The 53,759-nt window shown below is 41.7% G+C and overlaps 1 protein-coding gene and 2 long non-coding RNA genes across 6 annotated transcripts; 2 read left to right on the top strand and 1 right to left on the bottom strand.

Moving 5' to 3' along the window:
* The first annotated feature begins 14,671 nt into the window (after positions 1-14,671).
* On the top strand, positions 14,672-21,080 carry LOC144587048 (uncharacterized). Its single transcript, XR_013542213.1, has 2 exons — positions 14,672-14,757; positions 20,951-21,080. It is a non-coding gene; the product is annotated as an uncharacterized LOC144587048 (long non-coding RNA).
* On the bottom strand, positions 19,772-26,027 carry LOC110073980 (uncharacterized). The gene is made up of 3 exons (XR_002299682.3): positions 25,840-26,027; positions 24,168-24,245; positions 19,772-20,730 (listed from the first exon to the last, which is right to left on the bottom strand). It is a non-coding gene; the product is annotated as an uncharacterized LOC110073980 (long non-coding RNA).
* Positions 26,028-34,553: 8,526 nt separating this feature from the next.
* On the top strand, positions 34,554-53,491 carry CCNH (cyclin H). 4 transcript variants are annotated; one of them, XR_013542212.1, is made up of 10 exons: positions 34,554-35,084; positions 36,916-37,038; positions 38,233-38,306; positions 38,517-38,727; positions 39,985-40,148; positions 41,456-41,526; positions 47,829-47,894; positions 49,609-49,720; positions 51,750-51,810; positions 53,343-53,491. XR_013542212.1 is itself a non-coding variant. In XM_078386382.1 (9 exons), exons 1-9 carry the CDS (start codon positions 34,878-34,880, stop codon positions 53,373-53,375), a joined length of 1,056 nt encoding a protein of 351 aa, XP_078242508.1. In that variant the 5' UTR covers positions 34,554-34,877; the 3' UTR covers positions 53,376-53,491. The 4 variants fall into 4 exon arrangements, 3 of the variants coding, with proteins under 3 accessions (XP_078242508.1, XP_020639440.2, XP_072848676.1); XM_078386382.1 differs by lacking the exon at positions 47,829-47,894; XM_020783781.3 differs by lacking the exons at positions 34,554-35,084; positions 47,829-47,894 and adding an exon at positions 35,515-35,733.
* The last annotated feature ends 268 nt before the right edge of the window (positions 53,492-53,759 follow it).

Genomic DNA, 53,759 nt, shown 5'->3' on the forward strand with positions numbered 1-53,759 from the left:
AAATCTATTTAATGCGTTCCAGTGGGGAAAAATCGTCATCTTGCGAAAATCGTCCATAGAAAACATCGTCTTGCGAAACGCCACAGCGATCGCGAAAACCAATCATGGATTAATTGTCCTGCGAGGCAATCGTCTTGCAAGGCACCACTGTATAAGCAGCACACTTTGCTTTTGCTTTGTTTTAAAAAAATTCAAGCCAACCTTCACATCTGAAGGGACGGAACTGCAATCCAAGCCATGCCTAGCTTCAGAAGATCAAACACAAAACAAAGCAAGTTAGTCCAAAAGAAACAGGAGATGAGGAAAGGTCTTATTGTGATAACCACACACCTTCTACAGTTAAGGAAATGCTCCTTCTAATGACAGCTCAGTTGTAACATACGTATCATTCAGCCCTTAATTCCACATTTGTGAAGGACCAGTTTCCTCCAGCGCCTCTGAGGGCAGCAAGGTGTTTCAGAAGGTACTGGATAGCTGTACCCAACTCTGTCACCCTACATCTTGATACTGTGACTCCTCATCCTTTCGTGGAAACTACTTCAGTGAGTGGCTGCATTATTCTTCCTAATATTTGGACAACCATAGGGAATCAATCAGTCTTGATTGAAGCAGAGGGATAATCTGTTGTCCTCCATTTTAAGAAAACAAATTATCTGAGCTACTTTTGATAGACTATGGGAAAAACAGTGGGATGCCTGCTACTCTTGGTGGTTGCAGTAAAGATCATCAATGCTTTGTCTCAGAGCTGGAGAAGATTCAGAAAAAGAGAACCAAAGCTTTTTATGTGGAGCAATGTTTTTTGTGGAGGCCTTACTTCACATGGCTTGACAAAAAGGAGTATTCTGGGGTGATTTCCTTTATTTGGAAATAACGATGAATGTTTGGCAAGAAGGGTGTTAGAATGGAAGAAGATACTCATTTCCCAACTGAAGCCCCCACAAATATGAGAAGTATTGTCCAGATCCTCTGAGGTGTGAAATGAGGCAGGATCTATATCTGCAGAATGCTCAGGAATGAGGTAGCAGAATCCTGGGATGGTAAAAATGAACAGAGACAACTCGGAGGCAGGTGAGATACATCATCTTGAATGGTCGTCAGTGTTTTCTTCTTTCAAAAATGTCAGGCATGGAAAGACAGATTTTCATCAATTAGCTCTTTCTAGTTTTACCAAAAAAAATGCAGATCTTACAGACTCATATTTTGTCATTTTGCAGACTAGTAGGACTCTAGCTGCCTAACAGTCCAGGAAGCATTCTCTGCTGATTATAGTTTGAGGCAGGCTCTTGGGTTAGACCGGCGGCCAGCCTAATCCAATGTGACAATTCTTGTATCTACATGCTGCCTGAAAACTCTGTGCAGAGCTCTACATAACCAGGACTGAATGCAGGATTACCGGATGGAAACCATAAATCAATGAGTCAGGTCAATGCTATTGTTATGGGAAACAAGGACCTCAAAGAGCAATCTTCTCCAGACCAGAATCAGAAAAGGAATATCTACCATCTTCATAACTTTTATGATAATTGCATATGTTTCAAATACTGAAAATCTACCTGGCAAACATGCCTGACATTTTTTTAAAGGTCACCAGAGTCATTAGAGTCATGAGCCTGAGTAAGTCTGATTAAAGTTAATAATGAATTTTGAAGCATAGATTTACACATCATAGTAATATTATTCCTCTGTTAACAGGCTGGCGGTGTTTTTCAGTAGGATCATTGGCTTTATTTCTAATTTTCTCAGTAAGGCTGAGTCAGGGGACACCTGCTAGATGGGTAGCAGGGTGGTGAGGGAGAAGTGAGTATGAAGATAATCCAGTACATGGTGCAGCTGGGCAGCCTGGATGGAGACCTGGACAGGTTGTGGCGTGGTAGGGCTTGAACCTTTCCGGCCATTATCTCTATTTACTGCAACTGGCTATAAGAAGGAATTCTGCAGGCATTTTTAAGCAGTGGAAAAATCATCATCATCTCTCTGAGTATGTAGTCCACATTCTGTTCCAACAGAACATATCCGATATAACTGTATAAGTACATGCCTAAAAATTGCAGCTACCACTATCACTCAAAACTGCAGCACCTAAAATGTATTGGATACAAAGAACAGTTTTATCTACAAAATATATAAGAAACCAGTCATAGAGAGCCAACAAGCTGATCATTTTTATCTAAGTTCTATCCTTCTTTTGGATCTTCCATATCAGCTTAGATTTTAAGAGTCTCAGGATACTTTTCTTTACTCTTGAAGTAAAGCAGTGGCCCAGTTCCTCTTAAGTGAGCTGCTTATATACCACCCTGTAGCACTTACAGCACTCCCTGGGCAGTTTACAAGTTAATTATGCAATCTACACATTGCCCCCCATAGAGCTGGGTACTCATTTTACTGACCTCAGAAAGATAGAAGGCTGAGTTAACCTTGAGCCGGCTACCTGGGATTGAACCCCAGATCATGAGCACATTTGTTTTCTTCTTGATCTTCAGGTTTTTGGTGGGAAATAGTGCAACAGTTATCATAGCAGCTGAATGTGGGGGGCTGTCCAATCAAAAATACCTCATAGTTATAATCCATAGATTTATCTGTATTTATCCTAATAACAGATTCATGCCAGACATAGCCGTCACTCTCAAAATGTGGCCCCAAATGATATCTGTAGTAGCAGTGTAAGAGCTGTGTCTTCCATGAGTCTTTCTGATTATATTGCATATAACAGTCTCTGTTCAATAAAAAAGAGCAACAAGCTGTCACATTTGTTATTGTTTCGCAGTTAACTTTGCATTCCTTCCAAGTGTCAGTAACAGACGTCTTTCTTATAGATTTTGATTGTTATTGGCAACACCTGAATAGCAGTGCTATAAAAACATCAACTTCCACTGTAGGTTGACCCTAAGTAGCTGAAAAGACATTTCTGTTTTCAGCCATTTTACAGGTGAGCCAACATACCCATTTCCTGTTTCCATTGCATGGCTTTGAACGTCCATCTCCCCATTTTTCATGTTATTGTTGGCTGGAATGAAGAAAGGCATTCAGGAGTTTGGGGATTAAAACCTATATGCTTTGCATGTGGAAGGTCCTGGCCTAGTATCTCTAGGCAGGGCTGGAAAAAAATCCTGACTGAACCTGTGGAGAGCTGCTGCTAGTCAGCGTACATTTGAAGACACCAGCCTCCTGAAGATCTTTATATATCTATCAAGGTAGCTATTTCCTTCAGTTTTTTATACATCATTTTTTTCCACCAAAGTAGTTAAATGATGCATTCTGGACTTTGTCACGAGTGAGGGTTTATCTATTAAGCCCATTCAAATCAGCATCAAACCACTTAATTATCCTCGTGGAATAAGTTAGAACTATGATTTTCCATGTGTTAATTGCATTTATCGTACTGTTTGCTTAAAGCTCAGTTTTTGATATTTTAAACCAACAGTTTAATTACAGATACCAGCAAAAGGATTTTAAATTTGAATGGGTTGTCATGTTATTCTGCGTGATCCTCCAGGTACTTGTAAGAGGTATTATTATCAAATGCAGGTAATATATTAGTATTCATCTAGTGTTTCTATTGTTAAGGTTCTCCATTATATATTTCATGGTGGAAAGAGTAGCACATTTTTCAAATTTCAAATTCAAACATGTCTCTTCATTGCTGTATTTATTTTTAAGCAGTTGTTATACACAGCAGAGGTGGCTTATGGACTGGGACAGAGGGATGTCCCTTGTGTCCCAGTCATGAGCCTATCCTACATTTCTTATGGTGACTTTTAAGGGTTACCACTCGCTTCCCCCAGCTACAGTGGGATAGTGTAGCCTGCTCAAGGCTACACTGGCTGACTCTACTCACAGGAAGCACAACGATGAATCAAATTCCCAACTTCTGTCTCTGTAGCCAGATACTAGAGATGGGGATGACTCGCCATTTTGGCGAGTCTTCCTGCTTTGTGATTCGTCAAAAGTTGATGAAGCACGGAGCTCCTCCCATAAACACATGAAGCACAAATTATTCATCGATTTGTGTGTGTATGGTGTTTTACAAAAAAACTGACCCCCCCGCCACCACCCCGCAACCCCTGCCAATGTCACCACCACCCACCCCCGCCGACATCCCCCCACTTTAATCACTGACACCATCTCCAGCTGGCCTCTGCAGCCGCTGCCTGTAGAAAGAGACGCTGTCTGCCCTTAGCAAAGATGGTGGCTACGGCTTCATTTAGGGTAGGGAAGCTGCAGCCTCCATCTTTGCAAAGAGCAGCCTGGACTCCCTTAAGGCGGTGGTGCTGGATGGTTGCAGTGGCTAAGATAGGGAGAGGAAGGGGGCAGGGGATAGGCTGTGGGGGGTGGGGGCTGCCTATCGGTCTGCCGATCAGCTGATTGGTGGGCCCATAGGCAGAATGGGAAAGCCAGAGGAAGAGAGGGAAGGCTAGCCTTTGTATGGGGGACAAAAATTGGGAAATATTCATCCCTTCGTATTTGTTGGCGTCTCTGGAACCCACAAATATGAAGGGACGAATATTTAACAAATCAGCGATTTCTGATGAATATTGCAGTCCGTTTTTAATTCTTCCCCATGTCTACCAGATGCCTATCTTACAGAGCTGTCACGAGTTACCCTAACCTAACATACTAACGGATTTATTATGACGTATCTTTTGTCTTGTCCATTTCATTGATGTACAAGAAATCATATGCTATAATTAATCTGTCTATAAATGTCTCTCTCTAGATTTTGTTGTCCAGAATACTACTGCGATCAATAGGTTTATTGTTAATTTTGTAGTTTTGAATCAAAGATAGTCAAATTTTTGCATGCACTCTGATATAGCAGGAACATTTTTTTTAGTATACCACAGCCAGAATCCTATTTTGAAGAGCAAGATGTCTAAACATAATCGTGAACTACTTTTTGCCCCTTTGGCGAATCCTCTTGTTCCATGACTGGTTCTACAGCCAATCCAGCAACAGCAACAAGACCATCCATTTGAAGAAAAGCTTCCCGGAGCTTCATTTGATTCATTGCAATTCCACATACCTGAGGTACATTAAGAAGCCTTACAGTGAACTCAGTGGGACCTACTTCTGGGCAGACATGTATACGGCTGTGTTGTTGGTGATCTAGTGTTGCAATCTTATATTTTTACTCTTTAAAAAATGAGCAAATTTCAAGCATCTGTACAGGATGAAACCTCTGAGTTTTTTTTACAGACCTTCTTTGGTTGGTTTCTCCTTGCAGATTGTACTGTGATTCATGGGTGGATTTTTTTTTCCCTAGCCAATATTTCAACTACAGTCTGCAAGCCACTTCTAAATCGGCCTTGGAGCAGGCTCATAAACCACTCCAATGCATTTTCTCTGAGATGGACTATGCTTGCTGTGAAAGGAAGCTTGCTATATATGAACTGTAGCCAACTTTAACTAAAGGTCTCAGAAATCCACACAAACCTAGATCTTTAACAACACACCAGCTACCTTCTACTGAACAGAATTTGGAAATGTCCCCTTTTTGGATGACAACTCCCCGCAACATTCAGCCAGCATGGCTGGTGTCTGAGCTAGGTGCTTATACTAGGTGGAGGACTGTGGGGGTGGTAGTCCAAAACACACACACACACACACACACACACACACACACACACACACACACACACACACACACACACACACACACACACACACACACACACACACACACACACACACACACACACACACACACACACACACACACAATACCTTAACTGGGTCTGGCCAAATTGCTTGAGTTTGGACCTCATATACATTTGGCCACATCAGGCCAATTCAGTTAGTAACTTGGGTTTTAAATTAATCCACTGCACCTCTCAAATTATGATTACATTGCATGTTTCATTCGTATTGTGTATGTGCATCACAACAAAATTCAAAAAATATTTTTACATTTCTATTGTCATTTGTATTTGTGTGAGGAAAGAACAACATTTAATTTCCAATCCATTATATCTCCTCATTATTTCAGTTTATTTGTATCATTTACACTTTTGGTATAACAGTTAGTCTTACATTACGATTACACCTGATGATTTGTTGAATTAATCATCTAAGTATCATGAGGTGTCCCCGTAGCAGAACTATGCACATAATGCCTAGGGCCAGAGGAAAGCCGACTGACCAATATTAGGAATAAGCCCACTTATAGTGTCAGGAGGGCTCTATATAAAACTGAACATCTGAACCATGGAAGAGGCACGCTGCCTGGCGCAGCCCCTGAGGCAGAAAGCAAGCAATCTGGGTCATCAGAGTTTTTTAAAAAGCATTTGTCTGGGATCAGTATGAGGTAGGAGAAGATCCCAGGATTTTTGTCTGCCTTCACTAAATTGCCGGGGCATTTTGGCACCAGCACCTTGCTCAGGCATCTTAGGAGGCAACCCTGCATGTTCTTGCTCAGAGTGAGGGCAAAAGAAGTCCTGGCAGACAGGCAGGAAGAGGAAGAAGGCAAAAACAAGGAGAGCTGAATCTGCCGGCAGCTGCTCTCAGTCCCTGCTGTGCTTAAGGATGTGTCTACACCACATTATACCTCACCCTTTGTGTCAGAGTTTGCACAATTACAATGGGTTCATTTTCTGGTGACTACATAACATACAGCTAATTGTGCAGAAGCCTGCACTTTTTTTCTGGGGCCATTTAATTCTTTTTGAGCAGCTGGTTGGGGATTGTTTATTTTGTACCAATTCAGCTCACTTCCTTTTTTTCCCCTTTTCTGTTTCTATGATCACCCATCTCAATCCACAAAAGGGGAGATTCAGGCATGTCCTAGGCTAATGTTGATGTTGTGGTCTTAATTGGGGTGCAGTATAAAGTGGGCAACATTAATAGGGTTGAAAACTTTCCCAGAATGGAAATGCACTGTGGATCTTTGCAAGAGTATAGTTTGTCATATCAGTGGGAGCCACTACAGTGATTTCAGCAATAGAAACCAGCAGGGACTAGCTTCTCAACAGTTGTTCAAAAACTTTAAAATCTGTTTTTCCTTCCCTGCATAGTCACATCCTTAGGCAGGTAATGACGGAGAACATGAGGTGGCGAAGGGGATAAACTTAGGGTATCTCTCATGGAGCCTCCAAAACTGGGGAGAGGGCCAGGCTAGCCAAGAAAAATGTTTTGTTTAGACTTATGTCATTGCCTGCCTGTCTTTACCAACCACCACTGCCCCTCCCTCCATCCTCACCAAGTTGCCTTTCAGCGAAATACTGTATCCTGATCATCACATGGGGCATTTTTTGGAGCAGCGTGTTAACTCTGAACTTTGAAGGTCCCGAATGATTAGACAAAATAATTGCATTCGGTGATGAAGATGAGGGCAATAATAATAATAAACTTTAAACCCTTCAGCACCCCCTAAAATGGGATGTTTTCTCCTACTAATAGTAGTAGGGTTGTTTATGTACGCTTGTAAGATCTGCAACAAAAATATAAAATGGAAAGAAAATATATTCCCCTTCCAATTCCTGTACAAAAGCAGGGGGAATAAGATATAAATATTGGAGAAAGACACAGCCCTGGCCAATCCAAAGACGTGATTTAACATGCAATCTTCAGGCTTTCTGCTTGGTGGATGCTCTTAAAACCTTCATAATCAAAGCCTTCCACTTCTGTTGAACATAAAAGAGCCTCAAAATATCAACAGTTTAAAAAAAGAAAAAAAGAAAGTAAAGATGACAAACAAAGGTTAACTATATGATACTGACATTTTCCAGTTTAAAAAATCCAGGGCAGAGAAGCAGCAGCAGTGCTATGGAGAACTTCATGTTTGTTTGATCTCTCTCTCTCTCTCTCTCTCTCTCTCTCTCTCAGTCCCTCTTTCCCCCACCTCAGGTCCAAGAGTGGTCTGTGTCCTTGTTGAAATCCTGGCATGAGATTGGCCCAAACCCGCAGCATCACAGCAGATGTCAAGCTTGTCCCCTCTTAATCCCACTCCACAGTCTTTGTTAATCTGTGTCTGGAGACTCCGTAATGTCAATGTCAGACTTATCTGCTGAGATGTTCAGGCCTGGAGAAACTGTAAGACTTCTTTAAAGAAAAACAAAAGGGAAGGAAAGAGGGAGGGAGGAAGAGAGTGAGAACGCACAGGACTCCCTTTCTGATTTGCCCCTTTTCATTGCAGATTGCTTGCTGGTTTTAATATATGTAAAATCTTCACTCATTTCTTTGTAATAAGCCTTCTTTCTTACAGCAGTGGATGCCAATATGGATGTTTCTAAAAATTAGCAGGCTCAGTAATGAGATGATGGTGATGTGGTGGTGGTGGTGGGGACTCTGTGAGTCCCTGGTTTTAAATCATATGATTAGACACAGTTTTGGCCACAGTAGGCGGGGCCTTCCCAGGAAGTCAGGAAGTCTATAAATGCGCAGATGAGCCTTGTGTTAGCATGCAAATACTGTACTGGCACTGGATGTGAATAAATTATCTCAAGCCTGGTTGAAACAAATGCAAGCAGAGGAATGTGACTGAAAGCAAGGGTTCCCAGACCACACTCCCAAAGCAAAGGCAGAATGCAGAGCACATAAAATGCTCACATTTGCATTGAAATCCTCTTTACAGGGCAAGTCTCCCAATGAGTTTTTAAACACAAAATTAACTGTTCGGTAAGTATGCACACCACTGCTCTAAACATCACTATTTCCCTGTGCACGGAATTACTCCCACTCCCACCTGAATGATGCCTTGCTTTTATGAAGTGCTTTCAACTCCCCTGTATAGGAGAAACGTTATTTACTAAACATGAGATTACAGCCAGCCTCTTTAGTTCTCACAGAAAGGAAGAATGAGAGAGACAGCATGGAGAAAAATGCCTTCGTGGGACCAACCCCACATAATACAGAAGGAAAAGGGAGCTGCAGAGATTTACATCTCCCCTGCTCTCCTAATGCCATGTGGGAAGTACATTTTGCCAGTGGTAATGGGGCATTTTCAAATCGTATAGACACTCAATGCCAATTTTAAACGTTAAGAAAAACTGGTTTGAACGTGTGGGATTTGGAATAAAATCTGCTTGCCTTATTTTGACTCTGCTTCCCTCTCTCCCCCTTGCTTTTAAAGGGGAGTGTTTTGTGGCTACAAATTCTTCTTTTTCTAAAGTTGATTCTTCTTCTGCTGCTGCTGCTACTGCCACTGGGATGTGTTTGGTTTTAGCCCTCAAGCAGGGGGAATATAAGAATGATGACCTAAAATGTCATGTACAACAAAGTTCTACTTTAGTTGCATATAAAGATACCTGACTTTATTATACTGATTAATTTAAATGACTCCTGCAGCCAAGAAACGAGAAGAAAACTCAGAAGTATAGCTGTAAAAGAAGTAGATTAGATTCCCAGGCGGCCAAGATCACCCATTTTATTGTATCCTCAGTTGTTGAGTACAGATATGAAAGCTTGGCATTGAAGAAAGCTAGCAAGGCAAAATATAGATTCATTCTCTGAAATCCTCTGTGAGCAGCTATGCTGCCTATGGCTGGTGATGTCATCAACTGCAGTGATTTTCCAGAAATAAAACATTTCCAAGTCCTCACCCACACCCCAAGGTCTTGAGGCCCCTGTAAGGAAGCTGTTCGGAGGTGTGGGTTGAAGGGGAAAATTTTTCAGTCCCCCTGATGATCATGGCTCTTCCTCCCCAAAGGTCCTGCAGTCCCCAAACAATTTCCATGGTTAAAAGGGTCCCATGGGAGCCTTACAAACTTTGTGTGTGGGGGGGGAGGTCATGAACATTTTATCTCTGAAATATCACTGCTGCTGCTGATGTCATCATCCTTAGGCAGCATATCTGTGCAAAGAGGATTTCAGGCATAGAAATGTGGTGTTGGAGAAGAGTTTTACAGATCTACATGTCAAGGTTCACTAGGCAGAAAGGCCGACACTAACCACTCAGCCACACTGCCCTGTCTGTCTTGACATGGGTGAAACCAGGACAGATAAATGTGTTGACAGCTTGGAGAATCTTCCTGCCCAGCACACTCCCAACTCCTTAGTCTGACCTGACTAAGCATTGCTTTCAGTGAATTCCCCAAACCCACAATATTAAGTGCTTACATCAACCCTGCAAGGTAGAAATATCAATATACTCATAAAACATACAGGTTCTCAGTAGATGGTTAAGGTAAGGCTTGGTTTTAGGTACCACAAACCTTCTTAGCTGAAAAATTCAGATAACTTTATAAAGAGATTTTGTAATTTATATAATATGGTGAAAAATCAAAAAGAACAAAAAAAAACCCTTATTCAACAGTTTCAAAAACAGTCAAAATGATTGTTAAGAAAACAATTAAAAGCTTAAGGCAGTAGCAATGCAGAGCATACATACAAGAAAACAAAAAGCTAGCTAATATCTAATGTTTACACAATAGCATATCTTCAGCATAGTTTCAGAGCATACACAAAGTGCAGTTCAGGCAATAGGGAAGCAAATAAGCATAACACCTCCGTAGAGATAACTAAGCCAAAGTAACTTTTGGCCACATTTTTATGCCTAAAGCTTCTGCTTCTGGATTCTTCCAATCAGGTGTTGAGTCCTCCCAAAAACTCATGAAGGCAAGAGCAGTTTCTGCCCCTTCCCTTCACTCAGCTGAAACCCACATTTTCAGTTAGCTTAGTACCAAAGAACGAACCAGCCTGGCCTTGAAGACTAAGCTGCAGGTGTTACTCACTTCCAGTTACTGGTAGGCATTATCCCACTTCTCTCAGCCAGCTCTTTCCAGGCAGGATACAAAGTGTAAATTTTTCAAAAGACCACCAGAGTCCATGATCTCCCAATTTCTTGACACTGTGGACTGCCAAAAAGACAAAGAAATGAGTTCTGGATCAAATAAAGCCTTACTAGATGCTAAAATAACTAAACTACTGCTATCACACTGTGGACATATCATAAAGAACTGACTGACTGGAAAAGACAACAATGCTATATAAAACATTGAAAGCAGTAGAGAATAAGGAAGATTTGATTTGAAATGAATTGAGCCAAGAAAGAAAGCCACAGCCTTGAGTTTGCAAAACCTGAACAGGGCTATTAATGGCAGGACCTCTTGGAGATCAACACATAAGGCTGCTATAAGCTGGAAAGAACTTGTTGTCACGTAACATAACATGATCAACAGAGTGGGAGGAAAATTAAATTCGAAAAAAGGATGAACACTGATGGTTAACCAAACTGTGATGATTAAAAATGCCACCTGTGTGGAGTGCATAATTAGTATTTAAATCTGTTACAACAAAACCAGTAGAATTCATGGTACCTCAAATACTAAAATTTTGTTCTGACAATGGTAGCATCAACCTGATTTACAGGGCTTTGCTGATGTTTTGCTGTTGATGTTTTTTGTTTTTGCATTCCCTCCCCCACCTTAATTTCTATCACTCCATTGCTCCTTCCTTCCTTCCTTCATGCATCACTCGCAAGTTACTGTGTGAAATAGGCCTCTCCTGACTGCAACCAGACTATGAGTCCCCAAACTGCAACAGTGACCTAGGAACTGGGACAAGGTGGGTCATTTACAGTTTAAGGGTAGGATCCTAGTCCTTTGTAAAGTTCTACAAGTGAAGCATTTTGCCTGAGTATTGCCTGTTACAGAACCTAGAAATCGCCCCATTGCTTTCAGTGGGGCTTACCACTGATGCACAAAGTTGCTGGATTCCCTTTTGTGTGGTTATAGTAGCTAGGGAGGAACCACCCATGGAACCAATAGTTCTGGAGCATGTGCAATGGCAGCATGTTGTCCATGGGACTCTTCATGATCCCATGGACCACAGCACGCCAGGCCCTCCTGTCTTCCACTGACTCCCAGAGTTGGGTCAAATTCATGTTGGTCGCTTCAATGACACTGTCCAACCATCTCGTCCTCTGCCGTCCCCTTCTCCTCTTGCCTTCACTCTTTCCCAACAACAGGGTCATTGCCGCATGCTATACGGCAAATAAAAACATCAGTCACATCCTCAACTAAACACACACAAAAGTCATAGCAAGTTACTATCTCACAAAATAGTTGGGCACAATAGTGACGGCACTTTTGCCTTATATCTCAGCTTCTACAAGGGCTAGAGATCTGTTTTTTGCTTTTTCAAAAAGTGAAAACTGGATGTCTGGACCACCTGGTTGTGCAAATGGGCATGAAAGCAAACAATACGGTTCGTTTGTTGGCGCTCTGGATGCAACTGAGGTGTAACCCAAAAAAAGGACATGGCACTTTATTCCTTAGCAGTGAAAGCACATTCAGGTCTGGATGAAAGTTAGACATGACACTGATAAATTATCAAAGCTATCTACAAAGCTATCCCCCTTTACAGATTGCTGCCTTGTCGTGGCAAAGGGGCTTGAGTAATTCAGAGAAGCTATGGGCTATGCCGTGCAGGGACACCCAAGAAGGACAGGTCATAGTGGAGAGTTCTGACTAAACGCAATCCACCTGGAGCAGGAACTGGCAAGCCGCTCCAGTATCTTTGCCAAGAATACCCCATGAACAGAAGCAAAAGGCTAAAAGATATGATGCTGGAAGATGAGCCCCTCAGGTCAGAAGGCGTCCAACATGCTACTGAGGAAGAACGGAGGACAAGTGCAAGTAGCTCCAGAGCTAACAAAGTGGTTGGACCAAAGCCGAAAGGACGCTCAGCTGCGGATGCACCTGGAAGTGAAAGGAAAGTCCAATGCTGCAAAGAAAAATATTACATAGGAATCTGGAATGTAAGATCTATGAACCTTGGTAAGCTGGATGTGGTCACATGGTTCCTCGAATATAATAAACCAAGGTGGGGGAAAGGTTTCTTCCTCGCCAAGTAGAATGGCTATGAGCCACATTAGAGATGGACAAAATATGTCCTCCAAACATTGCTGGACTACAATTCCCATTGATCCTCACCATTGGTTATATCGGCTAAGACTGAATTGAGTTGAGTCCAACATACTTTGCCCATCCCTGACGAAATCCAATAGTTAGTCCCAACTGGCATAAATTCATTATCTTAATATGAGTTAAGTCAATACTTACACATTGATTCAGCAGATCTAGTCAGGAGGAACAAAGAGACCTGTCCCCTGTTTTGCATTGCACAACATTTCTGCCTGCAGGGTCTGCTTGTGATCCAGACATAAAATGCATCTGGTTACCATTTTCCTCACTGTATTGAGTGGTACTGGATTTCTGTTTATCACAATTATTTCTATAGGTAAGGTAAAGGTAAAGATTCCCCTTGACAATTTGTCTAGTCATGTCCAACTCTAGGGGGCGGTGCTAATCTCCATTCCCAACCCATAGAGCTAGCGTTTGTCCGAAGACAATCTTTCGTGGTCATGTGGCCAGCGCGACTAGACACGGAACACTGTGGTGGTACCTATTTATCTACTTGCATTTTGCATTTCGCATGCTTTCGAACTGCTAGGTTGGCGAGAACTGGGACAAGCGACGTGGGCTCACGTGGATTCGATCTTACGACTGCAGGTCTTCTGACCTTGCAGCACAGAGGCTTCTGCGGTTTCACCCGCAGCGGCACCATGTCCCTATAATTATTTCTATACTGTCACATATATCTAGAAAGTGATACTAATCTTTGCTTTCCTCCCCCTCCCATTCCACCCCCCAATGCATTTCTTCTTTTTTGGTGATATGTTACAGCATCAGGATAATGGAAACAGACCTTAATGCATGCAACACCTGGTTGTCATAACAATTTTAAACACAGAGTTTGGCAACGTTGCTTTCTAAGACAGCAGCTTGTAGCTTCAAGAACTGCTGGACAGCACAGTACGTTAAGTCTCTACCTGTAGAGCCAGAGGTTGGGAGTTCAATTCCCCACAGTGCCTCCTTGGCAGGGGCTGGACTCAATGGTCCATCGGGTCTCCTCCAGCTCTGCACTTTTAAGATTATGATAATAACAACAATGATCCGGTGGTTGTGGTTGCTGGCCAAAACAGTAGCACAAAATAAAAAGAACTTGTCCAAGTTCTGATTATACCTTAGAAAAATGGTATCCAGTTGGAACTCTCCTGTTTCTGCATTTCCATACAGACAATAGAAATTGGAGGTTGATTGAACAGATGGTGGATTCCTGTTCAAGTTTGTCAGACCACAAATTAACCCAGCCTCATCTAAGGTGCACTATTGTTTTTAATCAAGCCTGGAAAGATGCAGGCACCACTTAGACATGGCAACTTAGTTCCATAATGATTACTGATATGCTAAAACAATAATAGCTTTGTCAAAATGCATTGTGGGGAAGGGAAGGAAGCAAGGAAGAATTATTTTAAACTTGTTCCTCAAACTTTCTGTATTCTGCAAGCTGAGAAATCTCATCATTTCTACCACTTTTTTTGGGGGGGGTAGGGTTGCCTTGCTGCTTTTCAGTTTAATTGAGAGGCCTAAAGAAATCTGATGGTTCTTTATTTATTTATAGCTTGTGCTCACGTTTATGCAAATAGGGAACAAATCCAGTAGCAAGCCTTTTAAAAAAAATGCCACACACCAGAGATCTGACTGACTGAATGTACAAAAGAGCAATCGCAGACTTTAATGCATTCTTTCAAGGGTGGAAAAAAAAGGAGGAACAACAATCACAAGGCAAAAACTTTGCAACACAATTGCCTTGAAAAGGCAACAATTTTTTTTCTCACAAAATAAATACTGTCCATTCTTGTCTGCCTTTTCCCCACCTCCTTTGTGTTCCAAGAAATTGCCAGTAATGAAAACAGAGCAGAGCCAATCAAATTGTTGTGTATACTCCTGCACTGTGGAAGCTGGAAACCCTGCATTTCAAGTAAGTCTTATGCATTATTCATAGCCTATGCATGTTTATGCAAATTAACAAAGGCGGAAGTGTATGGTAAAGCAGTATTAGTAGGTGAAATAATGATGGGGGGAAAATACTCTGCTTAAACCATATGTTAACAGAGATGCCATTCTTAACTTATTTCTTTTTTTTTTTTTGTTAATAAAAACATTATGTGAGAGGTGATGTCCCATGAAGAAATTAAATATATGCTCCTATATTTTAGCAAGAGGCATTCCTCATCTTTTTCTCCCGGAGGTATAGAATTATAAAATAAGCCTGTCTAAACTGGAAAGGAAGAAAGGAAGGAAGATGTGCAGGTAACAATGGTGTTATCTCTAAACACATGCCAATCTAAGACTGTCTCAAACAAGAACCTAAAATAAAATAAAATAAAAATTGCAAAAATAAACAAAGGGCATGGAGCTTTCAGGGGGGCGGTTAAAGAAGAGGTCTATTTCTGTCTTGGCAGGAAACACTAGACAAGGTGTCATTCAATCCACACACAAGCCCTCTTTCAACTGGAAGGGATTGGGCTCAGGAAAGCCTTACTGCACAGACACAAAGAAGGGTGATTTTCCTTCTCCCTTTCTCTCATTCTTTCTCGCTCCTTCTTTTCAGAGAGTGATAGGAGGAGGAGAAAGGGGAGGAGAAGGTAGGCTTGAGTGCCACCTTCATTTGCATGGAAACCTACACCTCCTAGCCAACCGGTGTGGCCTGTTGCAGCTTAGTGACACGCACAGCATTATTATTTTGCAAACGTTTTTCATGTATGGTGCATTGTGATTAGACAAAGGGAAACAAGGGTCCTTTCACCATATCTTCCCGCCAACTTTTAATTTATTACAAGCCTATCAATCGAATTCTTGCACCTCTGGACTGTTAATTAATTAATTGTCTTCAAAAATGCCATTATTGATACATACTTACTTCCATTTTATCATTCTTAGTGAGAGAATTAGTATTTTAGGTGTATTGTACTTCACATTATATTTCAGATACTACAATTCTATCAATATTGATAGAAGTATATATGAATATACAGAACTGGTATGTTGACACCAGGAAAAGCTTATAGAAAACAGTGAAAGCTAGCACTAGTTCAAAAAAAATCTCAGACTGAAACTTTGCTAAACTGGGCAGTAAATTGCTTGGATTTTTATGTGTCTATGACACAAAAATCAGTATGGAATCAGGGTACTGGTATATATTGATGGGATAGTGGCTGACAGAGAAGGTATGCATTACAATTCAATATTCCTAAACCTAATACAGATTTTGTATTATTTTTACCTATTAAAATCATGCTAATGCAAGTGGTACCCGTAACAAAAAGAATAAAACAAATGGCCTCGTTAGTCAACTTTCTACCCTTTCTGCAATAGTCAGTCAGCCTCCCAAAACCACTGAACAGGCTCAGTCCTCCCTAAGCTGGGTCTGTCCTTCCCAGTTTTTTTCCCCTGATGATTTTGTGTATTTTCAAGATTCTCCCCACTCTGGTGATAACTCCCATTTGGATGTGGTCTTCTAGCTTAAATCTTGTCTGTGCACTATTATACGTCCTTTGGAAGTTTTTCAAAACTTCTGGAATGGATTCTGTGGGCATGGAGAGGCATTAAAAGAGTAGGGGAAATCCATTCCACTGAAAGTTTTCATTCTACAGACATAGTTACATTTCCTATATAGTATAACATCAACATTTCCAAAACTAATGTCTTCCACATTGCAAAACGAATGTCAAAGCCATCCCTTTTTTGCACTATATTCATTATATAAACTCATAGTTAATGAAAGCTATTATCCAACTCAGCAGACATTCCCCATTTACTGCTCCAAAAAGTGATAAATAACTCGTCTTTTTCTTGGAAATAATTTGCTTTCCATTTTCCTTCATTTATTCAAACATTGTTTCATCATTGTTGCTGCATTTCACATAAAAATACTAGAAAGTGAAGTGGGGGAGGGGGTTTGAGAAAGGAACTCATCTGAATTCTGCCATTTTGGTTGGTGCAAGCAAGAGATACCTGGGAGGCTTTTATATTTATTTCATCCATTGGACAGGTCTTTAAGATTACACACATACAGTGTGTTGGAGAGAGAGGCTGTAAGACTACAGATGAACGAGACACCAATAGTTTTAGACGAGGCAGCAGTGGTAAAGCCTGGTTACACTGATGATATACCTCAGATATGTCACGGTGTTAACAAAAGTGATTTATAGTCATGTGGTAGTCACACGGTCTTAGAATGGTTGCATGTGTCTCCTGTGGCAACTGCTCATCCAGCATTTTTTTTAGGAGCCATCAAAGTAGACTGGATTCTTTCATTTCACATTAGATTGGATCCTTACTTCTATTTCCCCTCAGTTTTTTAATGCAGATTATTCTGCTCCTCACCCAGCCCATTCATTCAAGCCATTGATGTTCCCAGTTTCTTAAAGGAGGTGGCTTATCCCCTCCTTGCCTGCTGGGTGATTTTCACCTTGCAAATGGCCAATGAGTTGAACCACTTACTTTTTGTGTGCAGTCAACACTACCTCATCCCCCGCCTACCCTTCTTGAATTCTCTGGAAGCCACACACAAGCCAGGAACAGAGGGGAGAGGAGGCATTGGTTCAACTCTTGATTGACATTTATGGGTTGCTGTCAGTCTCTGGTTTCGCAAGTAGCCCCAGTGGTTTGCCATGAAAGTCTGCCTGGGGAGAAAAAAGTGGAGAGGAATGAAGCAAGGAAAGGAAGAAAGGAGAGGCAGAGGAAGACAAAAATGAGGAACAAAGAAATAAAATTCCTCATCTTGGCTCTTGGGTTGTTTGTGGCTTTCAGAGAAATTCAGGGTGGGCAGGCAGGGGAAAGAGGCAGCAGGGAACTATGGCTGCTGCTGCCGCCACTGCCGCCTCATCCCTTCCTTCCAGGAGACAATGGTGAAGCCTCACTTGTAGCAGCTGGCAGGCAAAAAGCCTTCCTCTTCCTCACTTCTCATTCTCTGCTCCTTCCCTTCATGACAGAAAGAAAAAAGAAAAAAAGAACAACAGGCTAGGGAAAGCACCCCCTTCTTCCCAAGCCTAGCATTTGCTGGCTCTGAAAAACTCGTGGCCACTCCAAAAAACACAATCTGCCATCAAATTAATCCAGTCTTACACATGCATCATGTAGTTACCCATTTTTACAGCAAATCAAAACAAGCTAAACCAAATTTAAATAGTTTAAAAAAAAATTAACTGCCTTCCAAGTCTGTGCTTAGCATATCAGGCCACTGCCAGGTGCGAAATGCCACACTATCCACAACTTGCGCCCAGGAAACAAACAGTCTCTTTGTTTTAGGACCATGTATAAATATTTGCTGTGGGATGTGGTGGCGCTGTGGGTTAAACCGCAGAAGCCTCTTTGCTGCACGGTCAGAAGACCAGCAGTTGTAAGATCGAATCCACATGACGGAGTGAGCTCCCATTGCTTGTCCCAGATCCTGCCAACCTAGCAGTTTGAAAGCATGTAAATGCAAGTAGATAAATGGGTACCACCTCGGTGGGAAGGTAACAGCGTTCTGTGTCTAGTCGCGCTGGCCACGTGACCATGGAAACTATCTTCGGAGAAATGCTGGCATTATGACTTGGAGACAGGGATGAGCACCGCGCCCTAGAGTCAGACATGACTGGACTAAATGTCAAGGGGAACCTTTACCTTGTAAATATTTGCCATATGTAGTCTCACTCTTAAGTCTGAGGAAGTGGATTTGGTCCACAGAAGCTCATATTTATAGCAGTTAGTGTTCAAGGTGCCACTATATTTTTGTCCTTTATTTTTTCTTTATCTTTCATTTTTGGCCTGCTATGCTAGATACTTCTATGTGGTGACTCCCTGGCTGTAAGAGTAGAGCTGAAAAAAATACTACAGACAGCTTACTCTAAAAAGTCATCTGATCACAATCCCATAAGCTTTTCTAAATTCCCGTAGCTTGCAAATTAGTTTACTGTATTGTGTTTTGTGACAGGTCTTTGGAGGTTACGCACCATCTTAGTTTGTATTATGATTGTTTAAAGGCAACTCTGGAAACAGTTGCAGTGGCTGAAATAGTAATGTGCTTTCTTGTGTTAATGAAGTACTAATTCTATCATCTGATTTGACCCTACATTTGGGAAGGTCAGATGCCTTCCAGGTATTTTCAGCTACAACTGTTCTAATCTCTGACCACTGAGCTTCCTGTCTAGTCTCTGAGAACTGTAGTTAAAATCATCTGGAGGATACCAGATTGTCTACAATTAATAATAATTTAATGCCACTAATTTAGATTTACGGTGACTCTTCTCAGGGTTTTCTAGATAGAGACTAGTCAGAAGTTTATAGTTCCCTTCTTCTGCCCTGGGACTGTGTGCTTGCCCAAGGCTACACAGGCTGGCTTTTTCTCCAGGAGCCATAGTGGAGAAATGAACTCTTGAACCCTGACTCTGCAGCCAGGTGTCCAACTCACTAAGCTATTTAGCCAGTTTTGCCTCTAGTTAGAGCAAACTATACACACAGAGACAGGTCAGCTGTTTGATTCTCTGTAGATGAGCTTCAAATGTTTACCACCATTGCTGCTTGATATAAGAAGGTAGTTTGCAAATTTGCATCCAGCCATCTTACATGCCTTTGGAGCATATTGTGTACCCCACCCAGCAACATTTTTTTCTGTTTTAATTTGTTTCTAACATATTTCCACCTAAGTGGAAGAGGGGGCAGCGCAGTTGTCGACTGTCTTTCTAGCAACTGCAAGGATTTATTTATAGATGCAATTTCTCAAAAAACTGTTCCTAGTGTAAGAAAGGAATTGCTGGAAAATGTTGGCAATTATTTTGCAAGCTGTGGTTTCTTCCTGGTACGGTACTACAGCTTATTTGCATACAGTATGATTGAAAATGAAACTCTGACATGTAGGATTTCACAAATATCACAGGAGGGGGCTGGAACACCCACACCGACAGATACAACAAATAAACACTGCCACTTATAGATGAAAGACAGTGTTGCAGCTGCTGAATATTTATTGTAATGGCTTAAAGCTGTATTTTAATTTGTTTAAATACACATGTTATACATAGTTTATTAAAAGATACATTTATCGATTCTTAGGGTATAAATATCAGAGAAAGGATAATCTTGGTGAACCGTACAAAGGGTTGACTCCAAATTCATCTCCCCACATTGCCATGCTGTGTACTGTTCACAGTGTAGAGTACTGTGCAAGAAGAGAGATATTAAACCAAATAACATTTTGTCCTTCTGTAACCTTTTGCGCAATCAGAGATATTAAAGTAGCCATGGAGCCTACTAGTTATATCTCTAGACAAGTTCCTGTGCAAGCCTGGGGTATCCATGTGTGGGATCTCACTAGCGACTGCTTCCATTCTGCTCAAACTCTTACTCTGAAACATTTCCCACCCACCACATTCCCTTGCCTTTATCCCTCTAATGCAGTGGTTCTTAACCTTTGTTATTCAGGTGTTTTTGAACTGCAGCTCCCAGAAACCCCAGCCAGCAGAGCTGATGGTGAAGGCTTCTGGGAGTTGCAGTCCAAAAACATCTGAGTAACAAAGGTTAAGAACCAGTGCTCTAATGCACAAAATAATTCCCACATTTTCCATCATTGTCAGTTACAAAATACCCCACCATGAAAACATTCCATAATACCATCAAATATTAATTCACAGAAATGAGTAACCTATTCCAGTGGTCATCCTGGCTTGGTATTCTGGAAAGCGTAGTCCAGAGTAGAAATATTTCCAGTCTCTGGTGGCCAGTTACTTTCAGGGTTGGCAGTGTAATCAGGTATCTGGGCATGGAGCCAGAGGCTGTAAATTCAGATCGTCCTTGTGTCTCTGAGAAGAAGAGCCAGCATGTACAACCTGGGGCGAGCTGTAGCATCCCACAAGTGCTTCCAGAAGAAGGGACTGCAAAATCACTTCTGAATACATGTACATGGGAGACTCTGGAAGAAGCATTACCATTAGTCAGAGCTGACTTGAAAGCACATGTTATTAAGCAGGGCATAATGACATTAAATTTCAAAAGTATTGTAATATGTAGGAATTACTTTCTTTGTGAACCAGGGAACACTTTCTACTTGCATTCAAAAGTTACTTATAAAAGGGTATTTGGAGAGGCATTTTGACAGGAATTCATCTGTTTTTCTTCCATTCTCTCCTCAGTTCTAAAGATTCTCCCCCGAACACACCAAATAATTGAAAAATAAGGGGCTCCATAAGAAACAATGCAATGAGTTTCTCCTCTAATGCTGTAATGAATGACTATGGATTATTTTTAATGTATCATAGCAAATAGAAGGAAGGGATAGCTCTTTCTCTCCAAATAAAATAAAATAAAATAAAATAAAATGCTCTTCTCTGAAGCTGTTATTTGCATTTTAAAGGAAGTTTGCACTGCTGCCCGAAAGGTTTCCCTTAAATTCTTGGAGAGTCAGTTTTGGTCATAGGGACTGCATTAGGGAGTAAAACAGTTACGTTTTCTTCCCTGTATGACCCCTAAGTGTGCCAGTATTTTTTTCATACCTTCCTCCATAAATGCTATTCATATTAATAACATCATGCACATTCAGTTGTTTCATTTTGGACTTCCTCATTATAGGGCTTTTGAAATATAAATATTCTGAAGTGATTTACCATTGCGTTCTTATACACAGTACTAGTAAGAGTTAGCCTGAATGTCACTGGTGTTGTCTGTGAAAGTTCCTTCACCAGTGTCACCTTCCACTACCACTCCTGCCCAATAGCTGTCCTTCAGGAGATTCACAAATCCACTATTGGATTTATCCATTCTTTTCTGTTCATGTGGCCTTTAATTCATGAAGACGATGGATGCCCTTTAGTGTAATGTGTCATCTTTGATAATTCCACCTTAGTTGACCCTGCTACGAATTTTGACCTGTAACAGAGTCTAGCCCAGTGGTGGCGAACCTTTTTGGGCTCATGTGCAAATTGGGAACAGCAGCAGCAGAACCAGAAGTGGCGGCGGAAGGGGGAATCCCAGCACGGAGGTGCCTTGAGACCCCACTCTGGATCTGCTGCCAGCACCAGCTGCTCCGGATCCACCTGCTGAAGTGCCAACACCGTGGCTGCAGCCGCCTTCTCAGGTTTGGCTGCTTGGGGGGAGGGGGGGGGAGTAGCGATCTGGCGACTTATGCAGAAAGGGCTCCGCTTGGCAGCTGTGGCATGCATGCCATAGGTTTGCCATCACTGGTCTAGCCTGATGGCATTTTTTTCAGGTTGTCAATATGTAAAGTTTTGTGTTTATAGAGTGTTAAGATCATTAAAGGGGGTGTAGAATAACCTTGAAAATGGAAGTGCCTTTAGAATTGATTCTTGAACAATAGTTTACTACTGGCTTTGCAAAATAATGAATCCGCTCTCCAGCTGAGCAAGTTCACTGTACCATAACAATCCAGACAGTTGAACATGTTTATATTGCAATGTGTAAATATGCAACATGGTGTATCTAGGTCTTATAGCTTGCACTCTTTGTAGTTCCAATACCCTGGTGTTAAAACACTCTCTTTTTCTAGTATTTGGGCATTCCAGGTCCCTGATGCAACAGGCCTTTATTCCTCTAGTCTTTGACAAAAATTCGTCAAAACAATGATGTTAGCATCATAGTGCCAGCTTTCCAGATACTGAGTTACAAGACTCTGGAATTATGAAGACTATTTCAGGAACAATGGAATTTCTTATTGAAAAATATGGTGTTCCAGGCTCCTGGATCTCAAGACCCCTGGAGAAAGGATTGTTGGCAGATTGATGGAAGGTGTAAACATCTGAAAGAATTATAACTATAGGGGGATAAGGAACACACAAATTCAACAATAATGTAGCAGTGCAGAAACAGGCTTTATTTCCAAAAGCTAGCAACACTATCAACAGGAATTTCCCTCTATAGATTCCAGCTGGTTTGGCCGGGTGAGCATTTAGAATGATTTTGTGTGTGTTCTTAATATGCTTAGAGGCTGAGGAAGCCATGTTCATTTATGTATTTTTATTCTTCAGAACATTCGTATTCAAGTTTTATTCTCTGCCTTTTGACTTTTGATTGTGCCTTTTTAGGCTATAAGTGCCTGCAATTTTAAAATGTAACCAAAACATTATTGTTGGTATTCTTATGGTACTTTTTTATGGTCCTGTATTTTGGACTGAATTCTGACAAGTATTTGCTTGCAAGCTAAGTTTAGTTTTCATACATTTATTTTATACGAATTTTGAATGTGCTTATGTTTTTTTCTCAAAACTGTAAGACCATTTTCACTACATTTTGACTTGTTACTTTTTGAGATATTTTGTGCTTATGGAATATAAAGCAATGTAGATAAAGCTTGCAGAACTAGACAAGCTGATGTTTCCTGGCATCATTGCAACAATGAAAAGACTTACACCGTGATAGATGAATTTTGATATGGCTGGAAATGATTGTTTGGCCTCATTCTGAAATTAACACCTTTTTGGGATAAATGTCAGCTGTAATGAACACAGACTTTCTTTTCAAAAGGTCTATAAAATTCTGTAGGGCTCTTGGGGAGATGTTCAGGCATCAGAACCTGACCTAACAGACTTCCTTGGCACATTCAAATACTCTTACCACATTAAGGGGTGCATACAAGAAGAGGTGCAGAATAGTGCCAGAAGAAGTAAAGGGCAGTAGAGAAATAGGAATACTAAACATGAGATGGATTGACTCATAAATTTTAGCATTGAAGATCTGAGCAGGGCTTTTAATGATAGAACCGTTTGGAAGTAATCAATCCATTGAGTCCTCCTAAGTCAAAATGACTTGATAGCACATAAGAACTGCTCAGTTGGTAGGTTCAGACGTGGAGGAATTTTCTGATGTCCATTTTCTACCATTATGCTGACATTTTTGTTTAGGGTTTCATAGTACCCAGACCTAATGAATGTTCTATTTTGCCACAACATTTCTGTGTTAGCCAGAGTAATCTCTTATTGAAGTTAGTGCCAGCAACTTATCACCAAATTGGTGCTGGTTGTAATCAAAAGCAGCTGAAAGGTCCACAAAAGCTGTGAAAAGTGTCTCTGAGGGGTTTGTGGTAGATTTCATAATAGGATGGTGCAAAATCAACCTTGCTCACTGGAAGGACAGATCCTGGAGCTGAGGCTCCAATACTTTGGCCATCTCATGAGAAGAGAAGACTCCCTGGAAAAGACCCTGATGTTGGGAAAGAGTGAAGGCAAGAGGAGAAGGGGACAACAGAGGATGAGATGATTGGACAGTGTCACCGAAGCTACCAACATGAATTTGACCCAACTCCGGGAGAGGGCTTGGCGTGCTCTGGTCCATGGGGTCACGAAGAGCTGGACACAACGACTAAAGAACGAAATGGTGCAAAATAATAATTTTAAAAACCTGGTGTATTGTGGATGTCCCCAAGGAAACCCGCTTGTTCTTCATTTATAATTTTGTAGTTTATTTCAGTCTTCCAGTCTGTGGAGAAAGTAGGTAAACAGCTTTCATGCAACTTACATGCAAGAGGCATATTGATCTATAGCAGGGATGGGCAAAGTGCAGTTCATTGACCACAAATGGTTCCTCAGTGGTCTGGTGCAGCCAACCAAGGCTCCCCAGAACTCCCGATCTCTGAGGTAGAGGAGTGTCAGAAGTGTAAGCTCTGGGAACAGCAGGTTGTCTACCCCAGTTTCTAGTTACATGGGCCATTGTAGGAAGAAGGCAGGATATGCCACTCCTGTGGTGGTTCCCCTTTAGTAAGCTTTGTTACCACTCACTCAGCAACTTCATTATCAATTGGCAGAAATTAAAGAACAATTTAAGAACACTGGTTGTTGTGGGTTTTTCGGGCTCTTTGGCCGTGTTCTGAAGGTTGTTCTTCCTAACGTTTCGCCAGTCTTTGTGGCCGGCATCTTCAGAGGACAGCACTCTGTCCTCTGGGGTGCTGTCCTCTGAAGATGCTGGCCACAGAGACTGGTGAAATGTTAAGAAGAACAACCTTCAGAACACAGCCAAAGAGCCCGAAAAACCCACAACAACCATTAGATCCCGGCCATGAAAGCCTTCACAAATAAATTTAAGAACATTTTGTGCATGCTAAAGTACAATTTGATTACAAGCCCCTATTTCTCAGTCTTTTTGAGTGGTTCCACTGTCCTAAAGAAGAAGACACTCCGAATGTAGTGAGCAACTGGATAAAGTGTGCACAAAGTAACAGATTGTGATAGATTTAAAACTCCTAGCTGATGCCGGGTAATTGTAATATGGGAATGGCTTTTGTTCAGTTATTTTGATAGCCTTCCATAGTATCTACAGGGGCTAAGGAAAGAAACAGTTCCAATTTTTTAAATATAGAGTAACTGAATGTACAATGGACATTTGTTGTACAGTTCCACACATGTTTATTCAGAAGACAGAATAACTGTATTCTGTGGAACGTACTCTCCTCAAAGTGTGCACAAGATTGCAGGCTTAATGGCGTAACATCTGGTATCCATTACACACACCTCTAATTCTGTCATTTTGCATTTCCAGGCAGATGGACAAACATTACCATTATATGTGGCATTGTTAGGATGGAAAATGCAAGATACACTGCTAGATTAAACAAGTGCTAAGAGATTTAACTGTAGTTGTATGATCTTCTGTTGCAAAAATACAATACATAAAAAGAAGCATATATTTACCAACATTACTTACTAGGTTTTGCTAGTGCTGGTTTTAGATAGCCAGGGAAATTATTCCAGATTCCTAATAATCTGGGATGCTACTTCAGAAAGGGACTGAAAAGAGATTCCCTGCATATGCTGATTTCCTTCCCAAGTCTTTTGTGCCCTCTAGGTGTGTTAGCATACAAGTACCCTCATTCTCAACCAGTCTGGCCATTGGGTATGCTTGGGTTATAGGCCATGACATTTAGAGGTCACGAGGTCGGGGAATGTTGGCACAAAGCATTAAGACACTGAAGGATTTTTCTGTTCAGATTGCAAAAGTAGTAATGATAAACTACAACTAAACTATGGGCTTGTTTACATAAGACTGGGCTGGAGCAGGCTAAGGGGGGGTTTCTTACGTTTGGGTGGAGGTTGAACATGCCAGTTGGTGCAATCCTGGTATCCACATGGCATGCACACCTCAAGCAACCCTCTTCGGCCTGCCTCCCTTAAGAAAACAACATATGTTCATATGGTGCTCCTAAAGAAATGGGAGGGATTAAGGCAGATCGTAGAATCTGTAGAATGACCACCTTTCCTTAGTGATCTGTAACAAAACAGAAATAAAAATAAAGCAAAAAGCCTTATGGCACCTTTAAGACTATCAGATTTATTTCAGTGAGAGCTTTTTATAGAGTAAAATGGAATACTGTACAGTATTTAGACCACAGGTTTATATATTCAGTGTACCTGATTACGGCAGTAGGGACCAACTAAGGTCAGATACAGAAGATCACAACAGTATTATCTGCAATTGCGTCTGCATATACCGGTAAATGTATCTTGGAAACACACACGATAGACCAGTGACATAAGAAATAGGGCATAGCTAACTGGCACCATAAAGATGTGCTCTTTTTGCCCTTTCCTTTTTCCATATAGTTTTTCCCTCTCCCTTTTTAGTCATTACTAGGAAACCAACCTCTGTTCTGCATATTTATTATAATGTGAGAATTTGATATTGTGGTCCTGCAACCTATATTAAATTAATTCAGACCATTATGATGACAATAGGAAGAACTAGGTAAGCAACAAAATGTAGAAATTATAAACTTAGTGGCAGTGTATATGCTTTTCAAATTTATTGGTATTAATTGTCATATATTGTTTAAGCTGTCTACAATGAAATGCAAAGCCTCATTTAGCTCTTGCCCAGAAAGAAAATACTATTGAAAATAATTCATGCAAAAACTGAAGACAAACATATTAGTCAGCAGAATATTCAGAAGCTCATCAGAACCAGTTACAGAAATTGTAATGCTTTCTGTCTTGCTAACTAAACAAACTGCACAGGTCAGTGGTTTTTAGATGGTGTACAGCTTTCCCCTCCGAGACACTGATAATTGGTGATACACTTGGCCACAGATACCACCGCCACTGGAAAAATAACATCAGTACATGTAACTCCAGAACTATAAATCTTTTGGCAATGCCCAAAATGAACAGATTAGGCTTTTATGGACACCATCTATCTTCCTTCTTTCTGTATTTACACAGAGTGTATTCTTGCAGATTTCAGATTCAAATTAAGGGTGTAATCATACAGCTGGAAAGGATCACACTAGAAAGGGTTGCTTCAATAGCAGTGATTTTCCTCAAAGCAGCCCTTCTGTCTGCTGGTGAAGCGCTCCAGCCCAGCCTCCCAAAGTAGTAGTCTTATAGTAGGACTGAAAAGGTCCAACTTGGACGGAGATCAGGGTCAGGATGGAGCACAATTCTCTGAACATTGTATGATTGCTAGGAAATGGATCATACCAGGTCACTCCACAAGCTGTCCAAAATGCAATTTATTTCCCACACCCACGAGAAGAGCCTCGTGGCACGGTGGTTAAACTGCTGTACTGCAGCTAAAACTGTGCTCACGACCTGGGGTTCCATCCCAGGTAGCCGGCTCAAGGTTAACTCAGCCTTCTATCCTTCCGAGGTCGGTAAAATGATTACCCAGCTTGCTGGGGGTGGGGGTGTAGCCTGCATAATTAACTTGGAAACCACCCGGAGAGTGTTTGAAGCACTATGGGGCGGTATATAAGCAGCACACTTTGCTTTGCTTTAATTTAGAAGACAACACACTGAACATTTAGAACGTACAACTTTGTGCAAATAATTCCCAGGGAAACAAGCAGAGTGCCATTTGGTCTTCTATGCTTTTTGACTTCCCCAAGGCCATTCTGGACTAATGAATGGTCCAATTTATTATGAACTACATCATTAATGTAACTGTGGACAGTCCTGTAGCAAAGCTAGCCATGGTTCTTCTACTTCTGAAGACAGTGCTTACCAACAAAACTATTCTGCTGGTTATTGCTAGACAGCAAATGCTCCAGGCAATATACTGAGGTGATGATGGTTGTTGAGGTCTCAGCCAAAAGGATGGGATTCCGAGCAGGGATAAAGCAAAAAGCTGCAGTGAAAAAAGGCAGCTACCTGTAAAATGACAAAGATACAGAAAGAGGAGAGGGAAGAAGTTGGTGGGGCTGGACTGTCCCTCCTTTGAGAGGATGAGAGACCCTCAACCATTTTTGAGCCAGAGCTAACATATGCATTGTTTGAAGCGTGTCATGGGCCCTCAAAAATTGCTGCCACACTGAGCAGAACAAATAATAAATCACTAACTTCACACACATACACACACACACACACACACACACACACACACACACAAACCAAAAACACAGCAAACAGCAAACAGAAACAGAGCCTTAGTACAAGGCTGGAGGTGGTGGTCCGAGCTGCAAAATACAAGACCATCTTCTTGAACCCAGTTTTCTGTTCCCACATGCATTTCAGTGAAGATGGAGAGACTGGACTAAGAGACAAATAATATGGCAAAAGAACTTCAACATTGAGAAGTGTGATTTAAGTGCCCAATGTCATACATCCCATCCAAAATATGCACAACACATACCCAATTCCTAGGGGACAAAGCTGGTGATACTTGGAGATGTACAGAGAGAATGTACGAGATGGAAAACACCAGCCCACATTTTGCACATTGCAAAACACATCCCTTTTGCTTTCTGCCAGCGTTTGGCAGTGGCTGTCTATCATTTTTATTTTCTAATAATAAAATGCCAGAGGCATTTTGGAAAGGAAGATGGTACTGTTGGACAACATGTCACTTCGGGACTGCTGTCTCCTAATTCTTTTTAATATAGCATCTTAATCAAAATTGAACATACTGTATATAAAAAGAATAGGTACCCTGGTGAGTACCAATGAAAGTAAGCATCCTAGGGCTTTCCGAGTTCTCTTGGGCAGGAGCTGGGAACACATTACCCTGGTGATTCCACTCTTCCTTGCCAGATTGGTTATAGCAGGTGCTAGTGGTGGGTCTTCTGCTGAGCTTGGCAGCATTTAAGATTTAGGGTACTACTAGGCTTAGTCAAATGATGTTACTATGGCTTATTCTAAACTGTGGTGGGAACTTTCCTCTTTCTGCAATACAGTAGAGTACTTTTAAAGTACTTATAGTATGAAAAAATGTTTCCAGGCTCTGGATTGCATCCATTGCAGTGGGCATTGTTGATACAGGGACTTAAATAGGTTGGGCAATTTCCTATATCTACATTAGTCCAATCTCTTGTGTCCCTTCTGCCTTCTGGCTTTGTGCATAAGACAAGCAGTATTATTCTTTTTCAAATTAAAATGCTCCTCCTAATATTCTCCCACTAGCTTGGAAGTATTCCCTAAGTACATATTAGACATGAGCAAACTGCCTATTTTTCAGATTCAAAATAAAACACTTTAGCAAGAACTAGGCTGCCTGTGCTATCAATAAACATTTCACTACTCCTTCATCTGAAGAACCAGGCTTGCCTGAAAACAGCGCTCTTCCTTCCATCCAACCACCCCCGCCCCATTTCTTTGCAATGATATTCGCATGTAGGCCTGGTGCCCTCACTATTGCTGTTGTTGTTGCCATGGTTATGCCCTCGACTTGTTTTCTCAACAGGAATCTCCCTCTGCCTTGCTTGCCTGTGTAACATATTGTGTATGAATAAGATGGTTTTTGTTCAAGAGATTGTACAGCAAGAAGAGGAAGGGCATGAAGCAGGTATTATTAAGTGCTCAGCACTTCCTTGGATTGTGAGACGTCCATGTGAAATGCGGTGTGCTTATTTTCCTTGGGATGAAACAATAGAAATGTACAGAGGTTATGTAGTATTTAATTATTGGAATCAATTAGACTCTGGAAAAGAGCTACCAAAACTGACACAAAATTAGAATCCCAGATAACAATAGTGTTGACTGAGAAAAAGGGCCATATGGCAATCCAGATTTGGGTGGACGGCAATTCTGATCATTCTTGACCATTGGCTGTGATGTGAGGCTGACTCCAAATGCAATCCAATCATATCTTGAGGGCCAGGGCTTCCCAACCTTTTTTTTTTTGAAAAAAAAATAGATACCATCCAATTAGTGAGTTCACACTACTTCGCGCGATGTACAATCAATCAAAACCTATGCTACAGTCCCTTCTGAGGCTGCTTCTATTTCACATAATTTTAGCTAAAAGCTCTTGGTTGTGCATCCTCTGTCTGCCCTTTGTCTCAGGCAAAACCACAAGACTGGCCCATTCATGCAAATCAAAACAGCCAAATTGATCACAATATTATTTTAATTTAATCCTGTATTCATAGAATACACGGAATGAAAGACTATAATGCAGTTTGCAATTGCTCCATTTATTTCCACAGCTCTGATTGCCCCAAACTTGAAACAAGACAGGAAATGACAATGTTTTTTTATTTTAGTTCAAGTGATTTACTATTATTACTTTGGGCTAATTGTTCTACAGATGATTCAACAATCACAGAGTTTCAACCTCTTCTGTTGTCAAAATTCAGCTCAAACGTGAACTATTTGTCTTGTGGACGAGGATAACCTTTGGATTTTTATATATAATTTGTTGTTTATTTAACTGTGTTCTCATTCACACCAAATTCCAAATAAAAATTTGTCCCATAGAAGGAAGAAGACACTTCCTCTTCAGAAAATAGCCTTGTGGCTGGGTGAGGAAGAGAATTATGACTATAGCAGGGAGGAAGCCTGTTAACAATTTCTTCTTGTTATTGCTCAGATGTAAATCTGCATTTGTTGTCATTTGTCCCATTAGAAGAAGCAGAACTGTACATTTTTCCGTCTCTAAAGGAACAAAATCAACTGCGGGTAGTAACGGTATGTTCTTGAAATGGTGCAGAAAGGTTTAATTCCTCAGCTATTCCCAATATTTAATCATTGTAGCGTAGTTTTCACTTCTCCTTGGTGACTTTTAGGGAACTTGGTTGACACAAGAGAACTGATTATTTCTCTCCTACTTATTCCAAAAACTAAGAAAAAAATGGAATCGATTGTAATGCATTTTCCCTTTGCCATGGCAGCTTAAGCTGATCAAAAGTAGGTTTGGTTTTTTAAAAGATATTTATAGCTCGTTGAACTGAACGAGGAAGCAACCATATCAGTTAGGATTTTCTAAATCTAAACCCAACACCATTAGCCATCCATTTTATTAGGTCGTCAATTAATGAAAATCATTGCTTTGCTCCAGAAACGACTATGTGTAATCAACAACAGGGATACGAAGCAGCTCCCCAAGCCTGCCCATGACTGAATAAGAGGAAACAGATACATGCCCACCCTGTAGTCTGCATGACATTAATTTTGGGGATGTGGTAGACAGAAAGATTTTACTTTTTTCCAGAGGCACCATCCTAGCAGTTGCACAAAGGCCAACACACAGTGGGATGTGCCTCATCCCAATGATGAAAAGGGGAGAGATGGTGTGGGGAGAAGTAATAGATCCTAACGAGCAAGTCAATTAAAGCCCATGTAACAGGAAGTGAGGCATACATCCACAGCCCCACCCCGCAATCCTAGGAGAAAACTTAGTAAACTAGCTAGGCTGCAAAATGCAAAGGATGAAAATGGAAATTTTATAATGCAAGTCCTAGCTAGCAGCAATGACACCCTTTTCATTTGCCCTAGATTTATGGGAAATGTGTGGCACAATGGCTGCAAAGGGAGATACAGCCCACACTGACCTGTCTGAGCCGTCCCTAGTATATCAATAGTTTGTTTGTTCAGGGGGGATGTTAAACTTATGGAGGGAGGGGTGGGGAGTCATCTGAGAGTTATCTTCTCCTTTGGTGCTGCCAGTTTAGTCTTTTCAACTTCTGTTTGGTTAATTCCAATTGCAGGGCATATTTTAGCTAAAACAATAATCCACAAATGCTAGATGGAGCACCACCAACTCATGGGATGTTGTTCCATCTGTGGATGGCGAGCGGCTCTGTGCTCCTTCCTGCACGCATCCAAGAACTGCAGAAATGTCCCTGATTTAGTCTGGTTTTACACATTTACCCAAAGACACCACTCTTTTGCACAGCTAGGGCTATGCATCAGGATACTGGCTATTGAATTTATTGCATTTATATCTAACTCTTCCTTCCAGGAGTCATAATTATATGCATTCATTTTTAACTTTCACAACCGGTCAATGAGGCTGGTAAAGAGACTGGATCAATGTTACCTGTACATCATTGGTGGGGCCATCATAGCAGAGTGGGAATATGAGTCTGGCTTTCTGTAGTCCTTATTCCTCACACCATGACAGGGCTACTGTTGTTTTCTATGTTGGGGCCTGTTTTTCAAACTTGTTGCTTTGAAACAGGGGATTGCAGAAGTCATGAAATACATGGAGCTTGACATTATTTGATTTGTAGCAGAAGTCTTGACTTCTTGCATTGGTTCTTGACTTCTTGCATTCTACAAAGTATATGGAGAATCAATGTTTTGTGGATTCTGCATTGTCTTGCATCAGCCACATTGCCTCAACTCTGCAAAATGTGCAGGACTGCATGGGAACACATCTGTATAAGCGCTATTACTATAAATAAGGAATAGTTGTTTGTTGTAGCCCCATAGTGCTAGAGCTCTCTCTGGATGATTTACTACATACTTATCCAAACAACAACTTTGCCCTTTGCCCCAGAGAGGTGGGTATTCATTTTACCAACCTTGCAAGGATAGAAGGCTGAGCCAATGAGTCTGCTTCCTGAATCCCTCAGGAGTGAAAGGTTGAGAGCAGAGGCTTGACTGCAGTACTGCAGTTTAACTACTGTGCCACAGAGCAATTTGCTCATTTATTATTGTATCCAGCTATGGCTGAGCCTGTTCTGAAGGAAGATGAGAACAAAATTAGAAGCCTGTACCCAACCTGGAGAACCTGCTGTTGCATTGCTTTCAATCCCACTGTACTATTTTCTTTGCAAAGCAACTGTATATATGTGTGAGAAATAAAGTGTGTGCATCTATTTCCATACCTTTGCTTTGGTATCAAATCCTGGGGAGTACAGAAGGTTTTTTTTGTGTGTGGTTTTTAGGAAATAGCTTTGCAAAACTCTCATTCTCTGTCAGATACTGAAATAACTCAGGTAAATTACACACTTTTTAAAGGCATAAGTAATTGGATAATTTTCATTATCTTCCAAATTTGCTTTGCTGTTCTCCTGTTCTCATAATTCTGGCCAAATATCCTAGCACTTGCAATGCTTAATGACAAAATAAAACATCTGCATAGACTAAGAACTTTTACACATGATTGGCCAGAGCAATTGATTAATAACGTTTACAGCTAGTTATGAAAATGAGATTACAATACTTGTAAAATTAACACTGCATTTCTAATTCTCCTGCCTGTGGACAATTTGCACAACAAGCAATTCAGCCATTCATAATTAACTAGCACATTTCAGTTTCCAGTTTAATTTTCAGTGGTGCATCTTTCTTATTCATCCATTAAAGCTGCACCATTAAAAGAAGTATTGAAGTTTTATTTATTTGTATTATGTTTCTTTTAACCCCTTTCCCTTTTTTATATTCAGGCAAATTTTATACAATAAATTTTGCTAGGGCTGATTTTAAAATGAAGAGTCACTGCTGCTATTCATAACACCTTGAAGCATTTCCCACTTTGATGCCCTCCAGAACATAAGGTGGCTGGGGATAGTGGGAGTTGTAGTCTGATCTAGATACTCCCAGGTTGCAGAATGTTTTATGAGGGAGTACTGTGTTATGAATGGGTAACTTGTCATTGATATATCAGAGAAATGAATGAGCTTGCATGATACATTACTGATGTGATCCATCCTGCCCATGTCTACACAGAAACAACTCCCTTTGAATTCAGTGGGGTTTACTTCCAGCATATTATAGCCTTTGTTGACTTCCTTGCTTCCTCCCTGATGCCATCTCTACAGATCACTCTTTGTATGATTTCTACAGGGTGTGTGTGCGCGGCAGTTTTAGCAAATTTGCAAAGAGTTGTGTGGCATTTTTAAAGCGAACAGATCAATTATAGGAAGAGCTCTATTATCCAATGCTGGAGTTACCTCAAACATCTGGAGCTTGTCAAGTTTTGGTGTTGACAAGCTGCCCCTCATCCTTTTATAAATGTGTACCGATACAGCATGGTGTTTCTTTTTAAAAAACTGTACTAATGCAAGATGCCAGGGCAGGTTCTGAAAGGGCACAATCCACAGCCCTGGCTTATCTAGGAATCACCAAGCGGCCATCTTTTCTGTGTCACTCCGGATTCAGTTCAGCAGCAATGGAAGGAGGCAAGACTGACGTTGCAGTTCTTCCCAGAAACACACGTCCCAAGCGGAGGGAGAGATCGGGCAGATTTGGAGACGAGAGACCAGCCTTCCAAGCATCCTAGTGGAAGCGACTTAAGCACCCCGCTCCCTGTCAGAAGAGACAGCCGGGCGACTCCACACGGCGAGAAACCTCCTCCTGGCTCCAGAACGCTGGACTACAACCCCCAGGATTCCTCCCCGCTGGCTCGGCCGCCGAAGGCTGATGGGAGCTGCAGTCCCGCCACATCTGGCCCGGGCCCGGGCGCCTTCCCTCATCCGCCCTTCCCAGCGGAGAGGGGAACAGCTGGCCGCCCCGTCCAGGGGACGGACGTTCGGGCGGGGAGAGCGGCTCCCTAAACGGGGCGTCCAGCTGCCCCCTCTTTCCACCTCCCCCACCGACGGTTTTAACCAACAGCGGCTTTCGAATTCGGTTTTTTTTTTTTTTTTTGCATCTTCTGGGCGTCGGTGCAAACCCGCTCACATCCGCGCTGGTCTCAACGACCCGCCGACACGTGTTCTGTGCCGCCCGCTCGGGTAGCGACGTCTAGCGACCCTAAGAGACAGCGAGATCGTTGAGTGGTCGTACCGGTGCCACCCCCGCGTTCCCCTGGATGAGGGGGGGATTTGAACCCAGGGTTCTGGAGTCCCCGTCCGCCTCTCTACCCACTACCCCGCAGTGGGTACCCTCGCCCCCAGAGCCCTTCCGCCCCCAAATACGAAGCAGCATTTTCCAGGACCCGTATTATTAGTGGCGCCCACCGATGGAGAGAGCACCGCGCAGGGAACGGCAATGCGCAGAGGAGGGCTGGCAGGGACTACTAGCCCATCTTCCCCATCGCCCCTGTGCCCCCTCCCCTGGCTGTGGCGGCTGTCAACGGAAACCCGAATCGAGAGGCGCGTGGAAGCGTCGATGCCTCTATGATCTTTACGGCTCTGCCCGAAGTTCTCTGGTGGATCTGGTCCTAGAGGTAAGGATAGCGGTGGTCAGCGGTGCCAAAACTACACTGCCGGTTGCCAATCAACTCAACCTAGCTCTGCCCGGAATCCGTCAGAGAAACTAAAACTGGGTGACGTAGTTCTTAAACAGTTGCAATCTTACACACTTTTACCTTCGATTAAGTCCCCACTGAACCCATCTGGGCTTAGTTCTGAGTGCACATGCATAGGATAGTTAGGGGGCGGACCGCCAATTCGCGTACCGATGCTTCGGAAATGTAGTAGAACACCCAGTTGTTTGTATCTCTTTGGGACAAGAGCCGTTTTATTTCTGAGAGCAAATCCAATCTGTAGTGCATGCCGGGAAAAAGCTCTTCGTTCGCGCAAGGCCCGCTGGGTTTAGGAGGAAAGTTCCCCGCCCTGAGAGGGGGTGGGCTCCGGAGGAGGCGGGGCCGTCTGTGACGTCATGGGACGTCCGGCTGCTTCCGGGCTCGATGGCTGCCGGCCGTGGCTGCCAAGCGGGCCGAGTCGCGTGTCCTCCCGCGGCGCCGACGGGTCGTAGGAATGTATCACAGCAGCACGCAGAAGCGGCACTGGACTTTCCGCAGCGAAGAGGACTTGGCCCGGCGCCGAGCTGATGCCAACCGCAAGTTCCGTTGCAAAGCGGTGGCCTATGGGAAGGTAAAGGGGAGGTTAGGCTGGGCTGGCCGCGGGGCAGGTCGCCCCCTCCGCGGGAGCGGCTTCTCCCACCCCGGGCGGCGTTTCGTTTCACGTCCGGCGCGGGTCCCTCTCCTCCCCCTGGCCCCTTGTCATCAGAGAGGGTGTTGCTGGAGGCAGGGGGCGGTCGGTCGGTCGGTCGGGGAGAGGCTGCTGGACATCTTGTGGTGGAAGGCGGCGGCGGGGGGGCGGCGGCATGGCCTCCCGGGAAGGCATGCGAGGAAGGCCGGTGTGTCGGGCCAGAGCAAGACGCGAGGGACCGGAGACACAACGGGCGGCCTCCTTGGTCTCTCCCCACGGGGCGATAAACACCCACCCACGCACCCCCCCGTCCCTTAAAATGGCATGGTTGAACTGAAGAAACGGCCTTCTTTAGATAGGCGGCGGGGGGGGGCGAGTGTGGAGTGATCTGCTGTCAAGTTGCCTCTCGTCTTCCAGCAAAGGGGGCTTGCTACTTAATATGCTGCCCCATGGTGCTTAAAAAGCACTCTCGGGTGGGTCGACTTGCAATTTAATTGTGCAGGCTAACCATTATAGCAACCCCATGAATGAGTGATTTTTCAATATTTGCAGTTTGATTATGTGATTTGCAATTTAATTTCTGCAGGCTCCTTGTTATAGCAACTCTATGAATGAGTGATTTTCAGAATTTTCTGCCCTCAGCTGGCCCACGCGGCTGTTAGAAACTTCTGGCTTCCTTTAGGGAGTCAGTCCATCTTGTATTTGGCCTTCCTCTTTTCCTGCTGCCTTCCTCCTTTCCCAGCATTATTGTCTTTTCCAGAGAATCCTGCCTTCTTATGATGCGCCCACATTGGGACAGCCTTAGTGTCATCATTATTTTTACTCAGAACATACTCTTCCATTTAGATTTCCCTCATTCCAAATATATTTCTCCTATACTAGACTCTGATTGGGGAACTTGGGATTCTGTTTTTATAATAATAATAATAATAATAATAATAATAATAATAATAATAATAATAATAATAATAATAATAATAATAATAAAAAGGTAGATACCCAAAGGTTGAAATTTGCCCACCTGCTTTATGGAATTGCGCTATTGAATTACATTATTTATCAACTGTAAGCTGTATCAGTGGTGGTTCTCATTTAAAGTTAAGATACCTATCGTTCTTTTGCAAGGTTCAACAGACGGACTCATTTCTTCTTGAGCCGCATGAGGAGTTGGCAATATGTAAATATTATGAAAAAAGGTTATTGGACTTCTGCTCAGTATTCAAGCCTGCAATGCCCAGATCTGTGGTGGTAAGTTTTTTTAATAGTGTAGTTTTTTGCATTGGCATGGGCAGACATCTGTGGAAACTGGAGGGTTGAAGAAAAGAGAAGGGGGATTGTAGCAGAAATTCCAGCCACAGCAGCAGCTTGTTCAGATATTTGGTTTTGTAGCAGTGTAGTGAAAGAGACTGCTAATATTGTTTCTACATCAGAAGCCTAGGAAGAGAACACTGGAGATGACAGAAGTGGGTCAAAAAAGTTAACTGTTTTGTAATACTGTACAATTGGTCACTGTTAGAGAAGGTTATAGGCCTATTCAGATGCTTGTACACTCATAGGTAGGTATACATAGATTGTGGGGAATTGGGCATGCACGTAAATGTGGTCTCCAGACATTCTCCAGACATCTCCGGGCTTAAAAGGAAGCTACCGCAAAATGCCAGATGCAGGGGAGGTATCAGGAGACAGGCATCTAGTAGTCTCATGTGTTAGCAGGGGCATCTGGTGGGGCCACTGTGAGATACAGAAAGCTGGACTGGATGGGCCCTTGGCCTGATCCAGCAGGGCTCTTCTTATGTTTCCAGAAGTGCCATAGATCTTTGCATGTTGAGCCTAAAGGTCCATAGAGGGCCTTGTATCTGGCTGGACATAATTAAAGAGCTCCCATGAACAGGAAACCTGATAAGGCAGCATTCCCAATCACTAGAGCTGTGTGACCAGGTGCAGCTGAACATACTAACAAAACTCTCTACAGGGCCTTGTGCTCACTGGGCAAAGATCTAGGATACTGCTGCGTACATGTGGATGCTTTAGGGCAGGGCTTCTGATTACACCCACATCTCCACCACCCAAATAGCCTTACATGGAGGCAGGCTGCTCGCTCTGGAGAAACACAAGTGGGAAAACTTGAGCGTAGCTGAGATCAGAGGAACATATGTGGGCTTTTCTGCCTCATACACTTCTGTTATTGTCTCAGGAGTACCCTGCTTTTCAGTCAGAAAAAGAGGCAGGGGAACTGATGCAAATGTATTCCTTCAAATATCTCAAAAATGCCCCCTCTGTCTCTTTTGAATCCATATTTTCTTCTAAGTAAACATGCCAGTGATTGCTTTGCACATTACTGTTTCATTTATCTGTCTGATCTACCATGTATTTATTAACTCCTTATGTACAAGGACAGTGCCTGTGTTATCATGTGTATAAACTTCAGCTTCTTTTTTTTAGGGATCAGCCTATATGTACTTCAAACGTTTTTACCTGAATAACTCAGTGATGGAGTACCATCCTCGCATAATTATGTGAGTTACCTAAAACCCTTCATGTTTTACTTTGAATAAGTGCTCCTAATTTCAAAGTTATGAATGACATTAAAGATTTTAGCTTTTATATTAGGGAAAAGTTTTCTCTATGTTTGTTTAGAATTTAGGTTGGAATGTTGTAAATGATTTGTGTCTTAAGTGTATATAATTATCTTCATTAGACCCAAATCTCTTGTGTTTGTTTTTAAGGTTAACATGTGCATTCTTGGCATGTAAAGTAGACGAATTTAATGTGTCTAGTGCACAGTTTGTCGGTAACCTTCGTGAAAGTCCAATAGGACAGGAAAAGGCTCTGGAACAGATTTTGGAATATGAATTGCTACTTATTCAGCAACTGAACTTTCATCTTATAGTGCACAACCCTTACAGGCCTTTTGAAGGCTTCTTGATTGATTTGAAGGTAACAGATCTTTGTTGCTTAAGAAAAGTTCCTTAAATTTTAAGAATCATTTTGAAGTATTTAACTATGAACGATACAAAGTGTATTGGCTGCATAATATCAAGAGATAAAATGCTTCTGAATGCCAGTTTCTGGATAATATGTGTGACAGGAATTGTGTCACTCATGGCTTGCTTGTGGATTTTCCATTTGGCTTCTGGCTAGGTCAGTCCAGTCTATCACATTCATAAAGTTATGTTCTTAAGTTAAATAAATAAACTATTACTGTACATCTGGACAGCGGAGCTGCTACATTCAGTAAGAGCAGAAGTATTTTGTAATAAAGTAGTCATGCTGTGATACTTAAAGAGGCTAATAGTATTCCTTTGTCATTTAAGTGAGCCTGCTTTGCATCTGAGATTTGCCTGACTATGTACATATTTCAAAATCTGCATTTCTTATTTGTCTTCAGCATGCTGGAATAAATTATTAATTGAGTGGTGATCAGGGAATTAGTGTGTTAAATTCCCACAGCAAAATTTTGGCTTTACTTCCTTCTTGAGAACTATAGGGTGCAGTTGGTTTGTGCTTTCGGATGGTGGTTCCCAGAATTCCCCAGGTAGCATATGTCTTTTCAACAACTTCCTTACTAATGCAGATCAAGAATAGTGAAGTAAGGGTTATGGATATCATGGGAGAAGAATAAAAATGCATCTTTTTTGCAAATCCATGCCCTTTTCAAGCTGACTATGATGTACTAGGCTGGCCAAAATACTGTTTCAGGTTCCACATTTTAAAATTTGTGCTATACTGAACTTCTAAACAAGTGAGGTGTTTTCTTCTTAAGAATGGAGTGGCAGCATACAGATGTTACAGACTTCAGTTCCCAGAATCTTTGACAATCTGACACACTGGGTAGGGCTTTTAGGAGTTGAAATCCAAAGCATCTAGAGGGCCAGAGGTTGAGGCTGGCAGGCGTAGAAGACTGTTGCTTCTCTAGCATTCTTGAGTTCAGTAGAAGTTAGCAATTGCATTATACTGGTTCATTAAAACCATAATGCTGTGACTTCTAGATGATTTTCATGTGGGTCAGAAGGGCCAGGATAGTCACATGCCTCCATTTCATATTTTTGCTTTAAACAATCTGGCCCATCAGAATTTTGGTTTACTCTTTGAAAACAAAACTATTAATTAAGACCTGTCTTAAATATGCAAATAATGGAAGTATTAATCTGTATATGATGCTGATGCATTAATACTTGGGTGCTTGTTTTCTAGACTCGTTATCCATTGCTTGAGAATCCTGAGACATTGAGAAAGACAGCCGATGACTTTCTTAATCGGGTTGCCTTGACAGACGCTTGCCTCCTGTATACACCATCTCAAATAGCTCTCACTGCTATCCTCTCCAGTGCATCTAGGGCAGGAATTAATATGGAAAGGTAGATAATCTTCTGAATATAGAAAACATAGAGTGAAATAACATCTTTTCTTGGTGCCATCTGTAGAAGACTTTTATACAGCCACGGAAGGGTATATTTGTGGTGCTAAAATTTTGCTAGAACATGGTGTAATAGTTGCTGAGTCGTTGCTGTTCTTTAGGCTTAGTCTAGGCAAATCCCTATATGGGTGGCCAACCGAAGTAGCCGCTTACTGTGGAGGATAATGCTGTCAAGATTTACTAGACATGTTGGTGATACAACATCTCTAGTTTCAGAGACTGTATGCAGCTGACTGCCAGACAGGGGAGAGGATGACAGGGAAGATGCACTTGTACTCATGGTCTGCTCCTTGGCTTCCTAAGGATACTTTGGCTGGTCACTAAGGGAATAAAATACTGGTTTTGACGAGATCTCTGGTCTGAATCCGTCCTATAATTCATGCATGTGCAACCATAGCCCTATTTGGGTTTTTTATAACAGGGTTAATCCTAACCCATGGGCAAAGGGAGCAGCCTAGTTTTGCCCCTCCATCCTACTTTGTGTGTGTGGAGCCGAATCTAAATAGGAAAGTGGCATCACTCTGTGTGGCCAGGAGCTCTGATTCTTCAAGGATTTGGATTACATGGACAACCCCCAGGGGTAGAGACTGCTATTCAAATTCAACTCTTTCCATGCAGGAACTAGGATGGAGGGAGCAGGCTGGGTTGCTGTGTTTGTTCATAGGTTATGATCAGTTTTTTTACTGGTTGCTTAAATAAGGTTTGTGTGAGGCAGTGTGTGTGGAAGAAGGTAGGTGCAGTCTAGTATTTGAAGATCTAAGTATTTCCTCATGAAATTTACTCATTTCTTGTCCCTTGATCCTGTTATGTCTCAAACATTGCTTGTAAAGTGATTACTTTTGCAGCCTTTAAAAATTTTATCATACACTGAAACTATAAGTCAATGTTTCTAGACTGCCACTACATTTCAGATTACCATTGTTTGCTTTTGGGGAAATTATCTGTGATTCCTTATGTGATGCAGGTTTTTAGAAATGAAAGACGTTTTAGAGCATTCTAATCACCTTTGCTTTCACTGCAACATGTTTACACTGATTGTTGTTGGGCGTTGTTCCTTTTTTATAGTGTGCTATGCAAATAAGATATTGTTGAAAAAAAATCCTTTCCATCATCTAACATTAAGTATTAGGTAGAAGAATTACATTTTACAGGGAGTATGTTAATTTAAATGTTCTTCATAGCTAGTTTTGACTTCTTTTTGCATCTAAACACTAGCACTGGGATCTAATTTTCACAATCTTTTGACAGTTACTTGTCAGAAAGCCTAATGCTGAAAGAGAACAAAGCTTCCCTCACTCAGTTGCTGGATGGGATGAAATGTAAGTAAGGATGAACAGATTTTAAAGTGTTCTACATACTACTAGAGGGAAAGAAGCTTTGCAAAAGACTTGGTAGCCATTTGAAAGGTGGTAGAGTTTTTCTTTTCGATGCTTATAAGCAGTCACCAGCATTTCTACAGTTGGCTTCTATTTCAGTAGCTTTTTAAAAATCGAAAATGTCTCTTTCTAGTGATTCCAGGCAATCTAAAATTATACTGCAAATATGGTAAAATATAATGATACAAGTAACAGTTTTATTGGAACCAACTGGATTTGACTGTGGTACATGTAGAACGGGGTGGACAACTTGCAGGGATCATTTTTGTGGTACATGTACCACAGGGGTTGTTTTTGCTGTTCTCTGGGCTGTGCAGGAGCATATATCCTCTCAAAAACAGCCACTTCTCAAATAGCAGGGGTGTGTTTAGAGGGAAAACATACAGATTGTGCCCTCCCCACCTCATGCAAATCGTTTTACTCTCAGTTTGCTGTCTTTCAAGACTTTTTCAAGACTGTTTTAAATCTTAACAGGCCTTCTTTTCTAGAAACAGGCATTCGCCACTCCTTTTTTTAAAAGAACCTCTAAGTTCTAAAACAACCCTTGTGTTCCCCAAAGTTGAGGTTTATGAGGCAAATCCCCAGATGCCTCCTTTTCAGTGTTAAATGTGTGGCGGAAGCAGAGAAACTGCATCTCTGATGCGCAGCCAACAAATCCTGTTGTGCTTCTTTATCTTGGCTGTCTTAGCGGTTCCATTGCGTGCCACATAAGAGAGAGGGATTGGAAGAATACTTCTGCTCCAATCCAGTTCTTCCCACATACTGTACAGAATTAATAGCTGGCAGGAAATGCCATAGATCTGTATTCACATCTGTCTTTGCCCCAGCGGTTTAACTCTGAGATTGGTTTGGCTTGATAGAACAGTAACCTAATTGCCTTGATATGTGCCAGTTTTAACCCCCCCCTCGCCACAGGTGCAAACATTGTCAGCAGAGGGTGCGAGGCAAGACCATTTGTGGCATCTTCCACCTCTACACGATCTGAAAGACACCTAAAGAGGTCACATTCAGTTTTGATAGAACTAACAGCAGGTTGCTCTAGCCTTCTTCCAGCTGTTCTTTTATTTCTTTATTACACTTCATGTTGAAAGCTATTCACCCATAATCAAGAGCTTTAAAGTTGTGCAGTCTAGTGCATAATAGGATGTTCATCTCAGGCACAACTTGAAGTAAGGCATGAGCCCTTGACAGCTTGAGCCCTGGCTTTCTTCCTGTATGAGCCTGCCTGGGGTCTTTGGAATTTCAGGAAGGCTTTGGTTCAATAAGCTTTGGAGGCACATCAGGTGGGGACACAAGACAGTGCTGCACTAGTTCTGGAGCTCCTCACTGAGGCAGGCCATGCTGCTCCCCATGCCATCCCCTGCTGTGCTTTTGCCAGCAGGCAAAGGATTTTTTTTCTTTAAGCAGACATTTGGTCTCTGAGGAAGAAGCTTCTTTTTTGTATCTGTTTTACATTAAAAACCACTGTATTTTAATGTCATTTTTATAGGTTCTACAACAGTTTCCATTCCCTTTGCCCCATAGTCAAATCTAGCTCTAACATTCTCTTTAGCACCACTGAGGACTATTAAAGGCAGTCTCATACTTAGCAGTGTTTTTTGGTTGAGTATGGTATCAATAAGTTGAAGCAACCCAGCTTCCTCTTCCTTCCTCTCTTCTTGGGCATAAATCTAAAAATAAAACAGCCAATCCTACCTCTTGTACTAGCAGTGGGCTTGAACAGTTCTTGACAGAGAGGTAGACAGAGGAAATCTGTCAAGGTTATTACAGCCTCACAATTTAGGGAAATGGTTAAGACAGTGATGGCTAACCTTTTTGAGCCCGAGTGCCCAAACGGCGACACAAAACCAAATTATTTCTTTCACAGTGCCAATACTACAATTCAATCTGAATACTGATGTTTTAGTTTAGAAAAAACAAGTCATAATCTGAATTAATCATCACCTTGTCTTCAAAACATAACAGAACTTTCAATGATACAAACACTTTTTATTGAAAAATAACCATTAACTCTAGTAAATGGAAACAAACATTGAAGTAATACAAGCCAGGTAATTTATACAAGCTTTTAAAATAATTATATGCATGGATTTTTGATAAGGGATACTCAACTTGGCATGCTTTTGCACAACGTGATTTTTTGATGTTGTATGCATACTGATAATTTGTCAAACCTTGGCCCATATGCTGTTAGTTTGAGAGCAACACATGCAGCACCCAGACAACCCAGATAAGGTGGCTGCTAACCTTGAGCCAGACATCCTGGAGAGTGCAGTCAAGTGGGCCTTAGAAAGCATGTCTAACAACAAGGCCAGTGGAGGTAATGGCATTCCAGTTGAACTGTTTCAAATCTTAAAAGATGATGCTGTTAAGGTGCTACACTCAATATGCCAGCAAGTTTGGAAAACTCAACAGTGGCCAGAGGACTGGAAATGATCAGTGGACATCCCAATCCCAAAGAAGGGCAGTGCCAAAGAATGCTCCAACTACTGTACAGTTGCACTCATTTCACACACTAGCAAGGTTATGCTCAAAATCCTCCAAGGGAGGCTTCAGCAGTATGTGGACCGAGAACTCCCAGAAGTACAAGCTGGATTTTGAAGGGGCAGAGGAACTAGAGACCAAATTGCTAATATGCGCTGGATTATGGAGAAAGCCAGAGAGTTCCAGAAAAACATCTACTTCTGCTTCATTGACTACGCAAAAGCCTTTGACTGTGTGAACCACAGCAAACTGGCAAGTTTTTAAAGAAATAGGAGTGCCTGACCACCTTGTCTATCTCCTGAAAAATCTATATGTGGGATAGGAAGCAACAATTAGAACTGGATATTGAACAACTGATTGGTTCAAATGGGGAAAGGAGTACAACAAGGCTGTATATTGTCCCCCTGCTTATTTAACCTATATGCAGAATACATCATGTGAAAGGCTGGACCGGAGGAATCCCAAGCCAGAATTAAGATTGCCGGAAGAAATATCAATAACCTCAGATATGCAGATGATACCACTCTGATGGCAGAAAGTGAGGAGGAATTAAAGAACCTCTTAATGAGGGTGAAAGAGGCGAGTGCAAAAAATGGTCTGAGGCTCAACATAAAAAAAAACACAACCCCAAGATCATGGCCACTGGTTCCATCACCTCCTGGCACATAGAAGGGGAAGATATGGAAGCAGTGACAGATTTTACTTTCTTGGGCATCATGATCACTGCAGAAGGGGACAGCAACCATGAAATTAAAAGATGCCTGCTTCTTGGGAGGAAAGTGATGCCAAACCTAGACAGCATCTTAAAAAGCAGATACATCACCTTGCAAACAAAGGTACACATAGTCAAAGCTATGGTTTTTCCAGTAGTGATGTATGGAAGTGAGAGCTGGCCCACAAAGGCGACTGACCACAAAATAATTGATGCTTTTGAATTGTGGTGCTGGAGGAGACTTTTGAGAGTCCCCTGGACTGCAAGGAGAACAAACCTATCAATTTTGAAGGAAATCAACCGTGAGTGCTCACTGGAAGGACAGATCCTGAAACTGAGGCTCCAATAATTTGGCCATCTCATGAGAAGAGAGGTCTCCCCGGAAAAGATCCTGATGTTGAGAAAATGTGAAGGCAAGAGGAGCAGGGCACAACAGATGACAAGATGGATGAATAGTGTCACCGAAGTGACCAACATGAATTTGACCCAACTCCAGAAGGCAGTGGAAGACAGGAGGGCCTGGCGTGCTCTGGTCCATGGGGTCACGAAGAGTGGGACAGAACGACTAAACAGCAACAACATTTATAAAGCTTATTATGTACAGTACATTGAAATTCTGGACTTATTTCCTCCAAAATAAACCATCCTCAGAAAAGCAGCTATATATAGGAGTGCAGACTTTAAATACACATTTTATACACTACATAAAGTGTATACACACAATTTATTTATCTGAAATGTAGTGTTGGAAAAGAGTTTTGCAGATAGCATGACTTGTCGGAAAGATAAGTAAAGCAAATTAAGTGTGGACTTTCACTACAAGCTAAAATAACCAAACAAAGAGTACTGTACTACCACCATAAGAAGACAAGCTCACTGCAAAAGGCAGCAATGCAAGAAAAATGCAAAGCAGTAGGAAAAGAGGAAGACTGCACATGAGATGGATTGACACAAAAGAAGCCCGCAGTCTTTTTTTTAAAGACCTTTTGTTTGGTGTTGCACTCAAAGTAGGACCAGCTGCAGAAAGACTGGGATTCAGATTTTGGAAATAAACTGTGACACTCTTGCCTCCTTTGGGGATGAGAAATAGAGAAACGCAATTGCTACACAGTTCAGATTTCTGCTGTTCTCAAACTGCAGAGCTAAATGCAGTGGAGATTAACCGTTTTGAGACACACAATATTTTTCCTAAACTTTTAATTCCACAGCATTAACACAGAACCCTTTGACAAGGAAAAAAACCAAGTTCCCGAAGAGACACTCTGCTTTGATGAAACAAACTCAGGGTAACATTTATACCAGATAAAAGTACACACACAAACACACAGACAATTTTTTTTCCTAAACTTTTGATGCCACAGCATTAACACAGAACCCTTTGACAAGGGAAAAAAAACATGTTCCCAAAGAGACACTCTGCTTTGATGAAACAAACTCAGGCTAACACACAAACACACAAAAACTCCTCGCTCTCTCTATTTTGTACATACATTTGAAGTTGCAGGTTCCTTCATTTGACTCCCATGGCCAGCTGTAACCAATCAAACAGGCTTACAGTGGTGCCCTGCACAGCGAGGTTAATCCGTTCCGGATTAACCTTCGCTGTGGGAAACATCGCACTACGGAACAGAAAAAGGCATTGGAACACATTAAACAGTGTTTAATGCGTTCCAATGCCATAAAATACTTACCGTTGTGCAATGTTTCCCAGGGGCCGGCAGCCATTTTCGCGCCCTCCCCTCGCACAACGAGGGCGCCAAAATGGCTGCCATCAGCTGTCCGGCGGGTCCAAAATGGCTGCCGGAACAGCCGAAAGGGCCCGGGGTGCAGCGTTTTCGCGCCCTTGGTAAGCAAGGGGAGCGCGCGAAAACGCTGCCGGAAGCCCCGAAATGGTTTCGCGCAGCCATTTCGGGGCTTCCGCAGCGTTTTCGCGCGCTCCCCTTGCTTACCAAGGGCGCGAAAACACTGCACCCCGGCCCCTTTCGGCTGTTCCGGCGGCCATTTTGAAGCCGCGGAACAGCTGATCGGCGGGTCGCAAAGTGAAGGTCGGTAAGCGAGCAGCTTACTGACCTTCGTTCTGCGATTTCCCGCCTATATGGGCACCGTTTTGCGATCGCATTTGCGATTGCTAAAACGGCCTCGTAGAGCGAATTCATCGCTCTACGAGGCGCCCGTTGTGCGAGGCACCACTGTATTTCCGATCTCTTAAAGAAGGAGTGCTGTAACCCAGGAAATTAGCAAGAGGAGGTGGCTGACGATGGTTTGAGGGGTGGGGTGGGGGTAGTGCTCTGCTTGTGTGCCAAGGGAGGCTTCTGTTCATAGGTTCGCCATCACTTGGTTAAGATGTCTTAATTCTGGTTGTCATTTTGGAACAAGCCTGAATACTTTCGGATGAGTTTTTTTTCTCGAGAAACAGTTCTGTTGGAAATAATGTATTGATTTTGATAGCTTCTAGCATTTCATTTATATCATACCTTTACTCCAGTAAGCTTGAAGCAGCAAACCTTTGCTCCTGTTTCTAGTTTCTTGTCAGTACTGCTGGTGGGTTGTGCCCACTGAAAGTTCTATTCACGTATTGGACATTTTTACCACTCTCCCCTTCCCTTTGCACACACCCCCATCTGCTCCAGAAGTTTGGAGTACTGCAAGAATGGTGTAGGGGGCTTTGTGGAGAAGGATGGCAATTTTCATTTATGAAAGGACAGCTGTGGATTACATTCATTGTCTTAAGTGAGACCTGATTTTCAGGGCAGAAGTTTTTACATGAAAACAAAACAAAACTTTAGTGCTGTCTTTAGCACCATAAGGAAATAAAAGAGGGCATTTGATCCTCCCTTCCTTCCCAACCTGAAAGGTATTAACTGCCTGAAACTTGTAGTCTACAGCACACAAAACATCAAAACAAATCTGCTGATGGTTTTTTAGTAGACTGGTGCTTACTAGACTGTCCTTGATACTTCTTTTATGCTTGCATCAAAGACAACACATCCTTCAATTGATTTATATTCTGAAGGCTTGATATGCAAAATGTGCCTTGTGTCTCTGACAGTTTCCCTGGGACAGTAGTGCTAACTCTGCATTATCCATTAGCCTCAAGGAAATCCAAAACCATAATGTAAGCAACTAGTTCCGTATAGTTCTTCACTTCATACTTGCACTATGTCTTGACATTACTTAGAATAAATCCTCTGATGTAAGATGACAGCTAAGAGTCTTACAAATGTAATCTTAGCTTCTCTAAAGGGGGGAAGAATGTTACGTGGCAAATTTTAAGCCAAGACTTTGTCTGTGAACCTATTTGAAAGAAGTTAGAGTACTGCTCAGTTGACATAACATTTGCTCTAACAAGAGAGCTTGCTTTTAATTTGATGGAAAGCCTGCTAAGTATCTGCACAATACTGCTTGACATCTGTGATATGTAAAATTTGGTTAGGCAGGAGAGGAGGACAACCTTGAAATATATTGGCTGAAATCTTGTGTTGCTGCACAAAAAGCGTAACTTTTGGAGGTAAATTGCCTCGAGTGAGAAATCTCTGCAGACATTTCTTAACCCTGGAGAAGTTGCTTTTGCATACTGAGTCACACAACTGGGCATGCCAGATAATAGCTGAAATCACATTGCTTAGCATATTAAGCTGCACTACAATAGGCTCACTGAATCAATATGCATTTGGTAAATCATCTACTCCTGTTTCACTGATCAAAAGTTGCAAATACAGTAGGTTGACTTGAATCAATGTAGCTTACAGAGGACTTGACTCACAGAATCCCAAGATTCAATAGCCTAATAGTGCAGCTTACTATAGTAAGCCACTGTCCATGGAAGTTTCTTAACCTGATTTCAGCCACTGTCCATGAAAGTTTCTTAACCTGAGGCCATTTGCCTCTCAGTTACGCCTTTCGAGTAGCAGCACAATAAGATTTCAGCCATTCTTATCTTGATGCTTGCAAGTGGCCTGAGCCATCTCCTAGAGGAAGTGGCTCTCTCAGCAGGAGTCTTTTCTGCCACTTTACTGATGTCTGTCATGACATCTGTCTCTTTCATCATGCCATCCTCCTATTTCATCAGGAGAGGCATTCTTGCCCAATTTGTTTTGGTAGTTTTGTATGTTGGGGCGAACAGGTGAGCTTTGCACAATTTAATGGCACTGAGATGTTTTGGAATGTACCTCTCAGCATTTATGACTACTAGCCATGTAGCTGGCTCGGATGGTAGTTGAGGTCTAGAGCAATGGATGGTCATCAAACTGGGGAGGACTTACGTAGCTTGAAGTAAGCTTTACCTGCAGCAGTTAAGATTTTTTTCAGATTAGATCACACTTGGCACTATGTAGTCTACCTAATATAATGCCAGAAAACCTTATTTTTTAAATAAACTTTTTAAAAAAGAGGTGATTAAGCACTGTAAAAGATGCTGCAAAGAGTTTTTGTTCCCTAAAAAAATGGAGTTAATTAAAATAAAGTTTAATTTAACCCCCCCCTCGTGTCATGTGGAAGCCAAAAATTAAATTGTGGGGGAGGGTGGCAACATGGCTTCTCTGTACTTGAGCCCTATGAAAACATGATGCAAGTGCCCCCTAGAGGGCATAAAACAACTTTTTAAACAAAAGTTATGAAGTGGACTGCAAAATTCGTAGGGGTGGACTGCAAAAATGGCCCTGGGGGCTGCATGTGGCCCACCCCTGATTTGATCCATAGGACTTGAGCATGAGGGCAGAAATGGGATCATACTACCCATGCAGGGGTGCAGCAGGAATATTTGGAGTGTATTGCTCTCTCTCATAATGAACAAGTCTAATGGTATGTTGATTTTTGTTGCTTCTGTGTAGGCATGAAAAATATGGTGAAAAAATACGAGCTACCACATCCAGAAGAGGTTGCTGCTCTGAAACAGAAGCTAGAGAAATGTCACTGTCCAGAGCTTGGTCTTAATACAAATGTGTAAGTATTAGTTTAAAACTGCATGGTGATTTCTTTAAGTGTTAATATTCATAATATAATTTATAGATTATCATAGGGACGTGGTGGTGCTATGGGTTAAACCACAGAAGCCTCTGTGCTACAAGGTCAGAAGTCCAGCAGTCTTAAGGGCTCCTGTCGCTTGTCCCAGCTCCTGCCAACCTAGCAGTTTGAAAGCATGCAAATGCAAGAAGATAAATGGGTACCACCATGGTGGGAAGGTGACGCCATTCCGTGTCTAGTTGCTCTGGCCACGTGACCATGGAAACTGTCTATGGACAAACACTGGCTCTACGACTTGGAAATGGGGATGAGCACTACCCCCTAGAGTCAGACACAACTGGACTAAATGTCAAGGGGAACCTTTACCTTTATAGATAAGATGCTTTCTATGTGGATCAATAAAAATATTTTTCAGAGTTTGAGCTCCAAGTGGTCTTTCAATTGCTGAATACTTTGAAATGACATAGTATTTTATTTTTAGCTGTGTCATGCTGGCACATATTGTAGCATGCAGTCATTTACTTGTAAGGAAATATTGTAATAAAGCTCATTCTTAAGAAAATGAATGTGGTGATGGATGATCTAAAGAACTATAGACTCCTTGCAAATATTTCATTTATGGGCAGGTTAATACAGTGGTACCCCAACTTGACGACGACCCAGTTAGACGACGAAATCGCTTTACAATGACATTTTTGCGATCGCTATAGCGATTGCAAAAAGACGTTTCTATGGGCGATTTTTGCTTTACGTTGAATAGTTCCCTGTTTCGGGAACAAATTTTTCGCTTGATGACGATCTTTACAGCTGATCGTTGGGTTTTCAAAATGGCCTCCCGCTGTTTTCTGGACCTATTTCTGGAAGACAGCGATTGAAAATGGCTTCCCCTATGGAGGATCTTCGCTGGACAATGAGGTATTTCACCCATTGGAACGCATTAACTGGTTTTTAATGCATTCCAATGGGTTTTTTTTACTTTTGCTTGAGGACGATTTTGCTTTACAGCAATTTTAACAGAATGGATTATCGTTGTCAAGCGGGGCACCACTGTATAGAGAATGGTGGCTGATTAGTTGCAGGCATTCTTGAAGAAACTGATAGTCGGGATCCATTTCAGTCTGGGTTTAAGCTATGGTATGGTACTCTACGGCTTGGAAATGGGGATGAGCACCACCCTCTAGGGTTGGACATGACTAAACAATTTGTCAAGGGAACCTTTACCTTTACGGTACTGAAACAGCATTGGTGATACTGCAAGATGATCTAAGGGAAGTAGACAGGGAGAGTGTAACCCTGTTACTCCTCCCTGATCTTCCTGTGGCCCTTGATAACAGGAGTGGTCTTGTGCTAATGCAAGGGCATCGTTGGATGTACAATATTTACCTGAAGCTTTTATATAAACTAATTTCCAGAAGAATAGCTCTGCTAGTCTATAATAGCTAAAGTGGTGGGGCATCTTAAAATGACTTAACCAAATATTTGCACCAAGTGTATGCAGACTGCAGTCCACGTCAAAGAGATGAACTGTTGTTCTTGTTTATCAGTTGTGTGTATAGATGGTTTCAGGCAGATATGAAATGCAAAATACAGTTTGATCATTACTTTAAACACCTGCACCATGGTCATTTTGCATACATTATGCTTGAATGTGATTACCATTTTTATGTCTACATTGATATGTTTATATGCTTGCTAACTATGAATAAATACATCATTCACCTGATGGACTCCAGTCTACAAAAGCATGTGCCAAATAAATATGTATGTTGTTGCTTTGAAGTGCCAGTAGCCTCTTTGTTTTAGCAGAAACAAGAGTTCTTTATGAGTAGCTTTAAGTTATCTGTGCTGTTGCACTAACAGCTACTTTATGTCAAATTGAAGGGAAATTCCTATTTTGTTAGATTATTCCACTTTTGTGGATATTAAAAAGACAGAATTGAAGGCAAAAATAGTATTCTCGCTGACATGTACTTTGTACCTTTTTGTTGTATTATGCCACTGGTATTAGAAAGAAGAGGAAAGGCTATGAAGATGACGAATACATTGCCAAGAAATCAAAAATTGAGGAGGTTAGTACACTTGTATATTCATTTTTAAAAATAGCTATCACCTAGTTAGAGGACTGTGTGATCACTTCATTAAATCTGTATCATTTGCATATAAAATAGGTTTTAAAGCAGAAAGCCTGTTATTGCTTTTATGTAATGCATGAGCTATAGCAGGCATGATTTTGGAAGCTGCCCTTCTCCTTTATAGAATGGGAATGCTAATTAATTGAGGGCATCTTTTACAGTCAAAAATATATATTTTTAGATTAACTTGACTACTTGTTGCAGTTCTACTTTATTTATCTTTCCATGTGATTGACTAGAACTATGATCAGCAGTACTTTTCTGAGGTTAGTAAAGACTAAAGGAGAATTGTAGCATCTACACTGGGATAAATAAGCAGCTTTGGTCTTCTTTCATTACTATAGTACTGGGTGAAAGGTGGAGTTATCTTTTAGCCTGTTTTTGTAGAATTTTCTGTCATCAGTCAGCTAAAACTGTGGCTGTGTTGAAGAACTTGCAGCAAAGCAAAACTTGCCGGGTCTTAAACATATTGGCTGAAATCCTGTTGTGTAGCTTTATGTGTGCAAATTGCTTTTTTCAAGTTATATACTGTATCATTCCATAGTGTTAGAGCACACTCTGAGCAGTTTACAGCATGATAGTGCAAACAACAACTTGCCCTTCAACCACCTGGAGACTAATTTTTCCAATCTCAGAAGGATGGATGGCCGAGTCAACTTTGAGCCTCTGGACCCATTGGGATCAAACTCAGGTTGTGAGCAGAGGACTAACTGCAGTACTACAGTTTAACCACTGTACCACAGGACTTTAAATGGCTGCTATTTAAAGGCTTCATTTGGGGATTTCAGGTGTAAAAATGTTACACTGTGTACAAGTCAGATGGACTCCAAAATTCCCTTCTGCAATTTGCCACTGTGTCATCTCCACTCTGTATGCAGAGCTAAACAACAATTTCAGCCATTGTCTAAAGTCAGAAGATGCTGCTTATTATACTGTTAAATATTACTGACATCCCCACCCAATCTCTGAGAGAAATGTATTTGCATTTTGTTCTCTCAGTTCAACATCTTCCTAAATCTCTTTTAAATCTGTTTCCTTTTAATTATAATGCCTGGAATTGGACAGGAAAACCATATGCACATGCTGTTGTCTCTCCTTATTCTACGTGGTTACTGCTCCTGCCTTTGCTTCTCCCTACTCTGCAGTCATTCCTCAGCTAAAACTTGCTTATTTATTGCTTTGTCACATAATAGACACCGTCTACAGAATGTTATCTTTTGTTAGAAAATGAAATCAAGTTGGTTTACGTTCTAGAGCATGCTTTTGAAAGGCAATATGGGCTGTTCAGTTTCTTTTTCTGGAATGTTGCTCATGTCTGTTTTAAACACCAGCTACACTAGAGAAACTCAGTTCATACAGCAGAAAACATATTTGGATTTTAAATTCTTTAGATAAGAGATTAATGTGGGTCTGTTTCTTTTGACATAACTGCTGAACTTGAGTCTTTTTTTTCCTTTTCCACTGTTTAGGATGAAGGGACAGATGATGATTTTATAGACTGACTATCCAGACAAATGAAATCCTCAGTATTTAATGGACTGTAGAACCTGAGTACAAGTTGCAGTTTTTAACCTGCAGAAAAAGATACCACTGATGTAATAAAAGTTCCTTGACTTATTGTGGAGTACTTGAATTACTTAAACGGCATTGCTACAAGGGGCAGTACACTGCTGGTAACACGGTGAGGGTTGCTCATCCGGGAATAAGTGTAGTTTTTAAAAAAGAATATAGTCCATAAATCATTCTGGCATGAATACTGTGTCAACAGAAAGAACAGGAAAGCAAATAGCATATCCAATGTGCTGCAGTGATTTGGCTGAGGTCAAATTCAGATTTGCCTAACTTCAGTACAACATGAATTAGAAGACACCTCCCATAATAGCATA

The sequence above is a fragment of the Pogona vitticeps genome, chromosome 2 (genome assembly GCF_051106095.1).
Source record: "Pogona vitticeps strain Pit_001003342236 chromosome 2, PviZW2.1, whole genome shotgun sequence".
NCBI classification, from domain to species: domain Eukaryota; kingdom Metazoa; phylum Chordata; class Lepidosauria; order Squamata; family Agamidae; genus Pogona; species Pogona vitticeps.

Bases quoted from the DNA above. Each gene is read 5' to 3' on its own strand.
- CCNH (XM_078386382.1), top strand. From the start codon at position 34,878: ATGGAGAGAGCACCGCGCAGGGAACGGCAATGCGCAGAGGAGGGCTGG. The intron at 37,039-38,232 runs GTAAGTTTTTTT...TCTTTTTTTTAG, and splicing joins CAATGCCCAGATCTGTGGTG to GGATCAGCCTATATGTACTT. The intron at 38,307-38,516 runs GTGAGTTACCTA...TTTGTTTTTAAG, and splicing joins TACCATCCTCGCATAATTAT to GTTAACATGTGCATTCTTGG.